Below are 72,089 nucleotides of genomic sequence, written 5' to 3'. Positions count from 1 at the left end.
ATGCAGCAAAAGTGATATAAGATTAAAATACAAAGTTAGAACAGTAAAATTTAAATGTAAGTTAAAATTACATGTTAAAATACCGAGAGAATAAAAAGGTCTTCAGCTGGCGACGAAAGGAGTACAGTGTAGGCGCCAGGCGGACTTCTCTGGGGAGCTCATTCCACAGCCAGGGTGCCACAGCGGAGAAAGCCCTCCTCCTAGTAGCCACCTGCCTCACTTCCTTTGGCAGGGGCTCACAGAGAAGGGCCCCCGTGGATGATGTTAAGGTCCGGGCAGGTACATATGGGAGGAGGCGTTCCTTCAAATAACCTGGCCCCAAACCGTTTAGGGCTTTAAATGTCAATACCAGCACTTTGGTAGCCAATGAAGTTGTAAAAGGACTTTGGTAATGTGATCTCGCCGGCCAGTCCCTGTTAGTAAACGAGCTGCCCTGTTTTGTACCAGCTGATGCTTCCGGAACGTTTTCAAAGGCAGCCCCACGTATAACGCATTAAAGTAATCCAAACGAGAGGTAATCAAATAATTTTCAAATAATAATCAAGCCCTGTAGTGGTCATAGCTCAAAGTGTCTCTTCCTTCTTGACAATATGCTATTCTATGACTTACCAGGCTTCCTGAACACTTACTTGTGCCTAATGAACTTTTATTTTCCTTGCCCCTCCCCCCTCCCTCCTGGTTTAAACTGTCACCATAATGACCATATGTATTTGATATCCAGTGGCCTAATGAACTGCTTTAAAAGAGTTAAATCTCACTCTATATTAATTTATTAAAGCATTCTTATTGTAAGCCACATATTTCAGTGCAACAATATCAAGCCTGGCATTTATTTGCCTTTTTTTTAAGACTATGCTGAATGAAACTGTGTATCTTCTAACACTTAAAAAAAAGTAAACCCAAAATAGATATATTCCCAACATACCATCCATTCTTCAGTCTGCTACTTTTCTGCTAAAGAAGCTCAGTGAATACAAAACCAAGAAGCATGCAGATAATTAAATTGCCCAGTTGTCATCTGGCCAACATACAGACATTAAAAACGGAATTGCCTCATCCAACTTCATATGCACATGCCCACACAATTTACTGTTTTAAAGTTTTTGCATCATGTTCTCCTTTTTGGCCAAATGTTATTTTATAATGTGGTTAAAGGGTGTTTTCTCCGCTTCAAAGTCATTTCTTCCAAGTGTTATCATTAAGCCACAATAAAGCTTCTTAAGAACAAGTTAAATTATGCTATATACAATGCCTCTCATTAAATCTGACTTCACATGAGTGCCTCACTTCAAAGACAGATCTCACATGAAGATCAGATAGATTACGAAGGAAAAGGGCACAAAAGATTTATAATGAGAATTTATACCAGACGGAGAGAAAGGTATTTACAAAACAGTTTATAGGATACAGGTGAAACTTTAAGCCAGTGCATCCACTGTATACCCACAGTTGGCAAATGTTTGACTCAAAATAAAGATGTACAAAACCCATCACTTGCAGCTGCAAAGAACAGAATTTTAGGCTGCAATCCTTAGCATGTTTAGACAGAAGAAAGGCCTACAACTCCCAGCATAGCTGGCTGGGGCATGCTGGGAATTGTAGACCTTTTTTCTGCCTAAACATGCATAGTGTTGCACATTTATTCTTTTAGTTCTCCTACTTGCATTATCACTTATGACAGGATTCCCAATCTGGTGCCCTGCAGATGTTTTGGACTACAGCTCCCACTACTACTCTGCTAGCATGGAATTATAGGAATTGCAGTCCAACACATCTGGAAAGTAGAAGGATGGGGAAAGCTGAAGTAGGCTGCAATCCTATGCATGTTTAAACAGAAAATATCCTATAACTACCCACCATTCGCCAGCCAGCCATGCTTCCTGGCAATTATTTTCTAATCTTAATTAGACCTTACAAATAGGGCTGTGCACAGCCTCCCCGAGTCACTTTGGGGGCCATGTCAGAGCATCTGAAACGGCCCTGATTTGACTTGGGGTTCTTCAGGAAGTGCCTGCCTCACCTCAGCACCAAAACTGAAGCAAGATTCCACACACACACCCAAGCAGGTTGGCCTTGTGGGTCCCTGGGTGCCTGCCATGTGGTTAGCACCCAGGAAAGCTGTTCACAAATCCAACCGGGAGTCCATTGGACTCCCAACTACCCACTCGCCACCTGTGGCCCCTTGCCTCTCACCCCTTCCAAATCCAGAGCTGCAGCTGCCAGAACTTAACTTTAAATCACATCCTTCTTTCTGAGAGCTGAGCCATGATTTAAATGTAAGGTCACAGGGGCTCTTTGTTTTTAGTATATCTATGGTTGCCAACTACAATGGCTGTAAAGGGGAAATGGCAGCGGGAGGTAGGAGGTGATTGGGGAGGGTGAGGAGAGCGGGGAGGGAGAGTGAGATGAGTCCAATAACCTCACATGGACTCATGGCCAGCTTTCCCAGACAGCCAGGTGGTGGGGAACCACCCACCACCACCCTGAATCGGCCTGAGGCTCCTAGATGGCTTTGGTGCCAATCCACTCTGCCTCAGGGTGCCTCAGGCCAATCTGATACTGGCTCTGATTCGGGCCAAGGTGGGCCAAATTAGTGAGCTCATCTCAGGTTCAGGGAGTCAGCCCAAATCGGTGAACAAATATCTTCTTACAAGTATTTTATTTAGTTATGTATTTTTTTAAAATCCTTCTCTGATCTTTAGTCAGAAAGTTCACAGTAAAAATAAGATAATCCCTGTCGTCAGGCATCCTTGAATCCCACCATATTGGATAACTACTGGACAGTCTCCATTATTCCATTTTTGGGCTAATTATTGGAGTGTGTGGTGGCCTCCCAACTCCAGGGGTTCCTGGATGAGATGCATTATCTAGGTTCATTTCAATCTGGCTTTGGACCAAGTTATGGGACAGAAACAGCTTTGGTCACCTTGGTGGATGACCTATGCTGGGAACTGGTGGAGCCAGAAGATGGTGCTGGGGGACTTCTATCAACTCCTTGGCCATGGCTTGTGGGGTCCCTCAGGGTTCTGTTTTGTCCCCCATGCTATTTAACATTTATATGAAACCTTTGGGAGAGGTTGTCCAGAGTTTTGGGTGCGGTGCCACCAGTACGCTGATGACACCAAACTCTACTTGTCCTTTCCATCCAATTCCAAGGAAGCTGTTTTGCTGCTAAACTGGTGTCTGTCTGTAGTAATGGACTGGATGAGGGCTTAAATTGAAGCTTAATCCAGACGAGACAGAGGTGCTCCTGGTCAGTCAAAAGGCAGATCATGGAATAGGGATGCAGCTTGTGCTGGGTAGGGTTACACACACACCCCTGAAGATACAGGTCCACAGCTTGGTTGTACTTCTGGATTCAGCCCTGAGCCTGGAGCCTGGATGCCCAGGTTTCAGTGGTGACCAGGAGTGCATTTGCAGTTATTTGCACATAACTGCCCAGAGAGCTTTGGCTATGGGGTGGAATAATAATAATAATAATAATAATAATAATAATAATAAGAAGAAGAAGAAGAAGAAGAAGAAGAAGAAGAAGAAGAAGAAGAAGAAGAAGAAGAAGCAGCAGCAGCAGCAGCAGCAGCAGCAGCAGCAGCAGCAGCAGCAGCAGCAGCAGCAGCTGCTGCTGCACCCAGTTCTAGATATGTCTGATCTGGCCATGGTAATACATGCCTTAGTTACATCCTGATTGGATTACTGCAATGTGCTCTTTGTGAGGCTGCCTTTAAAGAGTGTTCAGAAACTGTCCAAAGAGATGCAGCCAGAATGTTGACCAGGGCTGGTTACAGGGAGCACACAACCCCCCTGTTAAAATAGCTCCACTGGGTTCCAGTCCATTTCTGGGCAGAATTCAAAGTGCTGGTTATCACCTATAAAGCATTATATGGCTCAGGTCCAAGTTATCTGAAAGACCGTATTCTCCCTTATGAGCCCGGCCATCCCCTGAGATCTTCAGGGGAAGCCCTTCTCTCGGTCCCACCACCATCACAGGCATGTCTGGTGGGAACACGGGAGAGGGCCTGGCTCCCTCCTTGATGTGCTTTCGGAGGCAGGCAAAAACTTTTTTGGTGAATAGTCTGGACCTCCATCTATGCATAGGACTCTTAAAATTGTTATGTATTTTAAATGCTTTAAATGTGTTAATATTATATTTTTAACTTTTGTATATTTCTATTTATAGGTTTTAACTGTATATGTTTTAATTTTGTAAAGCTGCCTTGAGACCCAGCATTGGGCAAAAGGTGGGATACAAAATAATAATAATAATAATAATAATAATAATAATAATAATAATAATAATACCACCATCTAAAAAGTTCTGACAGAAAAGGAAAAAAGGAGTGGGGGCAGGGGACAAGAAAGTGTAGGCACTAATTCTGAATGTTAGTTCACTTTATACAAAAAGCTAGAGAGAAGCCCTATTTCAGAGGAGGGGAACCTCCCACTCAGCCTGCTGAGGTTCCCCACCAAGCCTGTTGACCCTTCCTGAAAGAATTCCCATGGTTGTCTCTGAATGCAGGTCAGAGATAAGAGCAGGAGGGGGTGTGTGCAGGCAGGGAAATAGCCTGGGTGCAGTACTTTCCCTATTGGATAAGCTGTCATATCGGCAGAGTAGCTGAAGGCCTTCTCTAATGGGAATGCCATTAGTGTCAGTTAGGCAAAGAGAAAAAGCAGTACTTTGCTGCCGAATTTCACTGCACTACTGAACTTTGGTGGCTGTTGAAACTTGGCAGCAAATTGTTGCTTTTTTCCTTTGCCTAGCAAGTGCTTTATGCTAGCACAACATGAGCAGCACTAGTGCTGTGCCAGCACTGGATATTAGCCCTTGAAGGCACCAGGTCACCTACTCCTTCTTTAGTCTCTACGACGCCGTCCTCATAAAACAAAACAAAACTAAGGCCAAATCAGGGCAGTATGTCCTGTGCCCTAATGTGCCCTTTCCATATTACCTACTTCTCTGCATCACATCTGGTTAATCACCACATTGTGGGCATTTCTTAGGCAGATCTCATACATCCAGGGCTGGATGTCTCTTTTTCAGTGATTATTGGGAGTCATTTTGGAGACTGCTGTGAGCTGCGATTCAGTGACTGCTGCTGATGCTGAATAACATCCTTCGGTGAGGTCACGTTTATGAGGTGAGTTTCAGCCTAAAGGTATACATATGTTCCTGCTGCAAATATCTGTGTTTGGGGTGGGGGTAGGTGGGGAGAGCGTGTTGCTACTAATACTTAGTCACATTGCCTTTAGCAAGAACTTTTTGCTGCCTTCCAAAGCGTTTCTGCCACTGCAGGCTTAAGAAGATAAAACTCTTGTTTTAAAATCCTGAACATCTTCAGTCAGGGGGAAATTGTGTTTCCTTATTACCATCCAGATCTTCTTTGTACCTCCTCCTACCGTTGATTAGTTGTTTGAAGTGGGGACAACTCCCCCTGGACAACAGGGATTGGGATTTGATTCTCTTGTTACTGAACACCAAAGTAGAACATTACGTAAGACTGCAGTCAACTAAATCCCATTGAGTTCAACAGAATGCATTTCCAAATTAGAGCCCCTCAGATTGCAGTCTTAATTTTTGCAACTTTAAAAAGGAAAAAAAATGGGGTGGGTGGCTGGGGTGGGGGAGCAAAGTGAAGTAGGAAGTGGCCATCTCAACTCCCAGTGTACAGAGGAGGAGACTTCAAACCCAGGACTTCCAATGACACAGAAATTGAGAGGGAAATCACAGTTAGTGAGAGGATTAAGCCATCCTTTCCCATGTGGGGGCTCCCAATAAAAACTGTTTAAAAAAGAAAAGAAAAAGTTAGGGGACGTAGGAAACCCACCCCACCCCATGGAGAACGTTTCCATCTCTGCTTTCCCCTGTTTGTGTCTCCTGCCATCCCCCACTCAGTTCACATGCTCAAAGGAATGGAAGTACGATCTGTGTCCTCCCCCCACCAACTCCTGTTCAAATAAGAACAAGAGCAAGACATGTTTTTAGGAAGACAAATCAATAAGGGAAGAGATACACAGCCTGTGTCTGTGATGTTGGGAGGAGCCCACCCCCATGGAGAACGAGGAGGGTGTACGGGAACCAGGCAGAGTAGGATGGAAAAGGACACACACACTGATTCAGAAACTGCCAAAGGACTTCGCTTGAAACTGACAAGACATTTTGGTGAAACTGACCAGCCTTTGAAGAGCACTCTTAAGGACCTACAGAGGAACAATGTGTTCCTTTGCAGTGGAAAATGCTTAAAAAACACACAAAGATCTAAAGAGTCTCTCCCCCACCCACACCTTCCTTTCCTCCCTTGCTGTCCTGTCTACTTGATTTGTATATATGTGGGTGAGGGTTGTTGCTGCTGCTTTTTGCTTGTTCAACTGGGGGATTTAGCCACTCCTGTTTCCCTGCCAGGAGGGAGAGGGGAGTTCAGAAGCAGGAGGAGGAAAGGATTTGAATTTGCACACCCCTCTCCTTCATCAGCAATACCACCCCTTGAAAACACGCCCACAGTACAGCACATTGAAAATGATGGATGAAAACACATGTTGGAATTTGAGCAATGTGTTTTCTGCATGCCCAGAAGAACCAGACTTTCCCCGCACCAAAATATTTCACTTCTTTTGGCTAAGAAATGCAGTTAAAGCAGGATGCATAGGAGTGCTTCACAGTAAAAGCAGATTATAAACTTGAAAAATTCAGAGTCCTTTGCACGCAATTGGCAGTGATTGCACAGTATAATGCTGTTGTGATGAAGCTCACAGTCTGCCTGCACAATTCACAGCTTGTACAGAAGCTGTTAGGCATCATCAACATAGCTAGATTTAATGAGGCCATGTTTAGGAAGGCCTATGGATTCTGTTGGGTCCCTTCTCTCCAATTTAGGCAGAATCCAAATGGGAAGAAACTGGGTGCCCAAATCACAGTGCATGAATTTATCTGCAGACGTCCTGCTCTGTAATTGATGAGTTCTTTATGTTGTGCACCATTCTGTAGAGAGCAGGCAAAGCCTAGAAGGCAAATTCCACATATGTTTGCAAACTAGAATTCTTCCTTACAATAATTTAAATCTGTGAGAGGAGTATATAATGGGATTTAGGAGTCTGTTGAAAAGGTTTTTGTTTGCTGAGGCATTTACTAGGCTTTATTTTATTTTCTGATACTGATTTTTGCTACTGATTTCACTGAGATTATATATATATATGTATGTATGTACGTTTGTTTGTTTGTTTTGGGGAATGCCATAGGTATCCTGGAAAACTATGGATAAAATGGAGAAGAAGAGGAGGATTACGTACACCGCCTTGGGTTCCTTAGAGGAAAAAAGGCGGGATATAAATGCAATAATAAATAAATAAATATATAAATAAATAAAACTATGACTGAGATGTAGGATATAGATATTGAAAATAATTACAATTATTTAATGACATAATGCCAAGCAAGAAAACTACATAAATCTACACTATGGAGGAAAGGGATATTTAGTAGGGGTGTGCACGGACCCCCCCGCTCCGCTTCACTTCCAGATCCGTGATTTGCGGATCGGGCCGCTTTGCTCCGCCCCCGCTCCGCCCATGCCCGCTCCGCTCCGCTGTGGAGCTCCGGATCCGGATCGGAGCTCCGTTACCCCCCCCCCCCCGGTAGGCTTGCATTAAGCTAAAAAAGTATACAACTTTTTTTCTGTGAAAGTTAGAAACCTCACATTTGGCACCATGACACCTCATGGAGGTATACACACGCACGCCAAGACTCAAGGCAATCCCATCATCCCCTGAATTTTGGGGAATTTATGAAAATCGGGCACCCCATTCACACCCCTTTCGATAGCTCCGTCAATTTGCACGTTAAAAACGTCAAACTCACCACCATGATAGCTTATCCAGGGACACGCACGCACACCCAGACTCAAGGCAGTCCCATCATCCCCTGATTTGGGGGGAATTTATGAAAATCGGGCACCCCATTCACACCACTTTCGATAGCTCCGTCAATTTGCACATTAAAAACCTCAAACTCACCACCATGATAGCTTATCCAGGGACACACACACACGCCCAGACTCAAGGCAGTCCCATCATCCCCTGATTTTGGGGGAATTTATGAAAATCCAACACCCCATTCACACCCCTTTCGATAGCTCCGTCAATTTGCACGTTAAAAACCTCAAACTCACCACCATGATAGCTTATCCAGGTACACACACGCACGCCCAGACTCAAGGCAGTCCCATCATCCCCTGAATTTTGGCGGGGCTTAAACCTGCAGACATCTCAATGGGGCCATTTCAAAGGAAATCCCAACATGCCATGAATTGGGGAGTATGAATCTTCTTCCACACTTGAAAAATGGATTTGGAACTTCCAAAACTCCAAGTGAGGATGAAAATACATACGCACGCCGAGACTCAAGGCAGTCCCATCATCCCCTGTTTTTTGGCGGGGCTTAAACCTGCAAAATTTGGAACTTCCAAAACTCCAAGTGAGCGCAGGAAGGACTTCTCCCCTGAGTCAAAGCCAGACACACACAACATCCCTGCGAGGCAGGCAGGGGAGGAGAGAGGGAAGGCAGGCAGGCAGCAGACATTTCTGGGGGCATAAGGAAGTGAGCCAAGGATAAGCCAGTAATGCATATAAAATGGAATAAATAAATAAATAAACGAAGGAACGAGGAGTAAATCATTAGAACTTTGTAAACTTTGTAAATCATTAGATTCTATTATTTTTATTTTGTTTGTTTGTTTTATTGTTTAGAATTCCTTGTCATCACATTTACAAATGTATTTATTTCATTGCATGAGTTAAAAAAAGTTTATTTCAAATGGAAGTTTGTTATAATTATGAGAATTAGAACCAGGCCACTGAGAAGCAGCTCAAAGGTTCATGTTGACTATCTTGAGTATTAATGATCTATATGGAAATAACTCACAATGATTTCTTTTCTAAACTTTTAAAAATAGGTCCATGCTTCCAAGAAAAAACCTCTCTACAGGACCAGCACGGACACAGAATGTGGTCAGTAATGCTGTGAGAACACGAAGTGGGAACTTTAGCAGCAGCTGCAACTTGGTTCACAGCCTGTATTATTGTAGGATTCATGAGGAACCCTATCTGCTTCTCAAAATAGCTGGAACACAGGACAAAAGAAAATAGAAAGACCTCTGATTTAATCAGCAGGGCTTTCAAAATGTAGAGGAAAGAAGCATATCAAAACACTGCTTTAATCAGCTCAATGGTAATACAATGGCTAAAAGAAATACTAATGTCCTGAACTTTTCCAGGCTGGAAATATCGAGAAAGCCGATTACAAGTGGCTGCTGTAATGCATGTGGTCCGTTCTCATTTATAAAGGCATCATTTGTTTTATAATTCTGCATGTATTATTCATGGAAGCAGAAATTCCAGTTCCAAAATCTTGTAACATGAGTAAGAGGGGCTGCTGTTGTAAAAGCCTTTGGTAAATGATAAGATGCAAGATGCTTTATAAGCATTATCTAGTTCATCCTTGCAACACCCAGGTGAGTAACTCCAATCTTGAAGATGGAAAACTGAGACAGAAAGACAGGAATGTATACCTAGGCCATCAAATCTGGATCTTGCCCTGTTCAAAGTTAATAAACTATAGCATGTTCCTCATGCTTTCAGAATGTTAGATTACAAAGAATTATTGTGGGTGGTATCCAATGGTGGCTGTGTGTTAGCAGAAAGCCCTTATATACATCCAGATGACATTTACGATAATCAGAGAAGGTCCTGCTCATCATTCTAAGATGAACAGAATATTGCCGCAAAGAACTTCAATGGTGGGCCTTCTCTGTAGCGGCACCCACCATCTGGAAAAACCTCCCTCGTGCGGTTCAGGAGGCAGAAATTGTAAGATCCTTCAAACGCCTCCTGAAAACATCTTTTTAATCAAGCTTCCCTGGTCTATATCCTGGTTTTAAATCTTGTCTTTCTGTATATTATCATTTTAATTGTAAACTGGCCAGAGAGCCTCGGCTGTTAGGCTTTATAAAAATGATAATAATAATAATAATAATAATAATAATAATAATAATAATAATGGGAAGTATCCAATTCTCGTCAATTCCCCTTACCTAAAGCAGCCCTTTCTGCCATATCCCATATTGTTCCAGGCATTTTCTCAACCCTCAATAGTCACAAGGGGATGCATCCGGTAGGGGGATTGGTAAAAACTGAGCCCCCTGCCTAGCACAAGCAGAAGTGCTTTCTGCCAGTGGAACGCCACCATTGGATGCAACCATTGCAATACTTGCAACTTTTGCTTGCAATAGTTGTAACCCCATCTGCCCTTCTTACAACTTAATAGTAACATACAGAATTCATGCTTGCAAGATATTCAGATGGGTGCTAGCTTAAATGGTTTTAAACTGGGTTCAAGAAATTGAAGAAGGGCTGTCAGTCAGTGGAAGATCCTATTGTATGCATGCAAAAGGTCCCACATTCAAAGTCTGGCATCACCAGGTAGGACTGGATAAGAGTCCTGTCTGAAACCCTGGAGAGGCACTGCCAGTTAACTAAGGCCATAGCTAGACCTAAGGTTTATCCCTGGATCGTCCAGGGGTCAGACCTGTTCATCTAGGTGACACACAGGGGATCCAGGGCCCAGGCAGGGGCGAACCCTGACAATATTGAGTTAGCTGGACCAATTAAGGTAATTTCCTGTGTTCCTATGATAACTAATCAATGCCTCCTAGGAATACCAGATGCTAGGAACAAACAACAGGATGGCTCATGCTCTGGAGCCATGTCCTGGAGCTATCGGCCTGGCTACTATTGGCAACAGAATGCTAGGTTAGATGAGCCTTTGTCTACCTACCTAGAGGCTTAATATCAAGGATGAATCATAACAGATTTGCAATTTAGAAGAAAGGGTGTGCTATAAAAAAACTAGCACAGGCATTTTCCACTGTGTCTCCAATCTTCTGGTCCCTGAGTCAGCACCTCAGGGACCAGGGAATAAATCTGAAATCCCCTTCCAAACCTGGAAACAGGGCTCTGGCCTCAGTTCCCCTGTCCCTGCCTCTGAAGAAAGATCCAAGCTCCTCACCTCTCCAACCTCGGAGTTCTGACACTTGAGAACGGGAAAAGGAAGAGGTTCAGGGGGATGGTGTGGGTGGAACTGGGAAGGATCTTAATTAGCAGGATCAAAAGCCCTCCCAGCTCTTGACTACATGCCTAAACTGGGTCAGAAATTTCAGCCAATCCCAGAGCTGGTCTAAATCCATTCCTCTTATTGCTTGCAATGGGATGGAAGTTGGGTTGTTTGGGAAGGGGAGGACCAGGAAGAAGAGCAGTAAATGATGCTCCTCCTTCCCTTTGGCAGGAGCCTGTCAGGATCTTAGGTGCCTCAGACACTCTGATCTGAGAGCACTGTAAGTGATTGATATTCACATGATTTTTCTTGACTCAGTGACACCATCTTTTTTTCTGTGAAACCATTGGGTTTGGGGGGTCTTGTTCATATGCATGCTGAATTCAAAATATCACAATTACCTTTTCTTTCTTTTTCTTTCTTTTTAAGGATTATTTAACAGGCTTCTCAGCCATAAGGGGACAAATATCACAAGCATCCTAACTGTTGCACTTAGTAGTGAGTACTGAAAATATGCATACTGTGTGCTAGCGCCACTGCTTCAAGAAAATGAGGAGAAAGGCAACGTTGTGTCTGAAGCTTACTATACTGCAATATATATTCTCAGCGATCAAGGCAGTACATGGATTCAAATGAGACACTTACATAATGCCATTATATTTGAAGTGTGACAGAAAGCTGGAATTGCTAAGTTACTATTCAAGGTGCTATTTTTCCTTCTCCCTTAAAGCAAAACACTGGCATATTCTCACTGCTTGAAATGGACTGCTCTGAAATTGCTCAAAAACAGGTATGTCTACATTTAAGGGATGACAACCCGTTGACCGTCATTTTTAGTTGCTGTTGCTTTTGTTTCTGTTTTTAGCAGAAGCAAATAGCTGGAATAAATGAGCATCCTCTCTAAATTCCTTTTCCATTTCCATAGCCTGGATTTCAGTCTAATCTCGGTTGAGCACAAGTGTACCCAAGTGGCTCTCAAGCTGCACTGTGCATTGCATTACTCTGATTTCGACATGGTCTTTAGCCAGCCTATTGACATTAAGATAATTTCTATTTTCAGATTACTGCTTTGCATCAGTGTGCATCATGGGCAATGAAGATCGTGCTCCTGTACCCAGTTGCAAAAGCACACACACACACATTTAAAAATATCTCTGTCAGCTGATGTGATAACAACACTGTTCTTCTGATCATGTTGAAAATGGCCCATAGAGACCTGGGTTCAAATCTTTGCTCAGCCATGAAACGTACTGGGTGGCCTAAGGAGAGGCCTCATGAAGTGGAGCCAATAACACAATATTTATTTTGTCAAACCCAGATCCCTTTCCTTAGTTGGGGTGGGGGTATGTCATTCTCACTCATACTTATCAAATGTAGCCCTAGCCTTTGTTTTCGTTAATTACATCCAACTGGTGTCCCCTGCTGACCAGAGAATCTGTTCTAGCAGAGACATCTGTGAGCAGAATGGGAAGGGAATCATTTTTCACCAATTCCACTTCCCACATTTCCCAAACAATCCCCCAACCCTCTTGAGCAGATTGAGGGCACAGGATGCTGTGGTGGCAGAGGCAGAAAGAGGGAATCAATGAAAATCACTTCCCTATTCTACTGATGGAGGTCTCTGCTGGATCAAAGAACCATCTATCAGTGGAGGGACACCAATTGAATACAACCCAGTATTTCCTTATTTATGTAACATTCGTGTGCAAGGGCTCTTGGTAGAGTATCGACTCTCTGGCTATACTGATCACATTTGTTACTGAGAGCCTGCTTCTTTTTATGCATATAAGTGTGGCACTTGTACAATGAATATTTCTGGCTATATGGGCTGTTTAATTGTCGGGATAATCTGTGCAAGAGAAATTGATTAATCCTTCCCCCTCACCTCACTCCAAACATTTCCATTTTCCTCACGCCTTTAGCATTGCCATGAGAAGTGTCTCCTTTCTTTTCTTTCTTTCTTTCTTTTTCTCTTCTTTTTTTTTACACATTGGTCCCTTCTGATTACCATCTTCATTCCACAAATGAAAGTCTATAACAAGAGGAATTGGCATTACGGAGCTGCTATAATTCATTCTCTTGACAAAGACAGAAATGAGAACTGACAACAGCATAAAATAAATCCATTCTTATTCTGGTGCCTCAGATTGCAATAGAAACCAGAAGATAGCACCATGTTAACTCATTCATATTGTGACAGAGATGAGAAATGGTTCCAAGCAAAGCCATCTCCTTTCATTTTAGAAGGACTTGTACCAGGAGTATACATCATGGCTAAGAAGATACTTTTATGCAACAGCCTCACAACAGCCAGATGTGTTTGTAGCAATGGTATTCAGGGGACTGAAAAAGAAACTGTGACACTTCTTTAAAACAAGAGCAATCTTCTGCTACAGAATGTTTTTATATACAGACACATTGACAAAAAATAAAAGAAGGACTAGGGCTACAGGTAAGCATGTTGAAATAGTAAACTGAGCAGGTCTGGACATCCTAGGAGCAAACCTAGTAAGCCTTTTGTTTAGCAGCTGAATAGGATTAAGCAAATGTTTAATTTGTGTAACTAGTATATTTAAGTCCAATCTGTACAGTCACACCCATTTTTCTCCTCACCAATTTACTGCAGGCTGAACTGTACATGACCTCTCCAGTTCAGAAAACAAGTTATTTTGTAATTCACCTCCAATGAGTGAATTAGTTAGTAGACTGAGTGTCTGCTTTTAGACTAGGAAGGGGGGAGACATTAATTCATTTCTCATTTTAATGCAAACTTATTTAATTTTGCACGTTTGAGATACTACATGAATCAAAACTCAAAATGTACGCTTCTCTAAATTTTGCAATGGAGTTCTCCAATTAAAAAAACTGTATTCCAAAAATGCATACAGAAATAACATTAGAGGTGTATTATATTAGGAAAATTGCTAGCACAAAATGTGTATATCAGGCCAAAGTTCACGTATTAAGAAAAATGTGTACAAAACTGCTTATCAGTTTTCATACAAACTTTTTAAAAAAAATCTCAAAGCTTAGGATGAACTGAATTTAAGACTGGAGAAATTATCCAAGTTCAAAATGAATATTAGGAAACTGAAAAACTGAAGAAACTGAAATTGACAGATTCGTCTATTCCTACTTTAGCCCCATGGAATATGAGTTCCTGAATACTATCTCAGGGCCTTGCTAGACCATGCCGGATAAGCCGGCAGGGAGGCGGGGCGACGGCGCGCTAACTTTAGTGCGCGCCGCCTCGGCTCCTACACGCACGACACGCAGGGTCTCCGGAAGCCCTGTAGCGTCGGCCATTTTTGTTTTTAATTTAAAGGGGCCATGTGCGCCCCGAAGCCGCCGGACAAGGTAAGTGCCTTTTAAAAAAAAATTAAGCCCCCCCCGCTCCTGATCCCCCCTGCCATCCCTGATGCCTCCCTGCCCACTCTTTCCCCGCCCGTCCTCCCTCTCCCTGATGCCATCCCAGTGCCTGGCCTTCTCCCCCCATCTCCTGCCGGGTCTGGCCTCCCCCCCCCCGGGATCCACCCCCCGGCCCGATGGGCACAGTGCTTGTATGAGCGCTGTGCCCAGTCCGTGGCTTTTCCCGGCTACTCATGAGTAAGCAAGTAGCCGCAAAAAGCCACGGACCTTGCTAGACGTTCCACAGCCTCAGGCCGGGGCTGCGGAAAAGGTTCGCCATAAGCGACTTCGCTTATGCCGCGTTAGGGGAGGCTTCAGTGCGGCCTGACCCCGGATTCCCCTGTGCGTCATCTGGATGCACAGCAGGGAAACCGGGCCTCACAGCGCGCTAAGGCCTCGTCTAGCAAGGCCCTCAGTCTCATCTTTTCTTCTGTAAATAATGATAATAGCAGTGCTCTGCTATACAGACTTGCAAAAGACTTGGCATTTTTTTTTAAACGTTTGTGCCCAAGACAAACCCTATGAAGTAAATCTCTAGGAAGGGATTTTTTCTACCCCTTCCTAGGCTGAGAGACTGGCTTGCCATAAGTTACCTGGGACATGTCTACGCAGAGTTTGCCCTGGGGTAGATTCGCAGTAGCAGCAGGTCATCTACATGATGCAGCTGCCATTGCAAAGCCATTTGGGAGCAAACCCTGAAAACTCCCTCCAAAAAAGTCGACCACTTACCCCAACTTTTTTTGGCGGTGGAGGCTTGTCACAGCCCATGGCATCTGCTGATTGGTCGCCATGGGCAGGACAGGAAAGGGGGCAGACCTCCAGGAGCTTAGGAAAGCCCTGTTCCCCCTGGTTAATAATAATAATAATAATAATAATAATAATAATAATAATAATGGAGAGGAGAGGAAGGGCCCCCGTGCCTCTTTAAAAATAAAAAATGGGAGGGAAGGAGAGAAATGGGGCCTGTTCTTCCCACTTTTAAAATTTTATTATCTGTATCTGTACAGCTCTGCAGATACAAATAATAAAAATAAAAAACCGTGGGGGGGAGAAGGAATGGGCAGCCAGGAAGTCAGAGGTGGTTTGGGTACCAGCATCCCTCTTCTCATCCTCCTCTGGCTGCCTCATTCCTGCCCCATCCCTTCCAGTTCTCAGCGCCATGGGGAAAGTTTGCACTTGCGTTCCTTCCTGTGCAGATGCCAGGAAGGAATGCACGTGTGGGGTCCAGGTGCCTCGTGGAGCCCAAGTGCCACTGTCAAGACGAGGTCCCACTGAGTCTTTGACTGAACTCAGATCTTCCAGATCCACTGTAGTCACACCTCAAGTTTGGTTCTTTTATGCTATCCACTGCTTGGATAAATTCAATTTGAGGAGACCCTTGATACAACCTACACCACAAAAATCTATCTTTCCACTGTTGTACAAAGAGTGGCCTGAAATTGCTGAATTGATCATGAGAAGGAAAGTGGGTTTAAAATAATAAATCAGGGTCACATTATATTAGTAAATATGGATATAATTATATATTAAGACTGAGGCAATCTTTCAGTGGAATATTAACCTAACCCCCTCCCCCCAGGCAACTCAAATCTGCCTGCATTAAGTGGCAAGTAATTGCATATTGGCCATTTTCATTCCTCTGAAAAAGCATGGCAATTTTTTTTTTAAAAAAATGCACTTTATCTCTGTAAAACTAAGAGATCACACTCCAGCCAATGTGCTGTCAAGGCATCAGGAGCAAATCAATGCCTGGCATTTGTCCAAAGGGCTGTCCCCTAGTTGTATTATCAGTAACAAAGACAGTAGTGCAAGATGGCCAACTGATAGATGAGCTAGGATTCACACATTGTCTGAGCCTGCCAGTGTCCAATTTGAGATAATGATAACATTAAAACAATTTCTGGTGCACAGTGAGACTGACTGTTTCTATCTATCATTTTGAAGTCGTGTGTGTGTGTGTGTGTGTATTCTGGAACAGTAGCATGACAAATTTCCAGCCATGTGCAGATTACAACAGGAAGTAATACTTCAATGGAGCTCAACTTTATGAAAAAGCAGATGCTGGCACTTAAAGACATTAAGGAGACACAAAAGAGACTTCTAACTACAAAGAAGCAACAAAAGATTTCACAATACTTGTTAGCCCCACATCATGCAAGCAAAGACAAAACAGATGGGAATAAAAGTAGCAGAGTTATTTTACAATTTATGTGTCTAACAAAATCAAGAGAAAGTGTATATGTCCCACATCTGATATACATGGTATATCTGATATATATGGGAGGGGGAGGTAGAAAGGGAGGGGGAGAGGTAGGGAGGCAGGGAGAGAGAGAGACTAGTACAATAAGGCAGAGACACATGAGAAATTACTATATGTTTGAATTAAATGGATGGCACATATCCTTCTTTACAAACTAATGTTATGCCTACATCCAAGAGTTCTCTATGCTTTAATGCTTAACTGAACATTCTAGGAGTATTCCTGTACTATGCAGTAGGGGTGTGCACGGACCCCCCGCTCCGCTTCACTTGCAGATCCGGCATTTTCCGGATCGGGCCGCTCCACCCTGCCCCCGCTCCGCCCACTTCCGCTCCGCTCCGCTCGGAGATCCGGATCCGGATCCGGAGCTCCGTTTTTCCCCCCCATAGGCTTGCATTGAAAGCTAAAAAATTATACAACTTTTTTTCTGTTCAAGTTAGAAACCTCACGTTTGGCACCATGACACCTCATGGGGGTATACACACGCACGCCAAGTTTCAAAGCAATCCCATCATCCCTTGATTTTGGGGGAATTTTTGAAAATCGGGCACCCCATTCACACCCCTTTCCATAGCTCTGTCAATTTGCACGTTAGAAACCTCAAACTCGCCACCATGAAAGCTTATCCAGGGATACATATGCACGCCGAGACTCAAGGCAGTCCCATCATCCCCTGATTTTTGGGGAATTTATGAAAATTCAACACCCCTTTCCATAGCTCCGTCAATTTTGCACATTAAAAAAAACCCTCAAACTCACCACCATGACAGCTTATCCAGGGATACATACGCATGCCGAGACTCAAGGCAGTCCCATCATCCCCTGTTTTTTGGCGGGGCTTAAACCTGCAAAATTTGGAACTTCCAAAACTCCAAGTGAGCGCAGGAAGGACTTCTCCCCTGAGTCAAAGCCACACACACACAACATCCCTGCGAGGTGGGCAGGGGAGGAGGGAGGGAAGGCAGGCAGGCATGCAGCTGGCATTTCTGGGGGCATAAGGAAGTGAGCCAAGGATAAGCCAGTAATGCATATAAAATGGAATAAATCAATAAATAAACAAAGGAGGGGTGGAATTAAAAGCAGCAGTGTTGCTGAATAAACAGCAAGAAGATTTTTTTAAAAAAGGCTATATCTGTCTTTTACCAGCAATAGGGGGACGTGCCCGGGGGAGGGGGAAGTAGCTGCCAGTTCAAGACACTGACAGCCACCAACAGCTCTGAGATTAAGAAGTAAACGCTCACTTCAACTCATAACAGGCATCGCTCCACCACTAAGAAGTAAACGCTCACTTCGACTCATAATAGGCATTGCTCCACCGTTTTACTCTCTTTGGAAGGTTCTAATGGCCTTCCAGTGCAGGAGAGAGTGGGGGCACGTCCACGATGAGATGCCCTAGGGGAGCTCATCCCCTTGCACCACATCTTTTCAGTTGTTCCCTAAAGTTAGGGTGGGTAGCAGTGCTGTGTTTCTATCTCTTATTCTTGGCTTAGTATATGATTTCAGGTTGTGTTTGTGCATTTGGTGGGGCTACTGTTTTAAAAAACACTGGGAAAAGCCCGTTCAGATGAAGAAAGAGAAGTTTCCCAGAATCCCAAGTTACCCGTTTTGCCTATGCCCTCCTCTAACTTTGGGATCATGTGATCATGACCGGGAGCTGACTCTGCCCCTCAGCCCTTTGAAAAAGGTATTTTTCCCGCCGATTTTTTAAAAACTTCTAGCGCGCGACCCGCACGATGCAGAAAGTTGAGAGTAGTCTCAAAATGACCCCCATCCACGACTCTCTGTGCACAAGAATTTTCAGAATGATAGCTTAAAAACCAACCCAGTTATGCCCGAGTCTTTCCCTCAATGTAATCCTATGGGCGAAAAGCCGAAAACGCCGTTTGAGCCACGCGGTTGACCCGATTTTCAAAAAAATATAGCACGCGACCCGCACGACGCAGAGAGGTGAGAGTGGTCTCAAAATGACCCCCATCCACGACTCTCTGTGCACAAGAATTTCCAGAACGATAGCTTCAAAAAGAACGTTATCCGCGATTATTTGCCGCAATGCAATCCTATGGCGAAATGTTTTCAAGATGGCGACCGGAGCGCTCCGCCTGAACTAGGAGCTCCGAAAAATGGTCGCTTCTCTTCGCCTTGCTTCTAGGGGTCCGCTGTCCGCTCCTACTCCGCCTCTGGGTAAGGCGGAGCAGGCCAATCCGCTACTGCTTCTACGCTCCTAATCGGAGCAGATCACACCCCTACTATGCAGATTTTTCTGGGACACTGTTCAAATGCAGCCACACAACCAACTCTGATCTCACAGATGCCAAGCCTTGCAGACAGGCAGGAGATAAAGTTGTGCTGGAGTACCTGTTACATATGACTTGCAGGAAATGGTTGCGGTGTATTAATATTCCTTCTAGCCTTGTGCTGGCATGCTTCTGAAGCACTCTTAGAGTGTCATCAGATGAAAGGGGGAATCACATTTCCTTACCGTCGCTTCCCCCCACTCACTTCTGTTCCAAAATACTTCCTCTTTCTTTACATGGAGAAGGAAGAGGAAGTAAACAATGACCATATGGACCATTCAGTGGGCTTTTTTAACCTTTTGCTTCTCCTGCACATAACAGAAAATGGCGGCACATTTTGTCGGATTTTCTGGGTCTTTTTTTGGCAATGGGAAAATAAGCAGTAGGGGGTGGGAGACTTGCAAGAGGCAAATGGCATTATCAAAAGGACCAGCGAAAAACCATGAGTGGATAGTAACGAGCATGTGATAAAATGCTTGTCTGATAATGCTCTAAAACCGAGGTGGGTAACGTGTGTAATTTCAGGTGGCCCTCAGTGTCAATTGGATTTCAGGGTGCTGTGGCCCCTCTCTTGTTCTTTGGACCACATGCCTGGCAATTGCTTTCCTTTCTGCTAATGTGTGGGTGAAACAGAGAGGGAGAGAAAGAAAAGGGATGGAGTGGCCCAGAGTGAGTGAGAGAGAGAGAGAGCACTAGGCAGTCTTGCATATGCTACCCACTTTTGCTTTGTCTTTGCCCACCATCAGCTTTAAAATGATTTATAACAGTAGTGTCAACTGTTGGGGCCCAGGACACACTCCACATACAGCTTTCAAACCATTTTCAAAGTGGCATACCCTGTTTGGTGTAGATCTGGCCCAGGCTTGTATAGGAAGAGGATTACCTTCATCGGGACTTCATTTTTTTCTTTACTATACAAGTGTGCACATTTGTATTATTAGAGATGTAAAATTTCCGAAAATTTTGAAGCCATGGGGGAAAAAACAGTTTTTTTCCAGGGGTTTTTGGGGGGAAAACGGAAATTTTCAGAAAAATTGAAATAATGCAATATTAGCATTTTTTACAGATTGAAAGTCACTTCATTACTTTAGGAACATAAAATGTAATTATGTCCAAGTTTGGCATAAAATTATTACATTTGGTATATTAAAAGTACAGTGTTTTCAAACAATTACTACAGATTGAATTTACTTTTTTACTTTTTTTTACTTCTTTTGGTAACAAATGGAGCTACAAGCTCCTGAGCTGTTAGGAACACCCGAACTGTAAGGGACCACTTTGGTTTTGCCAGTTTATGAGGCGAAGGCAAAAAAAACAATTAAAAACAACAACAGAAGAAGCCATCAACATTAGTAACAAAGAAAATCATTTATGTCTCTGCTAGTCTTCCACAGTGTCAAGCAGGCATAAGGCACCCATTCCCATGAAAAGAAGTGAGAAAAAGGGGGGACCAAGATTCAACGAATATGCATGAAATTTAATCAGACTCATTTTCTGAGCTATAGCAATCACTATCAGTTGCAGTCTCTGTTTCAATGGCAGTGCTGCCCCCTAGAGGCAGAAATGCATCTTGCTGTTGCATTTGAGAGTTGTAGTCTCAGTTTGCAACCTAGGACTTTGCTTGTCTTTGGTGCAAAGAAATTGTAGTAATCTGATGCTGTACATAGTTTTTAGAAATCATTTGGAGAAGTAAATATCTGAACACCTTGCCTTAAACATTTTATTCATCATGCTAACATAAAACATCCCATAATCCATGTTTTCATTTTTTTTCAATTTTTCAGAAAAAACACAAAAAAAGGCTTCGGGGAAAAAATGGGGGAAAACTGTTTTTTCCCCCAAATTATCACAGCTTTCCACAAACGGGTGACCTCCAGATGTGTTGGACTCCCATATCTCCCAGTGAGACCATCCAATGGGCACACTGGGTGGGGTGATGGGAATTATAGTCTAACAAGGCACCAGGTTGGGGATGGCTGATTGAACATCTTCACATCTTGCTTTTTTTTTAATACTCCTCCATGGATTGTTTTGGAGCCAAATTATTTGTTACCTCTTTCTGGCTGGATGGCTTTAGGTCTAGGCCTGTTAAAAAGAGAAGAATGGCTCCATTTTTCAAAGCTTGTACACATTTTGTTCTTGAAAAATCTGTGATACTAGCAGATGTCTATGTGCTTTTAAATTACATCCCCGTTATTGGGGATTTACAGATGGACAGCAAAAGTGGATATAGAGAACTCTTACAGTTGCAAAGATGCTTCAAGATTGAAAGGATTAAACGCCCACAACCAATCATTCAAAGGACTGAAGATCTCACTGCTTTTCTACATTTCAGCATATCTCCTACAGCCATGAGTTTCTTATGGATGCTTATTTAGATATATGGGCTGCTTATATTAACATATATATATTTAAACCTTTCTCCACTCACTTCTTTTTCTTTTTTATGTTAAGGGCAATGTAAATTATTATTGTGCATGGCTATGTTTTCTGATATGTGCTTTCTTTCTTCTTCTTTCTCCCTCTATTTTGTGGTCCACCCCTTCTTTTGTTTAGTTTTTTGTTGTTTTGTGTTGGAGTTTCTTGCATTTCTAATTGACTTCTCCATAATTCAGAAAAACAGACTTTATCAGAGGGATAAACCCTTAAAAAAGGTACACTGTTCAAATAGAAAAGCATCAAAAGTGACAGGGATGTAGATCAGTTATCATATCAAGATAGGACTCTGCCCAATGAGCATCACCCATCCTGGAAGAAACAGTCTTTCGGCAGGAAACAGTAACTATCAGGAAAGGCAAATTTGAGGTTTTAGACCAGCTTTAGCCAACTAGCTGTCCTTCAGATGTTTTGGACTACAACTCCCATCAGACCCAGCCAACACAGGGCAATGGTTAAGGATGCTGGGGGTTGTAGTTCAAAACATCTGGAGGGTGCCAGGTTTGGGAAGGCAGTTCTAGATATTGTAATTCATAGGCAGCTATCTTATTCCTCAGCATGAACCAAGGTTTGGTTCAAAGAAAAGAAATCATTATGGTAAATTAAAAGCATGCCCATCAGACAGATTTATTTAATCAATTCATTCTGTTTCAAAGAATTTTTATAGCCACTAATGCTTTGATGAGCATAGAGTTGCCCCACATGTAAGAACTTCCCAATTAATTTCAACATAGGGGCCCCATAGACTTGCACATTTCCTTGAAATGTGTTCTAGCCTTTTAAAATCTGTTCTAGCCAGGTTAGTTTGTTTAGTCTAATTATTATTATTATCATTATTATTACATTATTATTATTATTATTATTATTATTATTATTATTATTATTTCCCGTTGCACCATATTTCTTGTTTTAATGCTAATTTGTTTTGGTTTTATATTATAAGTTTCCTCAAGAACTGTTTGTTGTAGGGCTGCTTATAAATGCTGTAAATACATAAATAAATGGGTTTATTCTTATATGCAAATGATTCCTGTGATTCTAATCTCTCCATCAAGGTGAGTGATTGTTTGCCAGAAAATGAGAGATTTAGAGTGCAAAATTTTTAGTACTCATATCCTATATATACTTGGTAGGAGGAAATATTAGGAAATCATGCTAGTTCATAATTCATTTATGTTGAGCTGAAGCTATTGGTGAAGAAGAGGTTCAAGCCAGCCTTCTGTTTTGCCTTCAGCACTCCCTAAACTAAGCAGACTCAGAAAATGGATTAGAATAATGAGAGGAGAAAGAATATTTCCTCCAAATGGAAAGAATTATCAGTTCCCCCCAATATTTAAAAGTTTTGGGTTGTTGGGGGGTGTAATACAGAGAGGGATATATATATATATATATATATATATATATATATATATATATTCATTCTGTGGCTACACACATACACACACACACACACACACACACACACACACACACACATATATATATATATATATATATATATATATATATATATACTTCGCTTTCCCTTCTGTTCATTTTCCTATTTGACATGAAACTTCTGGTAATATTTGAATATACATCGGAACTCATCCAGGAAAGCAGCTTACTTACCATATTGATAGCCTTAGGCTCTTGCTGATTCCTTACTAACCAATGCATAAAATTATGTTTAAAGCAGAGCATGGCTTTAAACAAATATTAGATGTAAAATCTAGGTCACCCTTCATACTGAAGGGCATTTTAAGAGATTTCTTAGATTTTAAAGATAATTTGTACCAGATGACTTTATGGTTTGAACAAGTAAATAAATTCCAATTGTAGATATGTAAAAATCAAGAATGGTTAGTCAATACAAGATTGAACTGCTTTATTGTAATTTTTAGGATTAGAGAGATTTCAAGAAATGAATCATTCTCATCCTTGGAATACTACTGTTCCAGCCCATGTTAAAATATTTAAATGATGTGAAAATAAAGAACTTTTCTAAAACCAGGATTCAGAGAGCTATATGAGGCAAGCCCAGGGATTTGTCCATGGCACAAACCCCAGTGCCAGATAAACCAAATTGGTTTCGACATTCTACTTAGTTACAAAATGGCTTGGAGGACTACTGTTGGCTGTATATAACTAGTTAACAAGGGGACCACAGGTGTGTGTTTTCTGTATTGAAAATTAGGTGGCTATGTGTCTGTCTGTCTGTCTTTCTTTCTTTCTTTCTTTCTTTCTTTCTTTCTTTCTTTCTTTTTACAGAGGACAGTCCTCTGTCTGAAGGGCCACCAGAGGACTGCCCTCTCTTTGAAGGCTTGCCCTCTTCAATTCCAGTTTAAAGATAAAAAACTACAAAAACACACACACATAAGAACTGTTGCCCATTAACAGTTAGCATTTGGACAGCAGACTGTACAGGAAGACTCATGGGTCAGCTGGTTGCAGTCTTCTCCACCATGCTGAGATTTACTATATTTCTATTTAAATTATGATTATTTCTAGATTTGCACCTATGCATATAAATTAGCACACAGAAATATAATGCAAATCCATGTCCTCCGTCCCCTCTTTTTGGAAGAATGCTGAAGATATTAGAATGGACTGCGTCACTTCAGGGATGAAATTTTTCATTGCTCCCTACTTTAAAAGCTCTTTGCATACTATACATGCAGACTCAGCTTACAGATATAGGACAAAATATCCTCTCAGCATTCTATTCTATATCTAATTTTGTGTTTCATCACAACAGTTAAAGTTACAGGAGCTCTGCCCTCTTCATCAGATGAAAAAGAGGGCGGGGCTCCTGCAGCTTTAATTGTTATGATGAAAAAGGAATTTCACCAGGTGTTGCATGCATACAAAAGACACCTGCTGAAATTCCCTTTTCTGTGCAACTGTTATAGATACAGGAGCCCAGTCCTCCTTTTCATATGGTCACTCCAACAAAAGAGATGTAATATTTATCTGTACGGAGGGCACAAAGAGATGCATTGCACTCATTAGGGGTAATTGCAATATACAAGTATGCCTTCCTTATGCACAAATGCTGCCTGTCATAATAATGAGCATTTTGCTACATTTTGTAGAATTCCAGCATTCTGATGTTCTGAATTCCAGGTTCAAGTTGACCCAATCCAGATCCTGTATGCTGTCGCTGAGTGACTAAATTTGCTCCCATGGGGTACTTTCTAACAGTGGGATTAAAGCTGAAGTTGCAGCATTTAACAAAATTTTATATAAAGTCCCCTAAAAACATGATGATGTTTAACATGATGTGGCAAACAATTTTTCAGGCAAAAATATAAAGGCAGCATTAAATGAGCCTCTGGCATGATATCTGTGTTTTTAATTAACTCAGTGGAAAAGTGATAATTTGAAAGACACTTGTTATAATGCCTGTTCCATTGCCCCACAGAAAGTTGTTTAAAAGGCAAAGATTTAATGGGCCAATTAAAATTAAAGTAAATTCCTAAGGCCTTCAGAAATGTCTGTCCAAGAAATCAGATGCTAGCTATATATGTTTGTTAAAGGATCTTGAACATGGAATTGTAGTGTGCTGCTTCCTTGAAACCACATCCCAGCACTCTGGCAACACAATCATAAATATGTTGACTCCAGAGTAAGTCCAGTGAGATTTACTCTAGACTAAACATATTTAGGTATTTGTATTGAGGACTACCCCCTAAGTGAATGAAAAGCTATAAGTCACTATATGGACATGATCATCCTATGAAATAGCAGACCAGATACACAAGGCCTCTGGAAGGTATACAATAATGCAATAATAATTGTAGGCAATAATATCCATGTCTATTGTGTGGCAGTGAAGGCAGTGCTCCTTCCATGGCATCTTCTAGTAGCTGGGCAGCTGCACTAGACCATGTGGTTTGAAGTTTGGTAACATCTACCCTGGTAAATGGAATGCTACAGCCCAAAGTTTCATTTTGGCCAGTTAACATAGCAATTTGAAGGTAAAGTGCCCCCATCTCCACAATGACTTTGATACCATTGTTGTTGCAGATTCAGATCCAGTCAGGTTCAGAACTGGCCCTCGCTTGAGGCAGGAACCAGGGTGAAACCCCACCTCAGGTAGCAGTGTGGAAAAATCAGGAGATTGCACACTCCCCACCCCCTACCCCCCACCAGGAGAGCTCTCTACCATTGCCTCCAGCAGAAGCTCCAGAGAGCCCCACCAGCTGCTCTCCCGCTGACATTTTCTGCAGCAGGAGAGCAGGGCCAGCAGGGCTCTCCTGAGCAACCACCTACTCAGTGACACTAGCAGCTGCTCCAGAGAGCCTTGCTGGCCCTACTCTCTAATTCCTCAGAACAAAATAGAATGTGATCCACCCTCTGGCTCAAGCTGAGAATCCTCTCTTGGTGAGCCAGAGGGTGGGCTTTATGGAGAGCTGAGTCAGAGTGAAAGCACCCACGGCACCTCTTCAGAGAGCCAGCCTGCTCCAAATTTATTCATTATTACATTTCTTTACTACCTGGCTCTGAGGGGTACTTCCTCAGACCCAGCATTGCTGGCTAGAGATGTGTTTTGGGAGATTCCCTGTGCTGTAGGTGATCTCCCAGGGCACCTTTCCTCTGGAGCAGCCACTTGTTCTCTGGAGCAGTCACCCAGCCCCCTATTTAGCCAGAGCTAACAGAGGATGGGCAGCTGCTCCGAAGGAGTGATGTCCTTTGAGATTGCAGCACATGCAATCTTTTGGCAATACCTGGCTCTGAGGAAAGTCCCTGCAGAGCTAGGCATTTGAGTGTGTGATGGCCAATGCAAGGGGGTTTGGGCCATGGCCTGCAGAAGTGTGGGGGGTGCATGGTGACAGCAACAGCAAGGAGATGGGAGGCATGTTCTCCCACCTCGTGTGGAGGGAGAGCTTGGGAGAGGTTGTACCAGCACAGGTCAGGTTTCAATCTATGGTATCAGTTTCAGCTTTTGAAGCCCAAGGATGCGGACAATGTGCTTGTAGTGACTATTCTTGACTGCTGGTCATATTGGCTGGTTCAAGCAAACCAGGAGTGTTCGACCAAGTGGACCCAGAGTGTGGCAAATGCACACGGTTTTTGTGAACTGCCCAGAGAGCTTCGGCTATTGGGCAGTATAAAAATGTAATAAATAAATAAATAAATAAATAAATAAATAAATAAATAAGTGCTAGTGCTTCCACTCCCTAAGAAGCCCACCCTGGACCCAGAGGTATATGATGGGAGAGAGAGAGATGGAAGAATGCAGCCCACTATTCAGACCCCACTTTCCCCCTAAATAACAGGCTTTAGAAGAGTCAATGGCATGTGTGCTAAAAGATGGACTCACTCAGGTCATCTTGCAGCAGGGAAAACTAAAAGGTGGGTTCTTTTGGACATTTCTCTCAACTTTAAGACAAATGATTTGGCCCTTTCTGGCTTTCTCATGGCTCTGTATCTGGAATATCACATTTTTGCTGAGAAGTAAACCCCAGTGTTTTCATTATTAAATTAAGTATTAATGTAATAGTAATACAGTGGATATGGTAAATTAATTTATTGCTATTGTGTTTATGGGGAGTATCCAATGCTGGGAACTTGCCAGCTCTAAATACATTGTGCTGACTCCAGCACAATGAGAAAGTGGTGCTTATTAGCACAACCCAGGAAAGGAGGCAGGCTAAATGGGAGACACAACAGGGAGAGAGGAAGATGGAGCCAGACAGCGGGTGGTCGGGGGTGGGAGGGAGAGAGAGAAAAAGGCAGAGAAGTGAGGGTTTGTTTGGGATACCACTAAACTCTTCTCCTATTTCATGCAGCATTTTGTGGGCCCTGATACTTGCATGGTCTAAGAACTGCCTGATACAGAAACACAGTGTTCCATTACTTCCCTGTGTGTTTGCATATAGTTTAATAAAACCAATTAGGGTGGCCATGGAAACAATTCATCCTTAAGTATTTGAAAGGGGCTTTTGTACGTGTACATTTACATGCTTTCAGGATTGGTTTCTCTAGTTAAATAATATATTTTGGACTTGGCTCTAAGTGAGGGACTCAAGTTGCTGGATTAAAGACAGCACTTTGGAGATAAATTTGGTACAGAACATTAGGATAATGCATCTCACCCTGATCTACCATGTCGCTACTATTCTAGTCTTAAAATCAAAGACAACCAATTAATTCAGTGGGCGTTTACAATATGTAGCATATAAGAAAAATTCTGAAATTTGGGTTTCATTTGTGATCTGCTTTGTAGTCCTTTTCATCATATTAATTCCAATCCTTAGCATTTCTTTCCTATTATCATCATTATCATCCCTACGAGCTTCATTTCAAATATTCTAGTAAGAAGCCTTGCTTTGGAATTTTTAGGAAGAAAATGTTATCCATAATTTAACACATTGATTTTATTTGTTTTTTTAAAAAAAGTAAGAATCAAAGAATTGTGGAGTTGGAAGGGACCACAAAGGTCATCTAGTCCAACCCTCTGCAATGTGCAGGAAAACCAATTAAACCATCCATGAGAGGCAGCTGTCCAGACTCTTTTTAAAAACCTCCACAGAGGGAGAACCCACAACCTCCATTCCACTGTTGTTCAGATCTTGTTGTTAGGAAGTTTTTCCTTATATTTAATCAAAATCTAGGTAGCTGTAACTTATACCCATAATATTAAGTATAATGGAACTTCTTTAATCTTGAGTTTGAACGTGAAACCACAGGCTAGCATTTTGAACCCATTTGGTGGGAGTGGTGGGGTATTTATACTAAATTAAATTACCATTAATTTAAAAAGGATGAACAGACAGACTGTAAAAATAGTTATCTGACTTTAAGTGCTCTATACTGAACTTATGAAAGACCAAGAAAAAAATTCACAATAATAATTACCATACAAATCCTAACTCCCTAGATAGTGCAATGTTTATATTTCCTTTTATTTTGTATATATTAGGCTATGCTGGCTTGTTCAAGATTCACTCATTGTTGTCTCAAGCTGGGAGAGGACTGTACTAAAATAAATCCTGTCTATGAAAACAAGGAATTCCAGGGTATTTTAACTATGCCTCTTTGTGAACTCTCTTGGATCACTCATAAATATTCATGCTTTCCCATATAATGCTAAATGCTACCCAAAAGACATGCTGATCCTACTGTTATTGTTGTTTATAACAAGATCATGCATCCCAGGATGAAGGATGGATAAGTGAAAAGATTCTGATCTAATTGTCAAGGGTTGTTGATTGTCTTTCAGTGCACTTCAATCCCCCATTAATACAATGAGAAGTTCACTCGTCTGTGATAATAGCAAACAAAAAACAGGTTGGTGGGTGGGTATATTTTTCAAAGCAGCAGTTCTGGGTGGAGGCAAATGCACATCATGCACTGTGACTGCATATTATCAGGCAACCCACTCATAGCCCACATGGCTTGAAAGAGCAAAACGTGGAGCAAGCAGTCAAGACCAACGGCTAAGCAAATGCGGGATGCAGCAGCATCTCAAATGCCAGCAAGGCCAGGTGAAGAGCATGGAAAGCTAAACGCTGCAGGCTCTGCCACCTGCAAAATCCTACCTATCCAATGCTCATCAGAAATTGCCAGCTGTTTTTGAGTACCGGAAGCCTTTGACTGGGAGCATGAGCTGAGGCATAATAAGCACTCATGTTCCTAACTAGGCAGCAGATCCACTACATCCCGTTAGGTCTCCAGAGTTATCTTCAGTTTATTCTAATCTTCAATTAATGTTCGGATCTCTAGATTCTAGTCTGGAAGGAGCCTAACATTCTGATACTGACATATTTCCAATTTAAGTAAAACAGATTAAGGGTAGATTATTACACAGAATGACTGACATTTCTAGATATTTTATCACCTGTAAAGGGACATGAGAGTCTTTTAAATACATATTTTATGTTTGGTTTTTTTCCCCCATTCAGTATTCCTAATCATGGCCAGTGCTTGCTCAGACAAATGGCAAAGCACTGACTTGCAGGAGCCATTGCCATTGCCGTTACCCCACTGAAGGAATCCTCCTCAGAGGAAGAGCTGGAGCTCCCAGAAACTGAGGGCACTCCAGAGCAATCACTGTCACCAGACCAGAATAAGCCTGGGTCCTTAGGGGAGATGGCTGCAGGTTTGTCCCAGTCAGTAGGAGACAGAGGCTGGGCAACTCCCTGGCCGCCAGAAGCATTTTCACCTCAAGCAACAGACTAGTAATGCTCCCATGGGAAGGAGTGCTTATTTACAAAGAAGGACTCCTCAGGAGGAAGTGTCTCCTCATGAGTAGGGCTCTAACCAGGGAGCTGTAATGTATTGCAGCTGAGACCTGGGTGGGGCTTAAAAGCTTTCAGTGTCTGCTTAGCCAGTGCTGGAAACAACATTTTTGCTAGCTCCTACTGCTATGTATCCCATTTTCCCGACCTTGCCTTGCAAACCTCTGTGCTACTGTCCTTGGATTCCTGCTTGACTTTGCTTCTTGGCCTCTGTATCGTATCTGATGGTTTATCTATGTTTTGACCTTGGCTGATCTTCAGACCACTTTTTGGATTGCTCCCTCTTGCCTTGCAAAAGTGTGCTTTTTGTCCATTGCCTGCTGATTCATTTGTTTTGGGGTTACTCCTTAGTTTCAACTGATCCTGAACCAGCCATTACAGGACAGCTGCAGACATTGGGCCTCTGGGACCTATTTAATTTTGGGCAAAGAGCTGGTACTGATAGGATTACTGGTCCAAAGTAGCTAGTACAACTGCCATTTTAATTTCCCCACAATGTGCTCATACAACATATAGATTTTAGCGATAGTACTATAGATTGTAATACCAGTGAATCCAGCCATGTGGGAGTGGTGCTTCTCTGAATACTGCTGTTAGGCTGCCCATTGGACCACCATTCTTGCAGTGCCACTGAAAGGAGTATTTATTTATTTATTTATTTATTTACATGTATATACCGCCCCGCAGCCGAAGCTCTCTGGGCGGTTCACAAAAGCTAAAAACAGTAAACATTAAAAGTATACAAAATTTAAAAACCATCAGAGACATAAAAACAGTATAAAAACAGCAGCATCCATATGACTGGCCCCAGTGATATGGCAGCCATTTTAGTTCAGACCCCAGTATAATGCCTACAATGTATGCATTACAGGTATTGCATTGTGGGGAAATTTAAATGTCCACCACATGTGCATGGAAATTCAGAGCAGAAGCAAAACTATACTTTTAAATTATATGAAGCAGTGGGTTAGAGAAGGCCGCTCTAGGTCATCACAGGGAAATGCACTAGATACCGGCTTCATTTGATGGGAGGCCCCAAGACAGCAAGATAGAGCTAAAATGCCTCCTCCGTGTCCAGAAGCCTCCCTTTATTCCTGGAGCTTTCCTGGAAGCAGTGGGTCCTAATCACACTATGGTAATGTTTCCACTGCTGGAATCCATGGTATCAACATAGAATCCAGTGAGAGTTGAATTCCACCCTATTTCTAAGTAGCATTGCACTACTAAACTAGGGTTGTCAAGGAATCTGGTTTGGGGGTGAAGCTCAGTGAGTTTTTGCCATCTCTCTGTCCCTTCCCCCTATGCCAACGTGTGGATCTCTGAGCTGGCTCAATTTGGCATTGTGTCAGCTTTTTTAAAAATGCTTTTTTTATTATTTGTGCAAAATGGTCCTTTATGGCAGCAATTTTATGCAAATTGTACTATTTATGTCCATGATTTTGCGCAAATCCCAATTTCTGACAATATTCCCAGTCACGATTTTGCATAAATCGTGGCTCATGGACCCAAAAAATGGTCATGAGTGGACCATCTGGCGACTCACCCTGCAGGCCCCCTTCCAGGGTCCGGGCACATGGTGGGAGTCCTGCAAGCAGAGCGTGAACAGGATGTGGGGGGGGGGAGTTTGCCCATCCCTACAAAACCAGGGCAAACATAGAAGAGGAAAAGGAGAAATATACAAGAGATACCAAGAACTGTGATGAATTTGCATCACACCAGTGCTCAGCATGGTGGGGCACTGCCAGAAGCTACAAGGGCAAATGCTGCCCTTCCATTTTTGTTCTTGCTGTTGTAAGGAACTTTGCCCCATCCATCAGCTTCCCTCCCATTTTTGTTCTTGTTGTTTAACTTATTTATTTATTATTTATTTAAAACATTTATACCCTGCCCTATATCTTTAAGATCTCAGAGCAGCATACAGATAAAAGCATACAGTATAAAACAATGAATATGCACAGTTAAAAACAAATTAAACCATAAACCAAGTTAAAACAATATATAATTTAAAAGCAGTTAAAACAAGTTAGGCACTTTCTATACCATCTGTTTTCCCTGGGATCATCCCTGGATCATCCCTGTGCATCCAAGTGATGCATAGGGGTTCCCGGGAACAGGGAGGGATGATCCCTCCATTTCCCTGGGATAACTGAAACATCAGTTCTCCTGGTTTTACCTGCAGCCCCGGGATGATCCCGAGGACTGTGGGCAGTGTGGGCACCCGTCCTGGCTTCTTCCCTCTTCCCCGTAAGTAGCGCGGTCATCAATGGGAAGGAGCTGGGATGGGGGGAATCCAGGGCCATTGGGGGTGGGTAGTGGGGGTGGGGCTTCCCCCCCTTTTTTTAACCTTAATTTTTGCTGGAGCGCGAGTGCACTCTAGCTCTTTCTCTTAAAAAAAAAAAAAGTGTGATGCCCGTGATGTCACACATCCCATGTGGATTGAGGGTGACAATCCTGGAAGCAGGTAAGTCTGGGATTGCCCCCTCTCCCTCCCTCTACACCTGTAGGTACAGAAAGGGCCATAGAAGCAGACACAAGGACCTCCAGTACAAGGAAACTCAAATGCAACAAACACATACAAACTTTCTACCCGTCTGGAGGCTTTGGCGTTTCACATGTAGCACAGTAGGTGACAATGTGGCCTAACAGGAATGTAATGAATTCTGCACTATGTGGCAGTCTAAGATCATTGTTTTGTCTAACTGACAATATTTAGCTACATGATGCATAAAGCTTACTAATATATGAAAAAAGGTAGGATTCTATCCCATACATCAGAACTTTATTGTTAGTTTGATTTTCTTTATGTCTGATTATAGGTTCCAATTATTTTAGATTCCAGACTCTGAAATTTAGAGTGTCTATTATTATAAGGGATGTAAGTGGCAAATGGAAATCTTACTTTACTGACAAATATAACCTGTTAGTTAATGCAAATAAATTAGCACTGCATGACGATGAGGAGGCAACATCATACACCTAGCTTCTTTACAAAGCTACCTTGGAGATAAAATGTTGATGTGCTGGCTGATGTGAAGAGAAAAATTATATGCTGACCATCGACCATCTTAACTGGGGCTGAAGGAAGATGAAGTTCAAACATCTGGAGGACACCAGGGCTAGAACTACACTACTGCTTTATAGCAGCAGTGAAGTGCACTGATAACTGTTGGAAAACAGGCAAGGTCATTAGAGATAATACACAAGATGGCACATTGTCTGTATGTTGCTCCAAAACACAGCAGCTTGTGACTAGGGACATTGTGTGTGTCTTGTTGGGGGCTTGAGTTCAGAGGGTTCCTACCAGCTTTTCCCCCCATACTGGAGTCTGCGGACCCCTATAATTGCCCAATTCAGCGCACACCTGCAATTTTGCATAAATGGACCTCTTTATGGCTGCTATGTATACAAAATGGTGATTTACAGAAAAGGCTGGGCACTGAGACACCGTATGGCAGACACCTGCAGACCACCTCATGGCTCACTGCACATGGTGAAGAAGGTTGGGCAGCCAGTGGGCGTCCGGTGAGCAGTGCTTTAGATAAGATTGAGCCTTAATTAAGACCACACTTCCACATGCCACCTTCTACCCCATTATGCTCCATTAGTGGGAGTTACTTGGTGGGATTGTTGGGACCCACAGCACTTCCATATTTATGGGGACACCAGCCATGACTCATTTGCAAGCCAACATTTATGCATCTGTGTTTGACAACTCAGAGCATTAATTGCATGGATGAAATGTGGTTGTATATTACAGTTCCCATGTGTGGCTATCTGTTCAAATATATATGAGCAGATATACTTAAAATGCTCATATTATCAGAGCACTCCCCCGCTCTCCACAACATTCCAGATTGGAAAAAGTTACAGACACATGAGTATTATACGTAGTGGTAAACACCGGATTCCTATTATGCAAATCCCTCTTGAAACTAATTTAGTTTGTATTCGCCATGTATGTGTGCATTTCAAAATCACACAATCAGACCACTTGCCTTAATTTAAGTTGATAATATATGACAAGCTGCTGCAGTAGAAGCACGATGTAATCTGAATTACTTCTGTCCAAAACTAAAGATAAAATTCATTCTCTGCACTGTCAGGAGCTTTGTGACAGACAGACAGACCAATGTTGTGAGCAGTACTGCTCAACTTTGTTCTGCTATTTGACACATTTCTGCAATTACATAAATTTCTTTAGAGGTAAGAAATTCTGTTTTACAACACTCCAACTGGGCTGTGTGTGTGTGTGTGTGTGTGTGTGTGTGTGTGTGTGTGTGTGTGTGTGTTTGTACTTGAATACAAATCATTTCTTATTTTGGATTTAGGACTAGCCTCCATTAGATAATTGCAACAACTGTCCAGAACAATCGTCAGAACAGTTATCCAGCACCTCTGCTCCTCATTCTAATTTCCCAATTTTTTCCCCTGGGTTGGTGTGAACTTTTTCCGAGTTGGCAGGTGACTGCTGTTCACCCATAGAAATCACCCAGAGTTGAGTTCATGTGCTGACAAGAGGAGACAGGGAAAGACAAGTGCTGTAGGGACGTTGGGTCAGGTTGAGTATGGGAAGTAAAGAAGGCAGGCTAGCAGCAGCCAGATAATGGAAGTGTAAGCGTTAAATTAGTATACAGCAAAACCACAGACCAAGACAGGGGTACTGTAGGTGTGCTTAAGCCCAAATCAATGGCGTGAATTTCCCTTTTCCTTCCACATCCAGCACAAATGCCCTGTTGTTACCCTCTATGCCTGTCTTTCTTCCATTCTTCCCCATTAAATCTCTGCAGGTAGCCCAGGTTGGTGTGTCATCCAAACCTGGCGTATGGCATAGCAGTAGAGGAGGGGCGTTAATCGCCTTACAACCTCCACTGCATGTTGTAGGTTATAGGGTGGGTTCAATTCCCTGCCCCACCAGGCCGCACACTGGGTTTGGACAATTAGCCAATCTGCATCATGGAGAATAATGGAAACGGCAGCTGGGGTGGAGGGGTAGGAGCCACGATGGTTACTTCCCTCATTGTGATCCAGTTCGAACCCAGGCAGTAAATGAAAGAGCTGTTCATCTCCTTTTTCACACTCAAAATAGTCCCCACTGGTGACACTGACAGGTTGTCTATGAATTGACTAGAAAGGTATACCAGGTTGGAATCTAATGGCTGGTTTCCCCACCCTTTTCCTTCCACATTTATAACAGTGCAATTTCTAATACAGAGGGGTAGTGAAGTGACATAGGAAGAGGGTCGGTTTTGTTTATACATGTGTTTTGGTCGTCACTATGCCGATCAGCTTCCTTGCGTTGCTTTGGAGCCTTTCATCTCAGCAACCCATGCACCATGCTGGCTTTCTGTAGGGTGCACTTTCAGAGACCCACAGATGTCTCCTTCACGTTGACAGTGGCAGGAGATGGATTCCTCCCCCCCCCCCCCCCACACACACACTTCTGGAAAATGCTTATGTACAAGCTCATTTACTTTCATGAGCTGTTCTCCTGAATGCAGTGTTCAGAACTATATGTCAGCAGGAATAGAGGTTTAGCAGCCTGAGTGAGGCATGTGTATTTGAACCTGAGGGTGACAGGAGAATAATTTGAAATGACTTAATCTAGCTTCTGTATTATAAAGTAGGAATGTAATATAAAGCACTGAGGTAAAAATGGCTAGCCAGCTGAGCCTGGTATTTTAAAGTAATAGAGGGTATGCACCAGAGCGACAAGAGTCTAAGTCAGGTTAATGGTGATGGCAGGAAATAGACTGCAATTGAGGTATGAGTGATTGGCCAATGTGAAAAAGAACGTGATTTGAAGGACTAAAAAGGAGTATCTCCACTGTCAGTTTTATCAAGCTAATGATGACTGGTCCTAACCTGTCTGGGATGAGGCATTTTGCTCAGTAATAAAGGGCAGGGTCTTCTTTGAGGCACCCCTTTTCCTGACTAATAAAATATATTCACCCTATCTTAAATGTATAATTCTGTGAGAAAGATTTTCTTAATATCTCAAAATTGACATTGCTACCACATGGGCACATGGACCGCTTTTGAGTTAAAATGATTTTAAATATGAATGCACAAGAAAATGGATGAAAGGTGTGCAAGGCCCTCCAGATTTTGTGGACTAGATGCAGGTTTGCAAACTACATGTCATATTTACATTTTGTTTTTGTTTTTGTCAGCTATGCAGAGCTTTGGAGTTGAAAGTCTCCAGTTTCAAAGGAGATGTTCCTTTCCCCAAAGAGATATATCTCTACATCCTTCTGTCTCTCACACAAATTTTCCTGACACTTGACACAATGATTTTTCTCCCCCAAACGGTATCTTCATTGTGGAGTTCACAATGATGGGTTTCCGCTGTGCTTACATAGTACTTAGTACATTCAGTATATAAGCACTAGATATACTCAGTTTGCTGTGGCTAACAAAGCCAAACTGCATGTTATGGTAATCATGGGTTTTAAAAAGCATGGTTAAGCTGGCTGCTTTTATTTGGTGTGTGGGGAGCAGCCATGTGGAGCCCTGAGCCCCATCTACATGGAATCACTTTTCAGTATGGTGTAGTGGCTACAGTGTCAGACTGGGAGTCGGGAGCTCTGGGTTCTACTCTCCACTTCACCATGCAAGCTCACTGGGTGACTTTGGACCAGTCACAGACTCTCAGCCCAACCTACTCACAAGGTGGTTGTTTTGAGAATAAAGTGGAGAGGAGGACTATATGTACGCTGCCTTGGAGGGGGGAGGAAAAGGCAGGATATATATGCAATAAGTAATAAATCAAGTTCTAATGTGATTCAGTATATACCTACATTTTCATCAAATTGGGTATACAAAAAAGAAAAACAATGAAATGCTTTTGCATAGCAGATTGCATGAAAAATGGCATTCATTTGGGCATATGTGGGCAGAGTCTTGTGGCTTCAACAAGCTTTTTTCTTAAAAAAAAGTCATTAAATGTACGTGCAGGTGTGCTCCTCTGGGTGAATGAGATTTGAAACAAAAGGCAAAGCAATTCCCTTCCCTCCCCATCTCTCTGTTTCCATGCTGAGTAAGAGCAATGGAAGATAATGGGATTTACTTCTGAGTAAGCATGTTTAGCGGGCTGTTTTCAGTGTGATGACTATAACACTCATTTGGGGGAAAACAAAACATGATCAGCAGAGTGCGAAGCCTACTCCTGCTCTCAGGTCCACCCTGTGAAGATGCCCCTCTCCCTTCCTCCTCACAGCGCTGCTCTTCCCAGCCACTGCCACCAAAGCCAGTATCGCAAGTGGAGGTCACAGAGACTCCCAAACTGCACTGAAGCCAGTGTGACAGGAACAGCCATTGCAAAATGACTTTTTGAAAAGCCAGGTTTTGTGGCATGAAAACCTGCAGTTACTGCAGTGAGAGGGAACATCCAAGCGCCATGAAAACGTATGAGGTGCAGTAGCACCAGAGAAAAAGACCCCGTGTAGACGAGGCCGTGTTCTTGAATATGCTCCTAATGAAGATCAAGGCCACCTGCTTCTTCCCCTGCCTCCTGATGCTATTTACCCTAAAAAGTGCTGGTTGCTGCAAGTAGCATATTTGGGGGCAATTTAGAAGTTGGGGGGACCCTGGATTGCAAACGCAATCTGGATTGGGTCCTCACATAACCAGCTTCAAAATAAAAGTGGGTAGCTTAAGCTTCTAAGGGCACAATCCTATGCATGATTAAACAGAAAAAATCCTAAACTCCCAACATGCCCTGGTTGGAGTTGTAGGACTTCTTTCTGTCTAAACATGCACAGGATTGCACCCTAACTTTTAAAAGTGCATGCTTAATGTTGGAACCATGTGAATACTTCACTGTTTGTAAGGTTAATTATTTCACAATGCAGGACTTTTGTGTTCATCTCCCCATTCATTTATGTTGTGCCATGGTGCAGTAAAATATATTATGTATGACGGAAAATAAATGAAGTTTAGAAATATTGGGGCTGTACTATACACACAAGGTCAAAGAAGACAAGAGTAATTTGCAACTACTAAATTGCTTGATGTAATACTTCGGTGTGATAATCTTTAAGAGGAAGCTTTACATAAGTCAAAGGTCTTTAGAGCAATATGCAAATCAAATCCTACCACTTTCCTAAATCCTTTTAATCCAGCACTTAATCTCAATAATGACCCAGTTCTTGGAACCTTTACTGAGCTCAGCCTCTTAATCACATTACCCAGCTCGCCCTTCACAAACTTTGAAAGGAGACAGATAGCGAACATAAATAAAAACCTTGATGAACTATCATTAATTTGGCTGTCTGGGACATTTTAAAAGAGTAGTATTCATTGGATTCTCGCCCATGTTATTGCAAACTTTAAAAGTCTCTAGTGATTATTATTTTTCTTGAAACCAAAGATTCAGAAGTACGACAGCTGCCCTACTAGATAAAATGTGCTAGAGGGCAGAGATACGCATTACAATCACCACCCAGATGATCAACCTCATGCCTCCTCTGCTTCTCTGTCCCATACTGTCTAGCAATGCAAAACACACAGCAGAATGAGATGTCCTCTGGCCCTCCCTCTCCACTTTCATTGGTTGCCAGTTTTAGGAGCAGGGATGCTCACACTGCAATGATGTGATGACTTGCATGGTGCATTACTTAGGGAATGTGGAGAGAAGAAGGGAGGAAGCTTTCATTGGCAACCTATCATCAACCATAATGTGCAGTTCCATCCTGTGTGAAAAGGCAGATGTGACGACGTGTTAAGATGCAATTCTAAGAGGACAAGGACAACCTGCATTCTCTGATCTTTCTCTACTGAGTGTTTTCTACTAATCTCATTTCCATCTTCCCTTTTCCTCGGCTTGTCAAACTGAGAAACAGCTGGGGAGGCTGGGAGAGTAGTAGGTATCAATTCATTTCTCAGCTATGGAGGCGCAAGTAGTGTGAGGCGGTGCATTTCCACCGCTAGGGCCACATTTTCCTCAGAGCACACCCATTTCTTTGTGAGGTAGAAGGTGTTAAAAAGAAAGGGAAGACAGCCATGATTTCCATTCAGAAGAGTGGTGTGGTTTGTACGATCATGTAAACAGCTTGGCCAAATAGGACAATCCCCCCTCCACCCCACCCAAGAGCACATCCTTTTTGCCCGGCAACAACTGCAGCCATTTGTGAATGGAAACATCTCTTGGAGGAGTGAAACAGGTGGCTGGTAGTACCAGCATCAGCCTGCTCCTAATCAGGAACATGAAGTTGGATATTGGATGGCTATAATAGAATCTCTGGAAATGAGAAATGTGGTTTGGCTCATAATTTAGACAGATGTGGTTTGGAATCAATATTGGAAAATCTCATCTGTGGATGGCATCTGTGCAAGCTTTGAAGTTTGTGCTTTCTGTAACTAGAAACACTGAACGTGGTGGCGCAGGGAGGGAGGGCCTGCGCTGGGCAGGAAAGGGACTTGCAAGCTGACTCTGCACAAGAGCGTGAAACCAATTCTATCATGCATCCCTTGCCCTTGTCAATATGTTTTAAAAAATGTGATGGAGAATATGCAAGGCTCACAATTTTTCATCATTTTCAAATATATTTACTCGGGGCAGCCCTGTGCACAGGAAAAGAAGACAGCAGCACTGTGGCCAGGAAGGAGAATATTGCAAGACAGCGACAATTGCACAACATACAAGGCCATGTGCTGGCGGTGAATCCATCTATTTCTGTTTTGTGTCATTTCCATGTTTGTTCACCCACGAATCTGGTCTTTCCCATTTTTTGCATTGAGCTGCATTTTTCTTTTTATAATCTACATGAAAATCCAAACTGAAATATGTATTTCAAATATCTTTTCTCGCAAAGCACACATTTCAAAACATATTTTCTCTCAAAATTGTATTCATTTATTCATTTGCCAGTAGAACTTGTGCACTGCTTAATATAATAACAACTCTAAGCGTTTTTTCAGCAGATTTGCATAAACGTTGAAAATGCGCATTTTCATTAAAGAAGTGCAAATGTCAAAAGATAGTCAAGTTCCAGTCTCCACATTTAGTCCTGGACGTCTGGATCATGTCAGCCTCTAGCCAAATTTGCAAACATCCATTTTTCAAGCTTCCTTATTGGGGGCTGGGGGGATCTGAAAAAGGCCTGGCTAGCGCAACAGTGTGCACCAGCCACTCACGCCTGAACAACCCGTGCCACAACACTGGTGGTTGTAGGAGAGCCAGGAGGGCCCGGCACTATTGATTTAGCCAGTCCCTTCAGTCCTACAAGTACAAAAGTCCCATTGAGATGTTAATATGTGCAGTTACTATTCTTCCTGCATTAGTGCATATCATTAATGTCTGAAAGCACTCTTAGGCCATAGCTAGATGGGGCAAAATCCCGGGCCAATCCCTGGGATCATCCCTGTGCATCCTCATGACACACAGTGGATCCTGGGAGCAGGGATCCCTCCCTTGCCCCAGGATCTCGCCCTACTCTTTAGGCCTGCTTTCTCCACGGTCTTGGGATGACTACGGAATGTGTGGGTGGGCGTCGCTGTTTGTCCCGGCTCCTCGCAGGGAGCCGGACCACGCTCATGCGCTCCTTCCTCTTTAATAACGCAAAAAACAAAATGGCGGGTGTGACGTCCTCTCCCTCCAAGGTCATCGTGCGCCGTGTGTAAACAAAGGAGAAGATCTCGTGATAAAAATATCACGAGATCTTCACCCCTCCATTGCACTGGACCAGGTAGATCTAGCTGAGGCCTTACAGGCATGTGAACAGAACTAAAGGGTAAAGACTAACATCACAATCCTAGTCATGTCTACTCAAAAGGAAGCCCCGCTGAATTTAATGTGGCCTACTCCCAGTTAATGGGAGATAGGATAGCAGCCTAACACTGCAATCCTAAGCATGTCTACTCAGAAATAGGCCACACTGACATCAATGGGATTTTACTCACAGTAAAATGTTACAAGTTTGCAGCTTAAAAGGTCCTTTACGGGTTTATCTATTATTTGGATAGCGCACCTAACGTTTTATGGAACAAAACTGATGCTAATTCTATTAGATGTAACGGCGGAGTTGTGGGGCGGGACGCAAAAGGGTCTTTCCTGCCATTGCTCATGTTTATGATTAATGATGTGAATGACCCTGCGGACTGAGAAAGCTGAAAACACAGCTATAAGAAAGACGACTGCAGCAATAAACAGAAAACAAAAAACCCACATTCAGTGTCCTGTGACTGTTTATCTGGGTAGCTGCAAGCTACTAAAAATAGCGGCAACATTCTGCATTGTGCAGGCCAGTGCCAACCTGAGGCAATAATGTGACTACTACAAGGAAAGTACACTGGGGCCCTTGTTTCACCTCCACTTCATTCATTAAGCCGGTTGTAAAGATGGTTTGCTTGCTTGCCTATGTTTAATAGGACCCAGGCCCTGAAGGCAAGATCTGCTTCGAAACCCACTGAAGCCAGCCAAAGCTTTTTTGATTTGGTCAACAGTGAGTGAGTCATGGAAGCCACCCTTAAAACAGCATTGCCAATGGAGCGCAGTGTAGTCGGGCTCAGTCTGTCCTAGCTCCGCTGCCACTGAGTTCTTTCTGCTGACATCCCCAAGTCTCTGACCCTGTCATGTCTGCCTAAACAAACCATAAGTCTGGGTGAATCAATTTCCTGTTCTGTAAAGTGCCCTGTGCATAATTTCAAATGTGTGTGCTATATTGTGTGACATTTTAAAATGTAATGTAAAATGTAATTTTAAAATTAAAATAAAATAAAGAGTATTTAAAGAATCTGGAGCAGTAGTAATAGCACTTACAAATGAACTTATTGGGTGGCCGTGGGCTTTTCTACATGAGGCTGTTAATCCACTGAGCACTACACGGAGAGCGTTTCCTTTTCTGCCACATAAACTCTAGGTGGCACTGTGGTATAGTGGAATAGCACAAATACACAAGTGGAAAAGATGCATTTATTTTTTACTTTCATTTATAATGCCACATTTTTCCTGCTCTAAATAAACTTGCCAAAAGTGCTCTTTATAAACAAAAGTGAAACTGGAGGATCATGATGTCGTCTAAAAACCCATAAACAACTGCAAGTGTGGAATGATGAGCACACAATAAATGCCTCATGTAGAAAAACTCCATGTGTTCTCTTTTACATTCCTCTGTTTGAAGGGCTGTCCAGTTTAAGTATGGTTTAAAGATAAAGAACCAACAGAGCCAGCTGACTGAATAGGGCAGGTACATACACAGGTTACTTGGTTTCAGTCCTCCACACTATAGTGAGATGTACTGCATTTCTATTTAACTTATAATAATATTTTCTAAATTTGCATCATTCTTTACATATAAATTAGCATATGCAATTTTTTTGCAAATCTCTGTCCTCTTTTCTCCTCTTTTTGGTGGTTCATAATTGGCCATGCTACTGAACTTTCCATTTCCCTCTCCACCCCCATCACTCTATCCAGAGCGATTAAAATCCTATTTAAGGTTATTGTATTAATCTGGGTCTAAAAGCTAGATGAAATATTAGTATGAGTGCCAACCTCTCTGTGATTCATTACAGAATCAAGCAAACAGAAGGTGCAACGGCACCATTACAGACAATGATGCAAAGTGCTATTAATTCTGAACTTTTAGTAATGCTCCACCCAAACTACAAATACATGGAGTAACTAAATTTTTGCTGTGATAGGTCCTTTTCACCCATGTTATAAAGGGCTGAATGCTGATCTGAGCATGTGATGGAATTATTAGCCAAGTGCTTTCTCGGATGTCCGAGTGTAAAATACATTGAAGATGTTATGTGCCCAGGGGTAAATATGGAACTGGTTCTCTATTTTCCTCAGGGACAAAACCAGTAAACCAGACCTTGTGGGAGCTTTCATCTACTCAAAGCTCTTGGCAGGAAGCATCCGGGGTTATAAAATTAATTAACATATTAATTACTATATTACCCAACTGGCAGGTGCCCTCACAACAGTTTGCAACCATTTTAAAAAACTGAAAACAACAATAAAATACAACCAAAATAATAAATACAGCAATGAAAATATCGAAACAATGCCTGCTGGAAGGGGAAGGTGTTAACCTGGCATCTAAACAATTTCATAAAAACATTATTATATTCCGGGGGGCGGGGAACGTTGGCAAACTTCACTCACAGCATACTTTATCTCAGAGACATTTTAAACAGTTTGCTGGGAGGAAAAGAATTGACATTAGCAAATGTTAGTAAATGGACAAGGCCCATTTGTATGCATATTGGTGAAGACACTTGACATGGTTTATTGGTATAATACAAAGCTGCATGCCTCCTTACAGCTGCCTGCTAGGCTTTAATTATGTAGTCAATTCCAGCAGATCATTTAAGAGTCCTACGCAACTCTCAAATTGTATTGTCAATCACAAATATTCAGTCTGGGCGTTTAGCAAAACATGGCACATTCTGAGCACTAAACAAAAGCATCCATTTAGAAAAGAAGATATATATTTTTAATCCATCTTGAAACTGTTTGTAATAAAAGATGGGCAAAACTCCACCACCTCTCTTTGGAATGGACCTGTTTGGCCTGAACTGATTCAGAGAATTTTTGCAAAAAGTTGGGCCATTTCAAATGTTGGAATTATTGGAATGGAACGGCCTATTCCAAACACTTTCCTAGCAGTAGAAGTGGGAGATAATTTTGTTTGTTCTGCAATTTTAAACAAACTGATCTAATTTGCACTTACTGGACCCAGACTGATGTGTAGATTGGAGCAAAGTTTCCTCCATAACGCACACTCGATGAGTAGCTTTGGAGTCAAATGATTTGGTTCCCCTGTCTGGCTGAATGGCATTAGGATCTAGGTATATTGAAAGGAAATAAATGCTAAATTAAATTTATGGGATGGAATGGCTCCACTAACAATTTTAGCAGTGAGAGAGACTTGGAATGAGGTAACTCCTCAGCTGGAGGCTGATCCATCATCTCATGCTAAATTAATGGGAGAATCCAGTTTTGAAAATAGAGTGAAGTAGATGTTTACAATGTCACAGAGGAAAGGAAGAAGGATTCAGAATGTTCTGTACACTCTACTCAATGGAATGTTGCCCTAACTTCCATATGTACTATTTTTGTAGTTTTAACATTGGGAATTATGTGTATATTACACAGCACAGAGGCTTGTTAAGAAGAAGCTGATTAGCTCTGCCAGATGCTGGTGATTTAATGAGGACAGTACAGTGTTTCATTGAGCCATTTGATGACCAAGAAAGAGATCTTGGGGTTGTGGTGGACAACTCAATGAAAATGTCAACCCAGTATGTGGCCACAGTAAAGAAGGCAAACTCCATGTTAGGCATTATTAGAAAAGGAATTGAGAATAAAACTTCCAGTATCATACTGCCTTTATACAAACCTATGCCATGACCACACTTAGAATACTGTGTATAGTTTTGGTCACCACACCTAAAAAAAAAGATATTGTAGAGCTGGAAAAAGTGCAGAAATGGACAACTAAAATGATCAATGGACTGGAGCATCTTCCCTATGAGGGAAGGTTACATCAACTGGGATTGTTTAGCTTGGAAAAAAGGAGGCTAAGGGGAGCCACGATAGAAGTGTACAGCATTATGCATGTTGTGGAGAATATGGATATGGAGACATTTTTCTCCCTTTCCCATAATACTAGAACCTGGGGACATCCCATGTACTGATTGGTGGGATATTCAGGACAAATAAAAGGAAGTACTTCTTCACACAGCACATAGTTAAACTATGAAATACACTACCACAAGTTGTGGTGATGGCCACCAACTGGGATGGCTTTGAAAGAAGGTTGAATAAATTCTTGGATGAGAAGGCTATCAATTGCTACTAATCCTGATGGCTAAGTGCAACCTTCAGTATCTGAGGCAGTAGTTGCTAGTTGCTGGTGGACATGGGTGGGAGGGTGCTCTTGCGCCATGTCCTGCTTGTAGTTCTCTGGTTGACAGTTGGTTGGTCACTGTGTGAACAGAGTGCTGGACTAGATGGACCCTTGCTCTGATCCAGCATGGCTCTTCTTGTGTTCTTATGATGTGGACATGTCCTATAGTGGGTTCTTTTTGATTGGACGTTATTGCTTGTATACATATTGTTCTTCAAACATCTGTGATTATAGCAGATGTACAGGTACTTTTAAATTACATTCCTGTAATTTTACAAATGGACAGCAAAATTGGATACTGAGAGCCCTTATAGCTGCACAGAGACCTATTCACCTAACTTGGAAGGAAAACACTATCTATGCTACTTTTGAGCATCTCTGTTACAACCGTGAAAGTCATATGGATGCCAACTTAAATATATGGACTGCATATATTAACTTATATATTTGAAATAGAAGTGTTAAACCCTTCTTCCCCCCCTTTGTGTTTCCTTCTCCTTTCCTTTTTGTATATCAAGAGTGAAGTTAATGATTACTGCTGCTGTTGTTATTGTTGTGTAGCAGATTTTTTTTAAAAAAAAACATGCACACACAAACACACTTTAATATGAATTGTAATACATTCAGAGATGGCTTTTCTTAAAGCAAAAAAGCCATGAAGCAAACTCAGTGTTCCAAGTAATCAATGTGGCAGAAAAGAACATCCATAACTGATGATCCATAACTAAGACAAGGTAGATCGGAAGTGCTAAATCCAGAACAAAATTCAGGAGACACCTGAATGAACAGGCTCATCTGTGCACCTGACACTACGCAGACAAACTCATGTTCTTACACACACACGGAGTGTGCACATGAACCCATTCACAGGCAGGCTTTCAGTATTTCCAACCACGCAAACCAGTCCAATCTTTCTCTTTTCTAGAACAAAATAGCCTCTTAAGAGTGATCTGAAAGATTTAAGCTGTGATTCAGCAAGGTAATTTGTCTTATTTCTAAAGCATGAGTCACCCTGCCTTGGTGAATTGGGGTTTTAGTGGAGCTCTACCTATGGACTCAATCAAAAGACAAGTGACGTACATGGCAGTCTTTCTGTTTATTCAATGAACCTGGATGTGGGTACAGCATATTAAGCTTCTTATACAAGCAAAACAAAGCAAAACAGAGGAACTCTCCATGGGTAAAATAAACAGGAACTTTCACCTCTATATAATCCATGCAAAACAGTTTCAGCAAACAACAGGGTGTGGAGAGACATGACTTCTTTCTAGCTTCATCACTTCCTCATTTGAGTACATTAAAGCGTCCCAGCAAAGATTTTTTCCTTGGCTCCCATGAAGGTTTTTATCTCGATAGTACACTCCTATTCGTGTTTACTCAGAAGTAAGTCCCTTTGTGCTCAATAGGAATTGCCAAGCAGCGCTTTAGAAAAATGTATAGTCCAAGTGGCCTTTACTGAAGGTATTTCAGAAATTCCAAAATTGTGGGAAAGGTTCCCAGGGCTTGATTTAGAATAGGTTTAGTTAATATAAGGTGACCATATGGAAAGCAGGACAGGGCTCCTGTATCTTTAACAGTTGTAAAGAAAAAGAAATTTCAGCAGGTGTCATTTGTGTGCATGCAGCACCTGTGAAATTCCCTCTTCATTAAAACAGGTAAAGCTGCAGTAGCCATGCCCACTTTTGATCTGGTCAAGACATTTGACCTGGTGCCAACATTGTCATCTTTTCATTGCCAGGTCAAGAATGCCCTCTACCAGGCATTACATGCGATATGATCGGCCATTTATGCCATATATCTAAACAGGTCTAGTATTTTATTGAAACTGTTTTTAGATGTCTACATTGCTTTAAATTTTGGATATTTAATTTTTAATGCTCTATTTTTAATGCTGTATTTTATTGTCTTATGAATTGCTGTAACCCATCAAGAGAGCTTAGAAATAAGCAGAATAATAATAATAATAATAATAATAATAATAATAATAATAATATCTGAACAATCCAATCCAATTTTCTATAGCAAAGTCTTTGCAAATGTACTGAGAAGGTTATGGCAAATTATGTTTTGCCCCAAATGCAGTTGGCCAGATTTCATCTTCTTTTGATTGTTTCTCTACTGAAGAATGCACAACTTCTGAATGCATACTTAACAAGACTGTTTGCTTAGTCACTTTGAACAATTTTTTTTTTATTAGTGTTGGCCAGTGACTTGCCTGTTCTTGTACTTCTCTCAACTCTTTTCTGGTATCTGATGAAATAGATTGTAGATCTTACAAATTAAGGCATTTTTAAGGTGCTAAGTGATTCATACAATTTTTATTATCATGCTACTACAAGTTAGTACAGTTATTACCAGTACTTCAGCTGGAAGTGTTTGCCTAGACACTGTATAAAATGCACCACATTTTAAAACCAACCCTCCTCCCTCATCACACTTTGCCCCATTGTAATCACAACTCAATCCTGCCTTTGTAACAATTTTACTCCCCCCCCCCACTTACTCACTGAGTGATATACTTTATGGATGGGCCTGTGTCACTCTGTGGGCAGCTTTGGGCATACGTTTCATCACACATGTAAATGTACATCCAAAAAGAAAAGGAACCTATTCCCAAAGGCTGAGTTCCACTCTTAATGGGTAGCTGCGATTTGTGGAGGTGTACAGGCCAGCAGTGAAGGGAGAAAGATTAGTGAGAAGCAGTTCACAACTTCAACAGCAGCAGCTCATTCTCAGGAGGGTCCTGCTGAACCAACCAGCACTGATGGGGGTGGGGCCAAAGAGGCAGACCCAACAGAGTGAGATCTCTCCGTTGTTCTCACTCCAGTTGAACCTGAGGCTCCTAAAGGCAGACCTCCCATCAGTTGCTGACTTCCCCACTCACTCCCAGTAGTAAGATGTCTTGCAGTGGCAGAAATAGTTCACCCGTTAATGGGGCTGGGAAGGAATTTTAGCTGCATACCAATTGGCAAAGACTGAGCAGGGTCATTGTTTTTTGCCTTCCCCGTTGCAAGATTAATTCCATTGTAAATAAGTTGATCTGAATTATCAGTAAATTCTTTGTGGATGCTTCATGTTAAAACATTTGTCACAACTTCCATAGGCATGATAGGCATTGGACTGAATTAATTGGAGAGGGGGAGTGGGATTGGGCTCCCTGCTCTTCCATGGTGCGGATTCCCATAAGGGATCTCAGGGACATGGCACCAAGACAAGACCAGCATGGGGAGTGAAAGCCAACCATGTCCAGGAAGGTGGAAAGGGGTTCACATTAATGATCTGCACTGTGGTGTGTCCTGCCATTCACCACCAGGAAGAGGAATCAGTCAGCAGGTCTATTCAAGTTAGTTAATAAAGTAGTGGCCAAGTTATTATCCCAGCTATGCCTGTGTGTCTAATTCGTTCTCTTCCCTTCACCAAATTAAGCTCACACAATGTATCATTAACCCTGTCTGGATTACTATGGCAATTCTGAATCACATAGGCCTTTGTGAAACCTGGTTCTATCATTCTTCCTTTCTTTTTAGATCTGACATACATAATACATGATTTATGAGGGCAGCCCGGTTAAAAACGAATGCCAAATTGAATTCATTTCTTATTACAACGTCATGCACATGCAGATAAATGACTAAAAGACAATAACATGTCAAAAAGCAAGGGTCAAGGAAAAAGAAAGTCAAGATATGTAACAAGGTGTGATTCATCTTTCACTAACTACACTATTATTTAACAGTGGAGTGGAAGGGCTGACAGAAATGAAGGAATTTGAAAAATCATAGTTTGACATCACTTGGTTTGAGCAGCAGGAGGATATTGCTGTTAGGATGTGCTAACTAAGACTGTAAACAAAGTATACATTCTCCCCTCCATGACTGAATCCTGTTTTAGTAGCAGGAGGAAGGAGGTGTGGGGATGGGGCGATGGGGATCATGATGAACATCTGTCCTGTGTGGGTACGATGGTGCAAGTCAAAGAATTCCGTCTTTCTGTGTTAGAGAAAGATCTTTCTTCCTTCTACTTCCACACCTTCAACACTATAGAGGATTGTGATAAAGGATTGTGATAAAGGCCGGGAAGGCAAAGGCAGGACTTAAAAAAAGAAGAGGCAGAATTCTCAAATTTCCAGGCAACTTGATAAAAAACAAAGTAATCAAAAGGTTATTTTATTAAGGACTGATGACATTACTTTGAAATAGAACAACTATATGAATACATCTTGGCAGAGTTAGACATAGATTGCTAACTTGAAGTTAAAATTACTAAAAAGTATTATAGTATATTCAACATAGCCTAAGATCAAAGTTTATCTCAAAACAAATCCTTGCACAGAGGGAGCAGGGCTCTTTACCACATGACATTAGGGTCCAATGTTATCTAAGAACCAATTTAATATCCTTTCATCCCAATCAAAATGCAGAATGAGTTCTTACAGCCTATTATAATTCGCTCCTGCCAAGAATCCCAAGGGCACTTAATTATGGAGCTTAAACTTGTCTTTAAGACAGAAGATGCAAGGTGTGCCACCCTGCCCGCTTCAAGCAGCTGCTGCTTCTTGGACGTGCATGGGAGAAGGTGGAGGAGGCCATGTTGTGGGGGATTGCAGGAGGGGACAGGGGTGGGGGGCCCTTGCACATGCCTATGAATGGAGGCAAAGTGGCCCATTGGACATTGCCCTAGGAATAACAGCATCCCATTGATTTTAAACATTCCACCAGGTTTCCAAAACATCAATTTACAATCAGGCACTCTAAGAATGATTCACCTATCTGGGCTTTCAGGCTTCTAGCATAAACAATCCAAAAAACTATATATTTTGACCCCCTGTGAATGCCTTTTTCTGTGTTAATTGTTTTTTCTATGGCTCTTTAATTTTAGAAGAGAAGAATACACACACACACACACACACACACACACACACACACACACACACACGAACACCGAAATAAGTCAGGGATGGAGAAAGTGTGGCCCTCCAGATGTTGTTGAACTGCATTCCCCTCACCCCTCACCATTGGCTAGTGCTGATGGGACTTGAAATCCACCAACATCTGGAGGATCTCACATTCCTCATCCCTGGTCTAAATAGAAGAACATAAACATTTTTCAAATATATTTCTAGGCAAACAGGCAGGTACTATTTGTTAGCTCCAAGGGTGAGTAATATAAGAAATAATTAGTGTGATCACACATTAGCATAATGTTCCATATGGTGTTATCCATGCATTTGAATATGACAATTATGTTTTAATAAATTAACTCTGGCTTGTCTGTCTGCACTGCTCACACATCATAAAAATGCTGCAAATTCTTGAACGCATTGAATATTATTACAGATTACAGCTTTTGTTTTGGTAGTTTGGGAAATGCTTGCAGTCTATCTTCATGGGTGAATTTGTTGCAGCCTTAAGCCAGTGTACATGCACACTGTGGACATGGAAGCTGTTAGTTGTTGTTTTCCTTTCCGTGTGGTGAACACCACCATGCACTGGGAGTAAACATCTGGTCTGCACATCTAAGGCTGCCCATTGAGGCTAGTTAGGGATATTCTGAAGTTGGATTTGGAATTTCTGAGAGATCTTTGCATCTGGAGAGAATTTGCATCAGAGTTGTACAAATGAGCCAATGATTTTCTCTAGAACACTCACATTAAAAGGAGTTTTGTATGATTCCTCAATGGCAACCCTTCTACAATTTGAAAATAAAAAGAATTGTTTTGGGGGAGCTTTGGAATAATAAAAAAATAATAAAAAGAAACTACAAACTCTTCCTAGCGTAGGATTGTGATCCACACCTCTAAATGTACCATATGGCATTTCCCCCCATCCAGGTGTCCTCCAAATGTGGTGGAGTGCAACATCCATCATCCCCAGTCAACATGGCCTATGTTGTAGACCAACACATCTGGAGGACAACAGGTTGGGGAAGGGTGGGATATGCCATTCTAAGCCATTGTACCTCATCATCATGATCATGTTAATTATTTGCACATTGAACTGAAGCACTTCATTTAAAGATTGTTTTGAAAGACAAGAGTGTTTATGACACACACATGCACACAGACTCACCCACATACCAACAACAACAAATACTTTTTAAAAAACTTACAATCAAACTGCTCCCCCTTGCTGAAATTTAAAATGATACCCCTGTTTGATACCTCACTTTCCAAAAATGTTCCCATCGGAGAAGTGCATAAGAACATAAGAAGAGTCATGATGGATCAGACCAAGGGACCTTCTAGTCCAGCATTCTTTTCACACAGTGGCCAACCAGCTGTTGCCCAGGAACCCACAAGCAGGACATGGTGTAACAGCACCCTCCCACCCATGTTCCCCAGCATCTGGTCTTCATAGGTACACTGCTTCTGATACTAGAGGTAGCACATAGTCATCAGTAGCCACTAGTAGCCATTGATTGCCTTCTCCTAAATAAATTTCTCTACTCCCCTTAAAGCAATTCAAATTGGTGGTCATCACTACATCTTATGGAAGTGAATTCCATAGTTTAACTATGCACTCTGTGAAGAAGTACTTCATTATCTGTCCTGATGACCCTGGGTTCTGGTATTATGAAAACGGGAGAAAAATGTATCTTTATCCACATTCTCCCTGCAGTATGCTATTATTATAGGTTTGTGCTGTTATAATTTTGCTCCTTGACACCAGCAGACTGCCCATGGAACTGAGTACATTCCATACTGTCTTCTGGCTGGTCTACTCAGAATTTGGAAATGCTGCCAGTGTTGATCTTGCATCTTTTGGAAATGTCAGGTAAAGCAGCATCAACAGTTGCAGCAATATTTAAATTAACAAATCCACTGTGTTTCACTAGAAGGACACATGACGTGAAATCCCATTAGATTGCTTCTTTGACCTAGCGTTTGCGGTCTGCCTTGTTGTCACCACAAAGCTGATTTTAATGACTGATATAGCAATTTCTTCCTTTCCAGGTGGCTTGAGACCTCAGCTAAGTCTCCAGGTGATTATACATTCCTTCCCCAGAATGCTTTCTCACACTTCAGTGGCTGCAAGACATCTTATTAACACAACTTTAAAAACTTTAGAACAAAGATGTTGAAAGCACTGAAGCTGGAATACATTTATAGCTACATGTCGAAAGGGGAAAGAGAAGGTTTTATTTGCCAAACCTACTTAGGGAAGCAGGATGAGATTATCTCCTTCATTAAAGGAAGTACTACTCTGTATAGATTCTTAAATCACTCCCACCCCTTTGAGCTTTTCACCATGTCTTTTTTTGTGCGATGTTCCCCCATGGGGTTCTAGTTTCATACTACTGACACATCAGACCAAATAAATGGTAGTATCAAAAAAAGTAAGGCATTTCCACAATAGATGGAAGGCTCAAATTTGGTGTGCACTTCCCAATGAAGTATGGAAATGGGGGCAAGGGCAGGGTTGCCAACTGGCTGGTTTCCAACCAACCGTATCAGAAGTCAAAGATTGGAAAATTAGCTGAGGCCCTTTTAACAACCCAGTCAGCTCCTCCAGAGGAGCCAGCCATACTACAGGCTGGCCGAGTTGCCCTGAATGCACCTGTCACCGTGCATACAGTGTGCAATCACAGTTGCACTGCCAATGGGAATTAATGGGCTTCTAAGTTCTGGAAACATCCTTAGAGGACTCTCCCTACATGTTTTGGGTAGGAATCAGCTTGACCCAGTGTACAATACAGCCTCCATATTGTTTGAAAAGTTGTGGATTACAATCCAATTAAATCAAATAAAAGGCATCCGGATGCAGTTTCAAAAGGAAAGTTTATTTTCCACCTCAGGTACCAAAAATCTCTTTGCTCAAAGGTCCCTTTCCCTTGCCAATGTAAAGGAAAAGGTCCGGAACAGAAGTTTACGTTTCATTTTATACAGGGGGAAACATTGTACACAAGTAATTGGTTGCTAGCTCAAATCGTCACAGCTGATCTTCCTCCCTGTTTTCTTGACATGCCCAGATGGGGAGAGACCCTGTTGACCTTGCAAAACTCCATTATCACGATTCCCTTAGTAATGAATCCTGGGACATTCCGGTCACGTATTCCATTGTCTTTAACTAATCCCTGTCCACCACTCCCTCCCTGGTCCCCCCCCCTTTCGCAATGTCCCCTGGGACATTCTTGTCCCACCTTGCCTACTTGGCAGAAACTTTCTCACTTTACCTTCCCTTCCCAAATTCCCGCCAGAGCGTGTGGAAAGGAAAGTGAAGAAGCCTCCAGCCCTCAAGATGGCGCCTGGCATTCCTTTCGATGGGCGAGCTTCCCACCTCTTATTTCTCTCTCTGGTTTCCCGCTGAGCTGTGGGGAAAGGAAATAAGAGGGGTGTGTGTGTGTGCCAGCTGCGCAACCAAGCGCCTGGTGATTTAACCAGCGGCTGGGGCTTGTCCTTTACACCTGAGTAAATGACCTTACCCAAATAGGTAAACGGGACTTTTCTCTCCTACCTGGGAGTAGGGGGTCTATTCTACTCATCTAAATCACTTAGAAATCACCCAAGGATGGCATTTTGGGAAAGGGAAATGAGGGATCTTGGAAGAAGGAGGGGAGAGAAGAGATGAGCGAAGGGAGTAGTGGGAAATCAGTTATTTTTCCATTACAATGTTTAGAAAAAAACCACCCATCCACAAAATTTCTCTGAATTTTATTTCTGCATCTAAACTTTTGAATCTAGAAAGAGTTTTGTATTTAAAAAGTTTAATTTTTTAAACTGCTACTTCAATGGTTATTAAAATACACAAATACATCACAAAGCTTTCTTACTTTCTGATATAGCTTTTACATAGTAGGTCATTTTTCATGTACTAGACCACCGATGAAGACTTTGTGTTGAAATGTATTTTGTTTTACTTTTATTTCGTGCTGGTTATGTCTGGTATTACAGCAAGACAACATTGTACTTTCTTCTGTTGTTTTAATATATGCTTTTAGCTTGCATGGATAAAATTCCACTATCAGATATTCTTGTGTATATTATTTATCTTCACTGGTTAGCCCATCCCAGTTGTTGCATTGTCATATTGTTCAGGGTTGGGAAACATTTCCTGTTCCATTTGGCCTTGGAGGGGGTAGCCAAGGTCAGATCTTCTCTCCAAGGGTAGTCCTCTCTTTCTGCCCTCAAAGGGTGGGATCTCATCTACCCTATGCCTGCTGGGATGCCTTTCCCGGAACTACAGGATTGCAACCTTAGAGCATCATCAGACGAGCGTTTTATCGCATGTTCATTACTGCCCACTCATGGTTTTTGAGGGTCCTTTTGACAACACCATCCATCTCCTGTGCTTTTCCCACCGCTTCAGCTTGTTTTCCTGTCACACAAAAAGACCCAGAAAATCTGAATTTGTTCATCTGTAGTGAAACATGCCACCATTTCCTGCTGTGTGCAGAAGAAGCAGCAGGATAAAAATGTTCACTGAATGGGCCACGTGGTCATTGTTTACTTCTTCTTTCTTCCCCATGTAAAGAAAGAGGAAGTATTGTGGGACAGAAACAGGGGGGAAGTGACGGTAAGGAAAAGTGTGTGCCCCCCCCCTATCTGATGACACTCTTAATCTTTCAAACAAAAAAACCCAATGATGGAACATTTGTAATTTGTCCAGACAGGTGTTTGTTTGCATGTAGTCCTAACTTTGACAACTGCCATTAACCTAAACATTTTTTAAGTCCCAGAGGATGACATTTAACATTTGTTAGTAAATTCAGGGAAATATGCACACAAGATCTCTGGAAATATTGTATTTGGCAGCTCTGTATATTTTAGCCTGTAGATAATAACAAGAGATGAAAGGACACCATGGCAGTCACAAAAAATTGAAACAAGGCCTAAACCTCTTCAGGGCATGTTATTGATATTTTGTAAGGATTACATAAAGGGAACCATGAAAGGGAAGTATAGGAGGAGAGAATACTAAATTGGCATAGAACAATAAGCCCTCTGGGAGGCAACAGAAGCAGCAGTTTGGATGTGGCACAGACAATATGATCTATAGTAATTCAGTAATTAGTGACATGAAAGTAGGAGATGCCCCTATGATTATATTTTGCAGTCAGTGAGGAAAATGATTGTTTATCATGACATAGAGATTTTCAGTCTCTCACTTACAAAGCTGTTTTTCCATGCTATTTTTGCAGTCTAGTAGCTAGCCTGAGAGCGTCATCAGACTGGGGTGGGGGGGCGGAATCACAGTTCCCTACCTTCGCTTCTCCACCCCTGCTCCTGTCCCATGATACTTCCTCTTTCCACTTGGAGAAGAAAGAGGAAGTAAACAAAGACCATGTGACCTATTCAGGGGACACTTTTAGTGTGCTGCTTTTCCTGTACACAGCAGGAAATGGCAGCACATTCCATTTTTTTTTTTAAAAAAAAATAGATTAAAGGAATCCATTTTGTGACAGAAAGCAGGCAAGAAGAAGCGGGAGGCACACAGGAGGTGGACATCCTTGTCTAATGGATGTGCAAACACCAGTAAGTGGGCAGTAGTGAGTGTGTGATAAAACGTGCATCTGATTATGCTGAGTTATGAAGCTGTAGCAGTTCTGCTAACAGGCCACCAAATTAAATGTATCCAGTGAATGGATCTTTTGAAAAGCAAACAAGAAAGAAAGTGAAGAAGATAAGATCTCCAGACTTTAGCTACAGTACCAGTTCTACATCAGTGGAATTCTTTGCACTAAAAAAGGCAACAGCTAAGTGTTGTTTGGCAATCTCTTAGGCCCTTTCTACACCTAAGGATTATCCCAGGCAAATGGAGGGATCATCTCTGCCTGCTCCGGGGATCCCCTGTGTGTTATTCGGATGCACAGGGATGATCCCAGGGGTGGGTGGAGGGGGGAAGGCAGGTGTAGAAATGGCCTTAGTAAATCAAAGTGTGTTTTTTTGTCTTCCCAGAGGGAAAATCCTTGTGATGCACCAGACAAGCCAAACCTATGAAATGAAGAACTTCAGAAAAGTGCATAATTGACTGTTTTTGAGCTTAATGATTTTAATAAATGATGGAATATTGACAAGATTCAAAACAAGATGAATTTCCCAAAATTCTAAAGATCTGGGATTGGCCAAGTTTCTAAAGGTTGGTTCATAACATTTGCAGAATTGATGTCCACTGCTGAGATGTCATTAGGTTTGCTGGCTTAAAACTGCTATAGTTTATCCTTGGTGTTTAACATAATGACTTCCTCCCATCTCTTTCCATTCTTCAATTATTAGCGATTTCTATTGTCCTTGGATTGTTGCCTGTTGAGGAGATTAGATATTAATACAGAAGGCTTTGTTTGCTATCAGGTATGGATTATCTTTTCTCATTGCCCTGCTGCCTCTGTGTATATGTATATGCTGGAGTTAATTCCCCCTCCATCTGTGATCCTTTATAATGCATTAAACACAACTTTCTGTCTGCATTTCCATTAGAATTAATTACTTCTATACATGTAACTAAATGTATTAGCAGGAACTTAACATCAAGCCAATGCCAGTCAGATGTGTCAATGAACAAACTGCTGAATCCAGAGCAGTATGTTTTTAACAGACTTTGAGCTTTTGAATCAATAATTGTTCAGTCTACTCCATCCATCAATGCGGGCAACAAGCTATCTCAACACAGCTTTGTTCTAGCAGCTCAGGATTTATTTATTTTTAATGTCAAAATTGCAAATTTCTGTTCTCACCTCCCTCCCCAACTCTCACCTCTTCAATGAAGATACAAGATACAGTAGATAGGTTGGACTACAGATCACATTGTGAGTCTGATCTGCAACATTCATAACTAGGGCAGGATCTACACTACTGCTTTAAAATTGTTTATAACAGTATTGACAATTGTTGGGGCCTAGGACACACTCCATATACAGTTTTCAAACCATTTTCGAAGTGTCATATCCTGCTTGGTGTAGGTCTGGCCTAGTTAAAGCAAATCTTTCAGCAAAGCTGAGCCCATTTCTCAGTGCACAAAGAAGAATAGCTCCCTTTTTGACAATGCTCAGCTCTGCACTCCCCCAAATCTCCCCTCTGCTGCTCAAGAAACAACTGAGCAGTGATGAAGAGGAACAGGCTTCCCTCTTTCCTTGGCCTCATCTTCACAAGCATGGGAGGCGTATGCGTTGTTGTTATTCTCTGCAGTAAGCTGAAATCAGCTCTGTTCTATCATTATTACATGGCACAGCCAGCTGTATCTAAAACCTGGCATTTCAATGCTGGAAAAGACATACAGTCATGTGAAAAAGAAAGTACACCCTCTTGGAATTGTATGATTTTACATATCAGGACATAATAACAATCATCTGTTCCTTAGCAGGTCTAAAAATTAGGTAAATACAACCTCAGATGAACAACAACACATGACATATTACACTGTGTCATGATTTATTTAACAGAAATAAAGCCAAAATGGAGAAGCCATGTGTGGAAAAGTAAGTACACCCTTACTGCTTCCATAGGAATTAAGATGCTAAGTAGCAGACAGGTAGCAGACAGGTGCTGCTAATCAAATGCCCATGATTAATTGATCATCAGCAAGTATGACCACCTCTATAAAAGCCAAAGTTTTTTCAATTTGCTGGTCTGGAGCATCCAGGTGTGTGTCAACACAATGCCAAGGAGGGAAGACATCAGCAATGATCTTAGAGAAGCAATTGCTGCTGCCCATCAATCTGGGAAGGGTTATAAGACCATTTCCAAACAATTTAAAGTCCATCATTCTACAGTGAGAAAGATGATTCAAAAGTGGAAAACATTCAAGACTGTTGCCAATCTTCCCAGGAGAGGACGTCCCAGCAAAATCACCCCAAGGTCAGACCGTGCAATGCTCAGAGAAATTGTAGAAAACCCAAGAGTTACATCTCAGACTCTATAGGCCTCAGTGAGCAAGTTAAATGTTAAAGTTCATGACAGTACAATTAGAAAAAGACTGAACAAGTATGGTTTGTTTGGAAGGGTTGCCAGGAGAAAGCCTCTTCTCTCTAAAAACAACGTGGCAGCACGGCTTAGGTTTGCAAAGTTGCATCTGAACAAACCACAAGACTTCTGGAACAATGTCCTTTGGCCAGACAAGACCAAAGTGGAGATGTTTGGCCATAATGCACGGTGGCACGTTTGGCGAAAACCAAACACAGCATATCAGCACAAACACCTCACACCAACTGTCAAGCACAGTGGTGGAGGGATGATGATTTGGGCATGTTTTGCAGCCAAAAAGGGGGGTAGAAACTAGGGGTGTGCACAGACCCCCCGCTCAGCTTCACTTCCAGATCCGTGATTTGTGGATCGGGCCGCTTCGCTCTGCCCCCGCTCCGCCCATGCCCGCTCCGCTCCGCTGCGGAGCTCCGAATCAGAGCTCCGTTTCCCCCCCCCCATAGGCTTGCATTAAGCTTAAAAAAGTATACAACTTTTTTTCTGTGAAAGTTAGAAGCCTCACGTTTGGCACCATGACACCTCATGGAGGTATACACACGCACGCCAAGACTCAAGGCAATCCCATCATCCCCTGAATTTTGGGGAATTTATGAAAATCCAACACCCCATTCACACCCCTTTTGATAGCTCCGTCAATTTGCACGTTAAAAACCTCAAACTCGCCACCATGATAGCTTATCCAGGGACACACACGCATGCCCAGACTCAAGGAAGTCCCATCATCTCCTGTTTTTTGGCAGGGCTTAAACCCGCAGACATCTCAATGGGGCCATTTCAAAGGAAATCCCAACATGCCATGAATTGGGGAGTAGAGATAAACCTATATGAATCTTCTTCCACACTTGAAAAATGGATTTGGAACTTCCAAAACTCCAAGTGAGCGCAGGAAGGACTTCTTCCCTGAGTCAAAGCCAGACACACACAACATCCCTGCGAGGCGGGCAGGGGAGGAGAGACGGAAGGCAGGCAGGCAGCAGACATTTCTGGGGGCATAAGGAAGTGAGCCAAGGATAAGCCAGTAATGCATATAAAATGGAATAAATAAATAAATAAACAAAGGAGGGGTGGAATTAAAAGCAGCAGTGTTGCTGAATAAACAACAAGAAGAACTTTTAAAAAAAGGCTATATCTGGCTTTTACCAGCAATAGGGGGACATGCCCAGGGGAGGGGGAAGCAGCTGCCAGTTCAACTCATGAAAGCCATTGCTTCACCACGAGACCTCTGAGGAGTAGAACTCTCACTTCAACTCATGATAGGCATTGCTCCACCGGGTTACTCTCTTTGGAGGGCTCTGATTGCCCTCCAAGTACAGGAGAGAGTGGGGGCACGTCCACATGGGATGCCCTAGGGGAGCTCATCCCCTTGCACCACATCTTTTCAGTTGTTCCCCAAAGTTAGGGTGGGTAGCAGTGCTCTCTTATTATTGGCTTAGTATATGATTTCAGGTTGTGTTTGTGCAATTGGTGGGGCTACTGTTTTAAAAAACACTGGGAAAAGTCCGTTCAGACTAAGAAAGAGAAGTTCCCAGAATCCCAAATCCCAAGTTACCCATTTTGCCTATCCCCTCCTCCAACTTTGGGATCATGTGATCATGAACGGGAGTTGACTCTGCCCCTCAGCCCTTCTGAAAAGGTATTTTCCCACCGGTTTTTTAAAAAAATTCTAGCACATGAACTGCAGCACGCAGAGAGCTGAGAGTAGTCTCAAAATGACCCCCATCCATGACTCTCCAAGCACAAGAATTTTCAGAAAGATAGCTTCAAAAACAACACAGTTATCCCCCTTTCTTTTCCGCAATGCAATCCTATGGGCGAAATGTTTCAAGATGGCGATCAGATCAGACCACGGAAACCGGAGCGCTCCGAAAATGGGCGCTTCTCTTCGCCTTGCTTCTAGGGGTCCGTAGTCTGCTTCTACTCCGCCTCTGGGCAAGGCGGAGCAGGCCAATTCGCTCCTGCTTCTGCACTTCTAATCGGAGCGGAGCACATGCCTAGTAGAAACAGCATCATCTGGAGAGAGGCTTGTTACTCACCCCTCTTTAGGTTCCTCCTGCCACTACAGTTTAATGAATGGGAATGGGGAGTAACTAATGCACAATACTGGCTCCTCATGAGAGCATCCCACTGGCACAATAAACTCCACTCCAAAAAGCATAGCACCTGCTTTAACACTACATCAGAGAACCCAATTAATGCAGCTCCCAACTCTGGAGCTGCACAGCTCCGCAGCTAGCACCACATCAGAGAAGCAAATTAACATAGTCCTTTTGTGATGATGGAGCTGCACAGCTCAGGAGATAGCTGTCATGTTTCTCAGAAAACTCCTGCTTTCGATGGGAGGCAAAAGACGAGGCCTGCTAGGTAATCCACAAAGCTTTTATTAAGCAACAAACATCTCTTCCACCTGAAGAGAGTCTAATCTTTTGGAAACTTCCCCCTAGGCAAAACTATGCAAACTAAGCGAGACAATTGTCTGACCAAGGAGAACAGGAAACCCCTTCCCAAATGCCTGTAACCTCAGAGAGCCTGGTGCCGAGGCAGGTTCTGGCGCAACGCTAGCCAGATGAACTTTCTCATGCCTTCCTTTCGCTCCATGCGTTTTAGCTTCCAGCGGACCCTAGCATCAGCTAGCTTGTCGGGGCGCTCTCCTCTGGAAGAAAGCTCACTTCCCACTGAGTGTGTAGGATTTGGCCTTGAGAAGATAAGCTCTGGAGAGGGCTGACTCCCAGCTGGTGAATTGCCCGTGAGAGCTTCCTCCCCCACTGGTACAGGCTGGCTGGTGTCTGGTGTCACCTCCTCTAGTTCCAAATCTGATTCTGATTGGTTACCTGAAACACCTTCTCTCAAAACAGGGGCAGTAGGGTTAGACATGACAATAGCAACACATCAGGGAAGTGAATTAACAAACTTTCAGAGTTAATTAATACAGGAAACACATAGACACCTCTTAATGGGAACATTAAAGGAGTGAATGGGGGAAGGGCCAGCTCACAGGCACGTCCAGGATTTAATGCGGACACATGGGGGCACATTGCAGATCAAACAACTGGGAGCCATTTTAACTAACAAAAGAATGGAGTAAAAGGACTCTCCGATACCGCAGTTTTTCCAAGGGGAAGCAGCTGGTTTGGATCACTCTGCTATTGAAAAGTGCCCAGAAAAATCAACAACCGATTCGGAATGCAAGCAGCTAAATTATCAACAAGCATACATTGTATGGAGCATATAATTCTAATATTGTGTTCCATCTCTGCTGCTCCAATTCAAAGTCGTGGCATTGAACTTTAAAACTTTAAAACATTATGCGCTGCAAAGGACCTCACAAAAAAGGCTAAGCCTCAGGAAAAAACACCATGATGTGGGCTGGATGAGGAGGCCTGGTGGGCCAAAGGTTCTCCACTGCTAATCTTAGGTTTTAAAGTTCAACGCCATGACTTTGAATTGGAGCAGCGGAGATGGAACACAGTATCAGAATTATATGCTCCATACAATGTATGCTTGTTGATAATTTAGCTGCTTGCATTCCGAATCAGTTGTTGATTTTTCTGGGCACTTTTCAATAGCAGACCCATGTAGAGGACATTACAATGAACCGATCTGATAAAGCATGAATTACCAAAGTCCATAGCATAATCTAATCCAAAATTTAGATTATACCCAGTCTAAGAAACAAAGGGTCAAAAAGTGCATCAGACAATCAGTAACATGCACTTCAACTAATAAGATTTATTTAATTGGATGTTTAAAAAGATGGATGTCATATGCAATATTTAGGAAAAACTACAATGAGCCTAACAACAAGATTCCATTACTACAAATCTGCCATTCTTACCAAAAAAACCTGGAGCAGCCTCCTGCAAGACATTTAATTCACCTGCACATAGTCTGTCAGATTTACAATTTCTAACAAATGCACAATCAAAGGATACTGGTGTGCTTGACAGAAAGGAAAATTTCTGGATGTACAGATTCAGAAATCTGTGTCTATATGGTCTTAATCTGGAGGACAACTCATAAGCCTTATACCAATCGTATCTCTCTGTGTTTTTCTCATTAGTAATTTTCATCTTCATTATTTAAAACTGCCATTCTTGGTATCCATTTAACATCACAGCTACTGAGGAGGGTGGAAGCTGAAACATTTCATTCTAAATATATTATGAAATTGTTCTGTTGTTGCGCTATTTTTCATATATCCACAGCATAGACATATGTAACCTTCCTTGTAATACACTCTACTCTGCTAACACTAACAGAGCCAGAATATCCATACAAAGTGTTTTGAACTTGTTAAGTGTTTGTTCTCATTAAAACTGTTAGAAACCAACAACAGCAACAACAACAACAACAACAACAACAACAAGTACATACTACAGACCTCAGCATTTTTCCCACCTGCGAACATCTGGCTTCTTGCCCAGATTGCACCTTAGAAGAAGGATAGGATAAAAATGCAAAATATTCTACAGCAGTTTCCTTATAAATATGAGGGATGCACTCATCAGATAATTCCTTACAAGTTGTTTCACAAGAAAACATTGCAAACATGCCAATAAAGGCATACATTTCAAAAGAGCATGTTTTCCAATATCCTCTGACAAAGCAGCAGTTTGCAGATAGGAAGGAATTATTTTTCTTTATTTGCAAGAACTCATGCCTTCAGAATTTAATATGAAAGAAAAAACAAGGGTAAAATCATGCAAGGGCATAACTGCATGAAACTGTATAGTGTGGAATATCTGCATGTGATAATTGCCACACCAACAGGCTCAAATACAAAGGAAGGGAGAGAGAGAGAGAGAGAGAGATTGGATGGTAACAATACAAGGTCAAAAATATGAAGAGATACAAAATACATGCCATATTTAGGATTTTGTCATTATACTTCATATTTCTATTGGTTCTGTATTGTTGAATTTGTTGCATATTAATTTGTATGACTGATAGATCTGAGTAAAAAAAAGAAGAATGTGAAAATTCAGCATCACATTTGCTATGGTCTCTTTAAAATAGCTATGAGTGTCATCAGAGAATTATAGCCACTCATGGATGTTCACAGGTCCTTTTGGTGATGATGTCTACCTCCTGAGCATTTCCTTCTGCTCTTTTTTCCATCAAAAAATAAGACCTGGAAAATCCATTTTTGTTTTTCGTTTTGGCTGTAAGGAAATGTGCCACCATTTACTGCTGTGTGCAGGAGAAGCAGCAAGATAAAAAAAAAAGCCACCCACTGAATGGGTGTGAAGAAAGAGGAAACTGGACTGGAGCAGGAGGCAAAGCAACGGTAAGGGAACATGATTGCCCCCACCCCATCTGATGAGGCTCTGTGTTATTAGATCACACGAAATCTTCATGTCTATGCGGTTGCTTCTGCTTTTAGCATAAGGATGTCATGGCCTCAGACCAGACATTCTATACCAGCAGAGAAGTTCTCCCAGTCCAACATTCTAGCCACTATACCACACTGGCTGCCATGGAATACAAGCATTTGTGTGACCCAAACATTTCGGTGAAATACGCTCAGAAAATCCCTTTCAGAAGGACCATACACCCACAGCCAATTTCCCATTTTCTCTTCCAAAAATGTTCAACATTACACTTTCTGTCAAAGAGTGCCTTCACAGGGGTCATGACAAAGATAACGAGGTGAGAGCGAAACAAACAAACGAGCACGACATCCTTTTTGCTAAGTGCTATTGTGACACAGCAATCTCATCATATGCACCAAACATGTCACTCTATATTTGCATTGTATCTTCTTCATTAGTCTATCCAGTAAATGGATGATGACAATCAAGTGCAAATGTGAACTAACAGTTTTCTCAGATATGTCCTGTGTTATAAGTTCCTAAGCAATCGGTGTTATTTTCTTGGTAATTAGTTTTGATCTGTGATTTGAGTTCTGTTGCATATAAGGAACTGTTTCAACAGGCAGTGTGCAGGACAGCAGCGGAAGCATATGGGTGAATTAATTCACTGTGAGAGAAAGCCTGGAATCAATACTATCAGCCAGAAACATGTTGTGTCCTGTATTTCTTTCATTATCTCCAAATTGTTCTTTATGAACCCTGGGTGGCAAGATGGGAGGTCTAGGGAAGTGAAAGAGAATCATTTGAATGAGATAGGGAAGGAAGGCATAGAGGAGTCTGTCAATATCTTTTTCAAAGAGCAAGGAACAATAGCACTCTTTTTTATTTATGAATTTTGTTGATAGTACTGAAAGACCCTGCTGGCACCATAATGAATAATATTTCAGCATATGTCCTGCATGAGACAGGAGGGGGGAAATCCTAGATAAAATACATTTCTGAGGAATATTTCAGTCTATCTTCAGACATAGCATAAAACTTTTCAGAACAGAGCAACTATTTCCCCTGAATCTATTGGGTTATTAAAAAAAAAATCCTACCCCCAACTCCAAATCTGGGAGTTCTTCAAACAAATGAGCAATTGTAATATTATATGTTTCAGCTAGCTGAATGAAATTTCTGAACTTTCAGTCTGTGAAATTATTCCTCCTTCCCTTCCTCCCAAAAAACTGTGTTTCATTTATTATGTCCTCTTTTATTTTTCTCCTTGCATTTTAATTTGAATCACAGCAACTCCCTGATGTTGTTTTCTTTAGTTAAAAACAAGCACAGAGATAGAATTAGTATCCTTTGTATCATTTCTCCATCTTAACCTTCCCCCCTTGCCCCATGAAAAAGAAATGCCATAGAAGGGAGAAAAAGGCAGGCACCCAGTATTTTGGAGCTTGAGTGAATATGGAAAGACCATAACAAAATATATTAAACCAAAAGAGAGGGCTTGGGGAGTTAATTGTTAAGAAAGGCAGAATGTGACTTGTGAAGAACATGAGGCCCCTCAGCAGGTCTCACCAGTTCATGTTTGGTTGGAACGAACATGATTATTATTATGGCCAACAGTTCCAGTACCAGGATTGGGTGGTACCTCAAGATCTTCAATAGGCACTTATATTTGCTAGTCTTGCAGTTCTGAAGGCAGCCCCAAAAGTGAAATAAATGATATGATAAGAAAGGTTCAAGATACCAACTCCTCATGCTGATATGTATTCTTCGATGGTGGCCATATATGACACTTTGCAGAGGGCATTCCTTTATTTGAAGGCATCTTCTATTGAAGAGGTGTCCAATCCACATCTGCTTTAAAGATAAAGAACGTAAGAAGGGAGAGCAACAAAGGCCTAACAAGGCTTTAAGGTCCTCTACAGAGGCGGTTGCCTTAGCTGAGGCTTGAACAGAGGAAGCCATGTTTGATCGCTGCCGACTGTAGAACTCATTATCTATAAGGAAATGCCTGGCAGCTTTGCCAAGAGATAACACATCCACACACAGTTGATTCAAACAAATCCTTCTCGCTTTTAAAACTAAATTCTCATTTTTCTCTAACTTGCTGTACGTTTCTGTAGGGTGACCATTTGAAAAGGAGGACATGGCTCCTGTATCTTTAACAGTTGTATTGAAAGGGGGATTTCAGCAGATGTCATTTGTATGCATGCAGCATTTGGTGAAATTCCTTCTTCATCACAACACTTAAAGCTGCAGTAGCTTTACTAGAGTGACCAGATATAAAAGAGGGCAGGGCTCCTGCAGCTTGAACTGTTGTGATGAAGAAGGAATTTCACCAGGTCCTGCATGCAAACAAATGACACTTGATGGACAAAAGAGAAAAACATTAAATAGGGCTGGTAGAATGACACTGCTTAACCTCTCATCTCCCTCTCTCATCTCACATTCAACAGAAGACTGGCTTTTTCTGAGTCTTGTGGATAGTTTTCAGAAAAAAACTTTGGGGGGGATTTGCACAACTGCGTATTTGCGCAAGTGCAGACAAGAATGAAATTATCATACATCTCTAAAAAAATAAATCACATTCCATCAATGAGTGGATGATGGATCGAAAGACACCTGACAAAACACAGATGAACATATTTAACAAAATCCATACATTCCTGGTCTTAATACAGGAACACTGCCTACTTGAATAATAGCTAAAAACAGGTATGACAGTATTCACTCTGCACTGTATCCACCATTAATCTAATAATCATTGCAACACATTTAAAAATCCAGATCGTACTAGTGAAGGAATATCGAAATGGACTTGATACAAATCTAAACCATGCAAAACTGAGGGAAGTTGTTGCTGTAACAGTTGCAACTGCACAGGATATTTCATGACACAAAATTTTCCCATTCATTAAATTAATGCACAACTCAGTCTGTATTTAAAAATCAAGCATATACTGCTTCACTTCCTGAATATACTAGGTGCTGTATTGATCTTTTTATTTGGTTAACCACACAATGGGCAATTTATGTACAATCCTGGTACAAAGGCCAGCTAATTAATCAGAAAATTCAGAAATTTGGTTTCCAAATTCTGTCTGCAGTCTTGCAGCCCAGCGCTATGTAATTTTACTCAGAATTACAACTCACTGATTCCACTAACGGTCATTCTCTAGTAAAGTTTGTACACAGGTTTGCAGACACACTAACCCATCTGTAAAATGTTTTCTCATTCATCCATCAAATTAAGGCTGCACTTACTGGAAGTAAGCCCCATTGAAAATTAATGGGTCTTACTTCTGAGTAGACATGTACAGAATTGCACTGTTAGTGTATTAAATAGGTGTGTATTGCAGACTAGCTTTTCTGAAAGAATGCTGGATGATTCATGTTAGTCATTTTCTTTTTGTGACAATTCAGTGAACATCAAAGGGGCTTTTGCTTTAGGTTTTGTGGTGTTTTATGAAACAACAGAGTCATTTACTGCTAATGAATGAGCAATGCAACAATAAGGAAGACTAGAATTGTGAAGTGATAATTAAAGTATCTGAGGATGGTCAAAAAGAAGCTGGTGTCATCTTCTAAGTGCTATAGATTGACTTGGGAATAGGTGTTAGTATTGAGGACTTCTTGTTGCACTCAGGATTGTGTGTTTCTGTGCTTTCAAGTTCTGTGAGTCATCCTCTATCTTAAATTTTTTTTATTGGGTAAATGTCAGTGGAACACATCATTCCATAACTTACTAGTGCTTCTTCTTTTTTCATCAGTCATAAATAACACACTGCTATTACAAGGTAGTTATTTAGGACTGCAGGCAGCAAGGACAAATGGGAAAGTTCTGTAATTGAATGACGTAGAACACTCTATATTAACCCTGTTGTGCTGTTCCCTTTAATACAAGTCAGTGTTATCTGTGCCATTAGAAACAAGGCAAGTGCTCTCCTGAAAGGAGAAAAGGTCATAGCCAAAGTCTCCGTGTGGAATTTAGGAAGAGCTCAATTGAAATGAAGAAAGACTCTCTCTGGCCTTAGCTAGACCTAAGGTTTATCCCAGGATCATCCCGGGGTCGTCCCTGCCTGCTCCCAGGATATCCTGTGTGTCATTTACATGAACAGGGATGACCCCAGGACGATCCCAGGATAAACCTTAGGTCTAGCTAAGGCCTCTCTCTCCCTCTCCCCCCCCCCCCGCCCAGCAATCAGCAGGCCTAAGGCCATGGCTAGACCAGGCCTATATCCCAGGATCGTCCCGGGATCATCCCTGTACATCCAAATGACACACAGGGGATCCCGGGAGCAGGCAAGGATGATCCCTCCATTTGCCTGGGATTTATTTATTTATTTATTTATTTATTACATTTTTATACCGCCCAATAGCCGAAGCTCTCTGGGCGGTTCACAAAAATTAAAACCACAGTAAAACACCCAACAGGTTAAAACACAATTACGAAATACAGTATAAAAAGCGCAACCAGGATAAAACCACACAGCAAAGTTGATATAGGATTAAAATACAGAGTTAAAACAGTAAAATTTAAATTTAAGTTAAAATTAAGTGTTAAAATACTGAGTGAATAAAAAGGTCTTCAGCTGGCGACGAAAGGAGTACAGTGTAGGCGCCAGGCGGACCTCTCTGGGGAGCTCGTTCCACAACCGGGGTGCCACAGCGGAGAAAGCCCTCCTCCTAGTAGCCACCTGCCTCACTTCCTTTGGCAGGGGCTCACGGAGAAGGCCCCCTGTAGATGATCTTAAGGTCCGGGTAGGTACATATGGGAGGAGGCGTTCCTTCAGATAACCTGGCCCCAAACCGTTTAGGGCTTTAAATGTTAATACCAGCACTTTGAATTGGGCCCGGACCTGGACTGGCAGCCAATGAAGTTGTAAAAGGACTGGCGTAATGTGATCTCGCCGGCCAGTCCCTGTTAATAACCTTGCTGCCCTGTTTTGCACCAGTTGAAGTTTCCGGACCGTTTTCAAAGGCAGCCCCACGTATAACGCATTGCAGTAATCCAAACGAGAGGTTATCAGAGCATGGATAACTGTAGCTAAGCTATCTCTGTCCAGATAAGGGCGCAGCTGGTATATCAGCCTGAGCTGATAAAAGGTGCTCTTTGCCACTGAGTTCACCTGTGCCTCAAGTGACAGTTCTAGATCGAAGAGCACCCCCAAACTACGGACCCGATCCTTTAGGGGGAGTGCAACCCCGTCCAGGACAGGGCAAACATCACCTCGCCGGACAGAAGAACTACCCGCTAACAGTACCTCCGTGTTGTCTGGATTGAGTTTCAGTTTATTAGCCCTCATCCAGTCCATTACCATGCCCAGGCACTGGTTCAGAACAGCCACTGCCTCACCTGGGTTTGATGAAAAGGAAAGGTAGAGCTGGGTATCATCCGCATATTGATGACACCTCAGTCCACATCTCCGGATAACCTCCCCCAGCGGCTTCATGTATATGTTAAACAGCATAGGGGATAAGATAGAGACCTGTGGAACCCCATGGCTTAGGTGCCACGGCACAGAGCAATAATCCCCCAGCACCACCTTCTGGAATCGGCCATCCAAGTAGGAGCGGAACCACTGCAACGCAGTACCTCCAACTCCCAGCTCAGACAACCTATCCAGAAGGATACCATGGTCGATGGTATCGAAGGCCGCTGAGAGGTCCAGGAGAACCAACAGGGTCGCACTCCCCCGTCTCTCTCCCGACAGAGGTCATCCCACAGGGCGACCAAGGCAGTTTCTGTTCCAAAACCAGGCCTGAAGCCCGATTGAAATGGATCTAGATAATCCGTTTCATTCAAGAGTGCCTGGGATAATCCTTAGGTCTAGCTAAGGCCTAAATCTTCTATAAGAATAAAATCGATAGATGAACTTTATCATCTGAAATGTGGACAAAACTCTGTTCAAGTAAAGGAAATTGTCTCCCCACCCCCAGAGTCAGCTCTATCGTTAGGCAAAGTGAAACAGCTGCCTCAAATAGCAGATGCTAAAGACTGGGAAATGGCAGTGAGGTATTGGAGGACAGAGCTGTGTGTGCTACTCAGCCTGTCCTTGCTGTCCATCCCAGCCCGCACCATTTTGGGCTTAAAAAAAGTATCTCCTGCTGAACAAGAGGCTTTTTTTGAGGTGGCAATGGGGCCTGGTGGGAGTGGGCAGCAAGAAGTTTCCAGAGCCTCGGAAAGCACCTTGCTGCCCCTCCCAGAGCACACCATTGTTTCTTTTTTAAAAACCAGCTCTCTCCTGCCCCTTCCATTCCTCCCTCTCCTCTCTAAGCTGTGGATCCCCGGGCCACTAGTTCATGGTGAACAGCTGTAGGTCCAGAGTCCCAGGAAGGGAAGTCCAGGGAGCAAGTCAAATGGCGGCAGCAGCCAGGCAAGAATGCTATGGCATAGCTGGAAATGATGGAATCACTGTGAGGGCAGAACCAAGCAGGCCCCACAGAGACTCAACTCGCCCTGTAGGACTACCACTCCCAGCATGCTCCCCTGCTTCCCCTTCCTTGGGTTTCAGGCTTCTGGGAGAAGTAGGGACGTTGCCAATATAATTTAGTTTTTTTAAAAAAAAAAAAAACATGGGTATTTTAATAGATTTTAAAAGAACTGGCTGGATTGACCCAAAAAGTAAGATCAAACCGGATTTATCCTGCTATATGGTCACGCTACCTAAACTAGCCTGCTGCTCTCAGGAGTGGTGGAGGACTCTGTCCCATTGCCTGTATTGAACTAAGGCCAGATCTACACCAAGCAGGATATGACACTTTGAAATGGTTTGAAACCTGTATAAGGACTGTGTTCTGGGCCCAACTGTTGTCAATACTGGTATAAACTGATCTAAAGCAGTAGTGTAGATCCTGCCTAAGATTCAGCTGCTAATCCAGTCCAGTTGGGAGAGGGGGAGGGCACCAACTTGTACTTTGCCTCAGATGGCAAAATGTCTTGGGCTGGCCCTATTTTGTCCTCCAGCCTAAAGTGCTAGCTTCCTCCTATTAACTAGAGGACAAACTTCATAATGTTCAAATATTATAAACGGTATTTGAAGAAATGATGTGGGTGAGTTGCCTGCAGTTGTGGTTGCTTGGTTACATAGGCCCGTTTTCCACCAACAGTATTTGTTTCTTCTCCTTGGGTGTCGAGCTTTAGATTTATTAATACCTAATCCTGTCTCATTCCCCACAGCCTTGATTGTTCTTATCTCCCCAGGCCAATCTGCAAGTTATTCCTGTCATCCTGATACGTGCTGGCTCTTCAGTTTCTATAAGACCTTTGGATATTTTCAATGCCAAAATTGTAGTCTTGAAATGTAAACAACTTTGTGGAATCGTATAAGCATTAGAATATTAGATAGTGAAAACATTGTTGATCTTCTGGTGATAGGAGCAAGCCCATAGACAGCCTGAAAGCTCGGGGGGTGCCAAAAAAGTAGAGGGGTGTTTCTCTGGTTTGCAGACCTTTAAAAGACAAAAAAAAATGTAAACTGTTTTTAATTATTTGACTATAAAAAAGTAGGGAGCAGAGAAAATGTAGAGGGGGAAGCCCCACCTTCTCACCTACCTAGCTACAGGCTCAGCTAGGAGGCACTTCTGCTCCGAATGAGGACAGTTCCAAGATGGGAAGTGGAATCCCTGGGTTGATCACATGGCCATTTTGCATCCCTAAACAGACAAAGAATAGAGGGTCTCTTCTCCTTGGCTATGTGTTCACGGGCAACCCCGCTCCCTACTGGGGTGTGCAAGGTGGATCTTCTCCGTCTTGAAATTTGAGCCAGAGCTCTGTTGAGGTGATTCTCTGCCCTGATTTCAGAGTGGCTCCCCTTACTCCTGCCTTGTCGGATTACCCATCGGAGAACCACCCCTTTTCAGATAACTGCTCTAATAAATGGAAATTAATCAAATGCTTACAGCTCCCTCATTTTTAAAGATAAAGAGATAAACCATGGCACAGTGATAGCTCCTATGGGGTCACAGACAGTGCTGTGGCTATTCCTAATGGGTTAGCCACAGAGGTCAATAACAAAGCTACCCCTCACCCCACTCAACATCTTCCAAACATCTTTCAATTTAGACACACACACATAGCAGGATAATTTCGGAGACTTTAGAAGCTCTGATTGGGCATGTCTTCACTCTGATATTAATCAATGGGTTTGGAAGCAGCCAACCTCCACTCTGGAAGTTCAGATGCTCCACGGATGTTTGTGGTTACCAGATAATTCTGGGGCAGAGTGCACATCCCTACTCCCTACACCTGCCCTGAAATCTAAGGAAGAGTGTTTATGTTGGAAGCGGGTCATAATGACCATACCTTACTACTGGTTTGAGGTGTCCCTCAAAGAAGGACCCCCTGGTGAGTGTACCTCTGTGGGTGTGCTTTAGTACTAGCTGTCAGGCCAATCTCCAGTACCACTGTGGAACCTGTGGTTTTGGAATCAGAATCTGATTCAGACTTAGTGCCAAATGATTTAGAACCCAGTCTGGCTGTGGGAAGTTCAGGGCCTCAGAGTGTGGCTCTGCCTGGCTTCCCATCTCATTGTAGGCTGAAGGAGGGTGATACACCCCACACAACATTTATTTCATTTCATTTATTACATTTTTATACTGCCCCATAGCCAAAGCTCAAAAATTAAAAATCATTAAAAAAATTATACAAAATACAAAAAGAAAAGCATTTACATAAAACCACAGACAACATCTATCTATAACATCTATCTATTTGTTAAATCACCAGCCAAGATTATCCAAGAATTAATTTAATTTCATTGTATGCTGCCAAATGCCTGAGAAAAGAGGACAGTTTTAACCTGGTGCCCAAAAGTCAGCAATGTTGGTGCCAGGCGTGGCCTCGTCAGGGAGATCATTCCATAACTGGGGGAGGGGGGCACCACTGAGAAGGCCCTCTCTCTTGTTGCTGCCTTCTGAGCTTTCCTCAGAGGTAGCACCTTGAGGAGAGACTTAGATGTTGTTCATGCTGGGAAAGGCACTCCATCAATTATTGTGGTCCCAAGCCAGGTAAGGCTTTTTATAGGTCAAAACCAGCACCTTGAGTTTGGCTTAGGAACATATAGGCAGCCAGTGCAAGCAGACCAGAATTGGTCTTATATATTCAGACCTTCTGGTTGCTGTTATTAATCTGACTGCTATATTTTGCACAAGCTGCAGCTTCTGAACCATCTTCAAAGGCAGCCCCACATAGAGTGCATTGCAGTAATCTAAACTGGGGGTTACCAGAACATCGACAACTGAAACCAGGTTATCTCTGTCCAGATAGGGGCATAGCTGGGCCACCAACCA

This window comes from Elgaria multicarinata, chromosome 9 (genome assembly GCF_023053635.1).
Source record: "Elgaria multicarinata webbii isolate HBS135686 ecotype San Diego chromosome 9, rElgMul1.1.pri, whole genome shotgun sequence".
Lineage (NCBI taxonomy): Eukaryota > Metazoa > Chordata > Lepidosauria > Squamata > Anguidae > Elgaria > Elgaria multicarinata.
Note: the sequence above shows the minus strand (reverse complement) of the source record.